Raw genomic sequence first — 72,089 nt, 5'->3', positions numbered from 1 at the left:
ATTTTTATAAATTTCATTAGGTAATTTGTAATTTGAATTAAACTCTTTAAATAATTTTTAGGTAATTTTTTGTTTATAAAAACACTTTTTTTTATATTAATAAATAAATACTGAAAGCCAAAAGGCCGAGAAAGTAGTTGTAACGACCCGAACCTGAGGGTTCGAATTGCTAACAGGGTTTTTACCTGAACCCGAGGTCGTTGAGGGCACTATGGTAAGTTCTAAGATCGATACATAATATACGTGACATCTCAAAACTTATATAAAACAAATGAAATTATAAATATAAAAGATAATAAAACAGTCCATTAACCCATTCAAACCTATGGAGTAACGTCATCCGCTACTTCCTTCCCGTGACTTGAAAAATGTTAAAATGATAGAGTGAACATAAAGCTTGGTATGAAACGTCTAAGACACACCTCTTACTATCTCGTGAATCCATACAATGAATAGGATACGAGAGAACGAGATCATATCTCGGGAAAACAAGCAAAGTAACGATAATAATCAACAAATACGTCCGCAAGCTGTCTAACCACCAAATATACAATGTATGCCAATACAATGTCACTCCCCATTTTCAAAACAATACCGTTTCAACTTCCAAACCGTTAGTGTAATCCGACCCAAGGCACCTCCAAGGCGTCACGAATGAAGGGTTGACTAACTATCCACAACCACAAGGCACCTCCAAAGCGTCACATCCGGCCTAGTTAGCTCAACTATACTCCCTTCTAGACCACACTAACACCACGGATCACTAGGCGCCTCCTAGGCGTCTGATTTTCACAAACACTTTCAAAAATGTTTCCCCAAAACAATTTCATTGGTTTTAAAAAATACTTTTCCCCTTTTTTCTCTCCTAATGAATGCATGAATGCTTCATGCTTCACAAATTACCATAATCTTTACATCATCAAACCTTAATAAAATTTCATACTAAAGAAGAATTTTCTTATGAATTTATAGCATGCTTTAAGTCAATAAAATTTCTACAATTACACATATTAAATAAGGATATAATCACAAAAGCATGTTTTTCATAACCAATTAACAAATTATATACACATATATTATTTACACATAACACACATAGAGATACACATCATATATCTAGCATCATGGCAATTTTTCAAGAAAAATTTACAATAAATTCTATATATTCCATCTACATTATGATCACATTATTAAGGAAAATCCTAACATTTATTTTCATAATTTCAACATCACTTTTCTTAACAATTCAAAATCATGAAAGCATCTAAAATGTCAATACTAAGCATGTATCTTCACCACAAAATATATGATCATTATTATAAGTTCAATTAACGCATATAATACATTCATCAACTTAATTACATACAACAACAATAACATAGACCAAATTGTTAAAATTGAACATGCTTAGAATCAAATTAGAGGGGAAATTCACAAAAGATCAAAGAAAACATAAATTAGAGCACCCCTACCTCACTTAGATGCAAAAAAAACCCCGAATGGGTCCAAAAATTCGAAATCCCTTGAGTGCACTAAATGAGAAATTGCTTATATCAACGTGTAGATCTCGCCGTGCTCTCCGATTTGCTGCAAACAACATTCAAAAACTCCCAACGGTTGAGGATTAATCAAGAGTTGAAGTTTGTATAGAAAGAAAAAAGAAAAACTGAAGAAATATGAGAGAGAGACTGCCGAGAGATGATGGAAAGAAATGAGGCAAAAAGGATGGCCTCTTGACTATTCAAAAGTCAAAACGGTGGTTGTGGGTCCCACCACTAAAAGATTTTTTTTTTCTTTTTAACATTAATTCTACAACACACACACACACACACATATATATATGATAAACATTATAATCTATCCTCCTTAAAAGATTTCGTCCTCGAAATCTATCATTTTTAACGAAGGAGGCCTACAACCACACACCTTTCCGAGAACACCTCACAAAACCCCAAAACTATGAACTCACCAACATTATTGCCTTTGACACTAGACGTTACTAGGCATCACACACCACTGCCGCAAAAATACAATGCTCACCACCCTATGAGGGTACTCGTTACTCATGACATTAAAACAGGAGACCAACTAGGCCCTACACCTGACTCAAAACGAACATCGGTCCACTTTACACTGCTATGCAAGACTCCGAAGCCCGAAAGAAGAACGGTCACTAAACCACTCAATATGACACCACTCAATCATAACTCCTCTCTAAAAGGACACACAAAACCCTAGACAAAGAACCTGTCTATCTCACAATTAAGCTCAACTCTAATCTACACATCCCTGTCAGATCGAACACTCACTACTTAACACTTAATTACACCATTACATACCTGTACAACGACTACCAACCACACCAAGCGGCAGTCACTAAACTTATCATCCTCAAGATGACTAAATGATGAATCTCCTAACGACTACATAATCATGAATCACCAAAACAATAAAAAAAAAAAATTATCCTGTACCCAGGTCATAAATCCTCAAAACAAAATCTTCAATAATTAATGATCGAATCGTAAGCCCTATACTAAACACTTGGTACTACCTAACACACTTCATCACCCAAAACAAATCATCCGAATCCACACTGTCACACCGACACAACGCGCAATACCATGCTCTCATTATCCCTAACAAATTAAAACAATCATTAACCTTTGATCCGACATCATGCTAAGAGGGACTGATTCAGAAGAAATGGTTGGCCAGGCCATTCTCATCATTGATCAGATCTCAACATAGATGTCATTCCTATCCTTAGGTCTAAACCTCATACACACTCTCACACAATCCACAAGACAGCCATGAGATTCACTCACTATCAATCCATCATTCTACATAACCACGACGGCTAAACAATCACATATTTACTCCAAAAATCCCAATCATGCTTTAATCGTACAACCCTAACAAGCTAGTGATAACACAACACCAAACGTCACAATCATCAATCAACGTAAAAACTCTCTAATGATCTCGTAGCATTCATACTAGGTAGACGACTTCATAACATCATTCGGTTCAATTCTTACTTCTTCAAAACACATAATACGACCGTCTCATGCCTGAAACCTCAAAATAAAAACCAATCATTCCCATTATTCCTCAACGGAATCCCACATTCACTTTCTTTAATTATGTAGTTCTAAGGTGACATCAACACTTGTCCTCAAGACACTACTCGAATCAAACGCCTATAAAAACATCCAAGTACATGACTCACATCACATCACCTAACCATCCTCAAACTTACAGTTCACAACACACCCCTAGCCATCACCGCTAGTACCATACACTAGAAACACATAATCCTTATTCGGCAACTCGTGCCTCACACACCACTAGTCAAGACCACTCTCAAAACAAGCACCATAAAAACCAAAAACCCCACATCCCTCTGTGGTTTGTCCATCCGCGAACGTACACAACTCCTAAATAGAGAACAAGAATTAAGACAAACGACGTCCTTGTCAGGACTACAACAAATGGAAAAGGTAACAAACCCCGCTCTCACAAGAGACTGACGACTCACACCTGAATGCACCAGACACGTTATCACATGCTACACACCGACTGTTTAACTATGGACACCCAATCTCGCCTGAGATGAACTAAACTTCTTATACATAAAGAGAGGAACCAAATGGATACCTGTACAGAACTACAAACTCAATTCTAGGTGACCTCACCATTAATGGATTATTATACACTATTAACACAGAAACCTCGCATACAATACCCTGCAACGCCCATGCTAACCAAAACCAATCAGATAAGAGCACCAACGCTCACGACACACTAACACTAAAAATGATCACAACCCATCAGACACTGTATCTCATTCCATCTAAAAACCGTCACTCCCAAATGACAACCTCTAAATCATAAAATGACACTTTACCACCCGTTCCATCACTACCTTCCTAGATAATACTGCTCGATCACCGTGTACACCCAACTCATGACCTCAGTCACAACAACTCATTGACTCGTCAAAAGAAAAAGGTGCCTATCTGGCAACATCGTCCTCTCTAGATCTAAAGACTAAACCCACCACAATTGCCTCAACTGGCACACAGTCCCATCACCTATCCGACAACATACAACAATAACTCATACTCTTTAATCCACCTTTTGATCATACCTCAAACCATTCTGCTCATCAATACTAAACATCTCGCTATAACGCCTCTACTACCATCATCCTCGAATGATAACTCAAACCTCTCATCTCACCAGATCACCAAGTCACCACTAAGCAATTCTTTCTATGACACCATCATAACAAAAGAATACGCATTACTCTCAATACCTCCCACAACAGCCACTACTTGCCACTAGAAAAGAATCTCTATACGGCAATACCATTTCGACAAATCCCAAAGGAAAAATGAGTGTAAAAACCAGAATGCTCAACATCCAATTGTCTCTTCAAACAATCTACAATACAATTAGTCACCAACACTTAATCGACTACTCTGACCATTCTTCCCAAGATAATTTATGTGCCTAAGTAAGATAACTTCACTTCATCAGTTAAACATCATTACCTCTCCTCTTCACCATTCCTCATAATACTCTTGATCTTGACAAAAGTCAAATAGGGCTACAAACTAGACCTATAGGATCACCCTCGTCTCAATTATTTTAATCATCAGTCTATCTCTTTGAATCCTTAAATAACAAGTATTACCTCCTCATACCTAATACGCAACATAAAGTTCAACTCTAGTCCACAGCTTACAACTTTCAAAACAAAGTTCATTTGGTAGCACAATACTTACCATCAATCACTTCATCCATAAACGACTGAACACTTTAATGACCTCATACAACCTGCCTTCTAGCACAATCCTGGTCTACACAACTAAAACTAACCACTATACACTACCTCGAGACTCTCTAAACAGTCGTGCCAACCCAAAAACCCATTCATCAACTGAGCTATGCAATCAACTTACTGAGAGCCAATTACCTGCGACGCACTCTTGTAATTTTTGAAATGGAAAAATCACCTCTTAACCAACCATAACCAACACACTTTCTTAGACCGCACCAGAACACCCGCAATACACATCTACAACCTATAGACTGAATTTGTGACTCAAACAACTTCTATCACACCTACCACGACTGGTTCGAAAAGAACCTCCATACCAAACTGTGACCCAAGTCACAAACACTAACCTCCTAAAGTCATACCTTTCTCCTTCGAAACCCTCACTCGCACACCTGACCTCTATGGTCACAAAAACCCATCCACCAATGCATGAAACTCACACACAACAAAGACACCATGCTATGAAATATGAACCCGTTCTAAAGTTGTACCATAAGCACTGCACAAAATGTAACAAGAAAAATCAAGATAACTACACACTGAATAGCTTAATCCATGAGCTAGAAGTCCACGCCATTCGTTCTATAAGAACTGGCACGCTAAATAACCCTGGAGCAACCGAGCTCCTCGCCTACTCAGGTCAAAACTCACACAACCATCCATACTTAAGTGTATACTCCTATACATGTATACATATATATATACATAATAACTGTATCTCATACCATGACACAATCATGTCCCATCATTTAAATAAATTATTTATTTTAAACACCCCGTCTTTCATTTTAAAAAATATATATACTTTCATAACCATGCCTAATAACCATCACAATACCATACGAGACATGCTTGCACCTACCGTGCTCACTGATAAGCGCCGAATATTGTATATTCAAGCGCCCTAAATTGCATTAGTTAAGTCCATCGATTGATTATTTAAGTAGATTATCTTCATTTGTGTGTATGTATATATTTTCAGGTCCATTTGCCAAAAAAGGAGCAAAATCAAGGCTTTGTGGAGTTTTGGCCATCAAAAGGCACAATTCTGAATTTCTGGCAGCAGTGGAGTCAGGACTTTGCTCGCCATTTTGACCTTGCAAACTCGAGAACTGGACTTCCATTATAAAATAGCATATTTAGAGCTCTGAATCAGCTTTCCAAATCTTCAAGCAGTTCATCATTCGGAGCTCGGACCAGAGAGTTATGGCCTTGTTACCAGAGGTGCACAGAACTGTCTGGCAGCACTGAAGTACTGCCTTTCTCCCCATTTTCGACCAACCAGACTTGAGATTTGGGTCTTTATCAAAACATGAAGTTTTTAAAGATCTAAATCAGCTCTCCAAATATTTAAACGGTTCATCATTCGGAGTTCGGAGCACAAAGTTATGGCTGTTTTACCAAAGTAGGTCCGGGCAAATCAAAGCAAGCATGGAGCAATCTGCTCCATTTTCGAGTGCTCGAGGCCTTGCTTAGAGTGCTCGAATTTGGGGCAGAATTGCCTTCGGGAATTCTCATTTTGGCAGCCACTTGTGCATTGGTTTCCTCATTTTCTACTTACTTCTTTATGAGGTGGTTGGGGATGTTTTTTGGAGGAGAGAGAGAGCTTTGTTGAAGGAGATTAGGCAAGGAAGGCCACACATATCATGATGATATATTCTAGCAAGATAGAGGAGAGAGAAGAGAGCAAGGAGGAGGGTGTTCTTGAGTGCTACAGTAGGAGCACGAAAATGGAGTCTTGGATGGAGCTTCTTCCTTCTTCTAGCTTAGCAATGGGTAACTAACTCTTTCTCTAGGGAGGTGATGAAGTCCCTCCCTTGTAAGCATGTCCTAGGATAGTCTATTTTGGGGATTTGCCATGTATATTTTATGATTTTTTCATAACCAAGAGCACCTCATTTGTTGTAATGAATGTTGATACATGTATGGATGATTTCTTTAAGTTGATTATCTTGTCTTAGATGATGTCTTAGAGTAATCATATTGCTTGAGTTTTTCATGGTGAGAGTGGAAGCAAGGTTATGAAATGGTTTCATGGCATGTTGATAGGTGACTTTGATAGACCATTGCTTAGGAAATCCTTTGATGGTGTATGCTTAATCTCTAACTCCATGTGCTTTATCATTTTGTCAAGAACTTGATAGTCTCTCATTTAAGTAAATGTGTATAAGCTACACCTTAGTTAGGTAGCCTAAACATGTTTATCTTTTGATGGATTATACTTGTTTGAGACCTAATGTACCTCTTGATTACTTATATGGCAACCATGTGTTGCTATGTAAGTCTTGACCATCATATGTTGTTTTTCCCCCAATTTAGGTCTAATCTAGCATATGTATAGGGATGGAGGCGGATTCACTTCCCTAGTCTCCTCTTTTTAATCTTTTCATCCTAAATTCCTTACAAATTAGTGTTTTATACACTTTGAATTCCTAATTTAAGTGACAACAAACAAAACCTCTATGAACACCCCTTCATCATCCTAAGAATGACTCTAGACACTTAGGTTGCCTTAGACTAGCGCAGTCCCAGTGGTTCGACTTACCCGACCAATAGCCCTATTTTATAATGATTCGTGCTATTGCGAAGGTTGATGTATAGTTGATCAACCGATCAATTTTTGGCGCCGTTGCTGGGGACTGCAAACGGTTTAGCAATCGAAGTTTCTAGGGTTAATTTTAGTTTGATTGTGAATACTGTGTTTTGTGAATATTTCTTGTGTGGTTTAACCATTTTTGTGTTGTAAGTGAGATTCTAGGAACTCGAAGCTCGCCGTGGGAACGCTAGCAAATTGTAAGTCTAGAGGACCCCAAGTAAGTCTCTTGACTTCTAGTTTCAACTTGTAGATACAGTACATGTGTTAATTTTAGAAGTAGTTAATTTAGTTGTGAAGCCCTTGTAGAGGCTATTATCTTGTTTAATTTCGTGTACAAGCATCGGTCCTTGTCGTGGCCATTTATTTTCTGTCTTGATAATTGAGGAGAAAGGAAACATCGTATGTGGAGTATTGATGATGAATTGTGTTATTGAATTTATGCTTTGTTGTTGATGTTTGGCCGTAGGTCACTCTCTCTACCCACACTTGACTCGCCTATTGATATAAATTCACTCGAAAGAACTCTTAGACGGAACCTTAGGGAACCCACTCTTACAAGGGATCTTGAAACTGAATTCAATACAATGGGGGATAACGTAGGAAATCCGGGGAATGAAAAGGTTGAAATTCCTAATGTAGAACCAATGACTCTTAGAGATCATTTCATTCCTACCACCTATGCTTCTCCTTCTTGCATAGTAATGCCAAACATCGATGCAGCTCAATATGAGATCAAATCAAGCACCATCCAAATGCTTCTATCATTTCATGGCTTTGATAATGAAGATCCATATAAGCATCTTGATAAGTTCCTTGAAATCTGTTCGACCATCCGGTTGAGAGGTTTTCCGGACAATGCACTTCATCTCCATCTTTTCCCATTCTCCCTAAAGGATAGGGCAAAATATTGGTTGAACTCCCTCGCTCCCAATTCCATTACTTCTTGGGCTCAATTGCAACAAGAATTCCTTAAGAAGTATTATCCGGTGAGTAAAACCAACCAAATGAGGCGTTCCATTCTAAGTTTTTCTCAAGTTGATGGAGAACAACTCCATGAGACTTGGGAAAGGCTACAAGATCTTCTTCGAAAATGTCCTCATCATTTGATCCCAAAATGGCAATTAGTGCAAGCTTTCTATGCCGGCTTGACCGAAACCCATAGATTCATGGTTGATTCTTCTTGTGGTGGGATGTTCATGTCCAAGAATGCGGATGAGGCTTGGACCCTACTTGAGAATTTAAGCGAAAATTCACTTCAACATAATTCTCGTAGGGCTCCGACCGCAACCATTCCAAAGAACACCAATCCTTGTCAACAAAAATCAATAAGGGAGGAATCATCTCAAGTGGATGCCATTGCTCATAAATTCTACCAATTGATGGCACCACATCTTCCCCCTTCATTGTCTCAAAATTCGGCAAGTTCGGTTTGTGCTTCATGTACTAGTCCATTCCATCTCTCGGAAGATTGCCCCACACCGGAGCAATTTCCCAATCCCAACCAAGAGCAAGCTAATGCTATGTTCTCAAGGCCCGGGCATAACCCGTATTCTAATACATATAATCCAGGTTGGAGGGACCATCCGAATTTTTCGTGGAGGCAACAAGCCCCACAAAATTCCCAACTTCAAAATCAAGGGCCTCAAAATCAGCCCTCTTCTCAATATCAAGGTAGGCCTTTCCAAGCCTCTTCAAGCTACCAACCTCCATATAATCCAAATGTCTCCACTCAACCTCCTGTGAATCTAATTGATGAGATAGTGGCTGCAAACAAGCAAATGATGGAATCATTAAATTTGCAAATGATGGAATCATTAAACAAGCAAATCATGGATTCCAACAAGCATCTCTTGACATCCTTGCAACCTACTCTCCAAATGGTTCACTCCCATACTCAATCCATAGCTAGGCTCGAAAATCAAATGGGACAAATAGCTAACCAAGTGAACCAACTTCTTCAAAAAGACAAGGGTAAGCTTCCCGCTCAACCATTTGAAAATCCTAGAGGAATGCATGTGATTCAAGCTCTTCAAGTCCAAATCCAAGTTCTTCTTGTCCAAATACCATTCACGGAAATCCCACGCATGTCACCCCAAATGTGGAAACTACTTATGAGTCAAAAGCTCCGTTCCCTCAACGTCTTCAAGAGTTGACACATTTTGGGAATAAGAATTGCAAAATTCAAAACATGTGGGAGGTCTTTAGGCAAGTAAAGATCAATCTTCCTCTCTTGGATGCTATCAAGCAAATTCCTCCTTATGCAAAATTCCTTAAGGATTTGTGCACTCAAAAGCGCACTTCCAGAAGTCATTTACCAAAGAAAGTGAGGTTAACCGAAAATGTTAGTGCGATCATTCAGCACAGCACTCCTCCGAAGTATAAGGATCCGGGTGCCCCCACAATCTCTTGTGTCATTGGTGACAACAAAATCGAGAGGGCCCTCCTTGACTTAGGAGCTAGTGCGAATTTGATTCCATATTCGGTTTACCTACAACTTGGTTTGGGAGATCTAAAGCCAACTCCGATAGTGTTACAATTTGTTGATCGATCTATTAAGCAACCACGGGGAATTATTGAAGATGTGATCATAAAAGTGGACAAATTCTACTTCTTGGTAGACTTCGTGGTTCTTGATACGGAACCAGTCCATGATCCAAGAAAACACATTCCCATAATTCTCGGACGTCCTTTTCTAGGTACAGCTAATGCTTCCATTAACTGTAGATCTGGATTGATGGATATCTCTTTTGGGAATATGAATGTTAAGCTCAATATCTTCAATGCTGTGCAACTTCCTTCAAATGACAATGAGTGTTTTGAAATCACTATTGCTGATGAACACATTCAAAATCCAATCCCACCTCCTTCAACGGAGGATCTCCTACATGCTTGCTTGGTCCCTTTTGATTTTGAGGATTTTGGTGTGGACAAATCCATTCGGGAAGTCAACTCCTTGCTTGATATTCCATCACCATTTTCCTCTCCTTTATGGGAAGCACCAAATCCATCTCTATCGTGGGATTGTCCATCTCCTTCCATTTCTTCACCGGAGTTACCTCAACATTTTGAGGGTGATCCACGGGACAAAGGTAAGGAGAATGTTGACAAGTTGCTGAAAATTCTTCCAATCATTCCGGCCCAATCTAGAATCATTGTCCATGATACTCAACCTGTGAACAAACCATTTGAGTACAATGAGGTATATGACTTGGAGATTGCAAATATGAAAGGTCATGATCCTACCATTGTTAGTCAAAACAATGACATTCAACGAGCCTCCATAATCTCGAACAAGCAACACCTTTGCTTAAATCTGAAAATAAAAGAAGTGAGATTAAAAGCGATGCTCAAATCCTCTAAGGCCAAACTTGTTTCTCTTCGGAAGGATCAATATCCCTCACCATTCATTGATCCAAGTTTGAGACCATATGAAGGAGGCAAGTTGCATACGGAGCATTAAGGATCCATCTCTCCAATGGATCCCGATCCTGGTTCGTCTAGCTATCGACATTAAATTTAGCAAAGTAAGGGAAGAAATTCTTTCGATGTTCCAAGCTTCCCTACCTTCTCAAATTGCTCGTGCCTTGAAATTTTCTGGGAAATGGTTTAGAAAAGCCAAAAATTTGATTTTTCTGAAATGGTCTTCAGTTGTGTTCCGCAATTTTAGACCGGCCTCTTAGACCTTCTCAGCTCTAATTTTCATTCCCGAAAATTTCCATCGCTTTCGAGCAATTTCATAGGATCTTTGGCATGCAACTCATGTGCACAACCTCTCATTTTCAATGCATTGTTGGATCATGGTTCCCCAAAATTTTCCATGCATTGGAGATGAAATGCAAAGTTTGAAAATTTTTCATCCAGGCATTAGAAATGTTGAGCAATTTGACAATTTTTCCAAAAATTTTCCATCCATGCAGTGGAATGGACTGAATTTGCAAATTTTAAAATTTTTTCCATGCTTTAGAGATAAAGTGCTAAGTTTCAAAAATTTTCCATCCATGCATTGGATTGGAATTATCTTGCAAAGCTTCAAAAATTTTCCCTACATTAAAATTGGAATGATGTTGCGATGCAAAAGTTCAAAAATTTCTTCTATGCATGGGAATGCCATGCAAAGCTTCAAAATTTTTCTATGCATAGCTTGAATTTAGGTTGCCGCATGCAAAGTTTAAAACTTTCCCCATGCATTACATGGAATGACATGCAAAAATTTTCAAAATTTTTTCCATGCATGGGAAGGTTGCATTCATGGAAAAATGTTGCCACATTTTCAAAATGCATACCTTCATGGGAATGAAGTTGCCACTTTCTAATGCCATGCGAGGTTTACAATTTCCATCTCAATGTTGCAGTCCAGTTTAATGATTCCATAGCATGCATTCATGCAATGCATAAGAATAAAAAAATTCATGCATGCATCCATGATGAAAAATGCATGTATTCATGCATGCATAAGAATGAATTTTTTTTTTTTTTTTGCATGCAATCATTCATCCATGCTAGCATACCATGCATGAAAATGCATCCAATGCATGCAATAGTGCCCATTGTCAACCCACAATGAAGATGTCCAGTTGAGTGCTCGAAACCAAATATCCTGAGGCTACTGCTATGATTTCGAGCAATCTACCTTCCCTGTCGAGTGCTCGGTACTGCCTCCAATCTTGCTTGCACCATTGTCCTAATTTCGAGCACTCGAGGACCAAGCTTCGAGTGCTTGCAGTTGCCTACCTCAGTTCCACGGCTACTGCTTCTAATTCGAGTAATCGAAGACCCCATGTCGAGTGCTCGAATTACACCCCACTCTCTCCTCACTCAACCCCAAGCCTACTGTCCCATCTTCGAGCACTCTACTTCAATGCTTAGAGTGCTTGAAAAACAACCCCAGCAGCAACCACCTTCCTCTATCCCTCATTCTTCATCTCTCTATCTCGAAACAAAACCAACCCACCAAAGCCTCACTCCCTCACCTCAACCAACCTGCTGCAACACCCCACCCCCTCTCGGCATCTCTCTTCCTCATTCACTCTTCATTCTCGGCATCCACCCCCACACCAAACAACCTCACAGCCCACACAACACCACCCCAACCCTCATCCTCTCAAGCATGCAGCAGCAACCCATAACCCCATGCCTGCAACTCATCCACACTCCAAACCATCACCTACCCTCGGCATACCACCACATCAACCAAACCAACTCCCAAGCCCCATGCATGCATGCCCCTCACCATGCACCAACCATATCAACCAAACCAACCTCACCTTCTCTCTCTCTCTCTCGGCAACCACCTCATGCCAACCTCGCAACCCCCCACCTTCTCTCTCAACCAAACAACCACCCAACCACCCATGCTCACACGACCACCCTCTCAGTATTTCAGTTCCGCAGCCACTACCAGTTTTTCGAGCACTCGAAGTCCAACTTCGAGTGCTCGAACCCCCTCTCAACCTCACCCAAGCTCTCTCACTCACCACCCGAGCACTCAACCTCTCTCAACCTCTCGGCATCTCTCCATCCAGGCCAACCCCTGCATGCCAACTAACCACCACCCTGCCACCAACCTACCCACACCAAGCAACCCAACCCCATGCAAACCCAACCACCATCAACACCAACTCCATGACCTGCATCACCCTCTCTCTCAACCTCATCTCCTCTAACCACAACCACCTCACCACCCCTTTGCATGCACACCAACCTCTCAACCAAACCAACCTCTCATGCAACCAACCCCTCATGCATATCTTAAAAAAAAAAAAAAAAAAAAAAAAAAAAAAAAAAAAAAAAAAAGAAGTTAACTTTTAAAATTTAAAATATATATATATACATATATATTTATATATATATAGACATAATACTAATAATAATAATACTAAATAAATAAATAAATCAATTTTTTTGGCATTATTTTGCTTTTCATCTTGCACTAAACTTCAGGTTAGAGTTTTTATTTCTGTTTTGGTTTTTCTTACGAGACCTATGCTTTTCCATGTATATTTTAGTTGTGTTTTGATAGGTCTTCATGTCCAAGTTTGGGGGACGCCGTTGCGCACTCACATGGCTGCACATCTACGTCGTCGTCACTCCACTTGGTATTATTGTTCTTTTCCCCCCTTTGCTCTTATTTGGGTATGCTTGTCTTCACACATTGAGGACAATGTGACATTCAAGTTTGGGGGTGCATTTATGCATTTTTGGTTTCATAATTTTTGCTAAGCAATGATAGTATAACTTGACACTTGTCGGAGATGAAGCATGTGTTTAATACCTTGTGTATAGAAGCAATTGACATTTTTGAAAATAAAGAAAAATTTGAGTTGAAATGATCATGTAGATTCAAATTAGTCCGTATAAATGTCTCAATTAGATTCTTGCTGGATTTACACTCTTATAAGCTTCACAATGCACAGATGCACATTGGAAACTTAACTGTGAGGCATGCAACTTGATCAACCTTGACCTTGGCCTAGTTAATCTGATTTGATGAACCTGATAGATGAATATCTTTGGCATGATTTAAGTTGAAAAAAAAAAAAAAAAAAACTGAGAAAGAAAGAAAAAAAATGACCAGTTGACGTTCGTAGCCTTTCCAACTCGAGCTATTAAGCCCTAGGAGTGTCTCTACACTTAGCACCCTAAAGCCGTCTGGTTTGGGAGTTGTTGGCCTAACGCTTACTACAAGGGTTGGTTAGAAAGCTTAAAGGACTTAAACATTGCACGGTCATTCAAAAAAATTGTAATAAACATGGTTCGCTAGAGTTCGTAGCCTTTCCAACTTGAGCTATTAAGCCCTTTGGAGTGTCTCTACGCTTAACACCCTAAAGCCATCTGGTTTGGGAGTTGTTGGCCTAACGCTTGCTACATAGGTTGGTTAGAAAGCTTAAGGGACTTTAGCATTGCACAACCATTCTATATTTCGCTTATGAGTTGCAATAAATTGTCAACAAGCAACAAAAGTCGTCTTGTAAATAAAATCATGCCTTAGGGACCTCATTTAAAGGGGAATTCAATGATTTGAAAACTTATGCCTTGGAATTGGAAAAGAAAGTAAAAGCCGCATGTTGAGAATCCAATTCACTTTCACTGAAGTAGAGTTGATTTCCATTTAAGAGATGACAATTGAGTTATTTATATGGATGATGATGTTGATGCATGTATGTGGAAATGTATTTAGCCAATTTTTGTATCAATGCTTCATATATGCAAGGTAGTTTTCCCAATGACTCCATCTCCAGTTTTTATCTGTTTCAAGTTGTATTTGAGCTATGTATCTATCTCATTTTACCATGGATGATATTTTTGTAGTAGCATGCCCATGGTTGTCTTTTCATTAAGTTTTTCATTGTAGTTTTGCTAAGGGACTAGCAAAATGTAAGTTTGGGGGTGTGATAAGCGCCGAATATTGTATATTCAAGCGCCCTAAATTGCATTAGTTAAGTCCATCGTTTGATTATTTAAGTAGATTATCTTCATTTGTGTGTATGTATATATTTTCAAGTCCATTTGCCAAAAAAGGAGCAAAATCAAGGCTTTGTGGAGTTTTGGCCATCAAAAGGCACAATTCTGAATTTCTGGCAGCAGTGGAGTCAGGACTTTGCTCGCCATTTTGACCTTGCAAACTCGAGAACTGGACTTCCATTATAAAATAGCATATTTAGAGCTCTGAATCAGCTTTCCAAATCTTCAAGTAGTTCATCATTCGGAGCTCGGACCAGAGAGTTATGGCCTTGCTACCAGAGGTGCGCAGAACTGTCTGGCAGCACTGAAGTACTGCCTTTCTCCCCATTTTCGACCAACCAGACTTGAGATTTGGGTCTTTATCAAAACATGAAGTTTTTAAAGATCTAAATCAGCTCTCCAAATCTTTAAACGGTTCATCATTCGGAGTTCGGAACGCAAAGTTATGGCTGTTTTACCAAAGTAGGTCCGGGCGAATCAAAGCAAGCATGGAGCAATCTGCTCCATTTTCGAGTGCTCGAGGCCTTGCTTAGAGTGCTCGAATTTGGGGCAGAATTGCCTTCGGGAATTCTCATTTTGGCAGCCACTTGTGCATTGGTTTCCTTATTTTCTACTTACTTCTTTATGAGGTGGTTGGGGATGTTTTTTTGGAGGAGAGAGAGAGCTTTGTTGAAGGAGATAAGGCAAGGAAGGCCACACATATCATGATGATATATTCTAGCAAGATAGAGGAGAGAGAAGAGAGCAAGGAGGAGGGTGTTCTTGAGTGCTACAGTAGGAGCACGAAAATGGAGTCTTGGATGGAGCTTCTTCTTCTTCTAGCTTAGCAATGGGTAACTAACTCTTTCTCTAGGGAGGTGATGAAGTCCCTCCCTTATAAGCATGTCCTAGGATAGTCTATTTTGGGGATTTGCCATGTATATTTTATGATTTTTTCATAACCAAGAGCACCTCATTTGTTGTAATGAATGTTGATACATGTATGGATGATTTCTTTAAGTTGATTATCTTGTCTTAGATGATGTCTTAGAGTAATCATATTGCTTGAGTTTTTCATGGTGAGAGTGGAAGCAAGGTTATGAAATGGTTTCATGGCATGTTGATAGGTGACTTTGATAAACCATTGCTTAGGAAATCCTTTGATGGTGTATGCTTAATCTCTAACTCCATGTGCTTTATCATTTTGTCAAGAACTTGATAATCTCTCATTTAAGTAAATGTGTATAAGCTACACCTTAGTTAGGTAGCCTAAACATGTTTATCTTTTGATGGATTATACTTGTTTGAGACCTAATGTACCTCTTGATTACTTATATGGCAACCATGTGTTGCTATGTAAGTCTTGACCATCATATGTTGTTTTTCCCCCAATTTAGGTCTAATCTAGCATATGTATAGGGATGGAGACGGATTCACTTCCCTAGTCTCCTCTTCTTAATCTTTCCATCCTAAATTCCTTGCAAATTAGTGTTTTATACACCTTGAATTCCTAATTTAAGTGACAACAAACAAAACTTCTATGAACACCCCTTCATCATCCTAAGAATGACTCTAGACACTTAGGTTGCCTTAGACTAGCGCAGTCCCAGTGGTTCGACTTACCCGACCAATAGCCCTATTTTATAATGATTCGTGCTATTGTGAAGGTTGATGTATAGTTGATCAACCGATCACTTACTACTTTCCATATTATCATTTAAAATAAAACTGCACACACCGTGCCTACCACTTGCCATTACCACTTAAATCACACTTGTCATCATATCATAATTAATATATTTTCAATTATTTATACATTTCATCGTCATAGCCATATAACACACATTTTAGCAATTAAACATTTAAGCATGTGAACACTTAGCAAAAAACATGCCTTTTAAAATCGTAAATACATAAGCAATTAAGCAAGTAAGCATACTTCTAAGATAATAAATACTTTAACACATAAGCACGTAAATAATGCAATCTACCTTCCACACAACCCTAGGTAGGCCTATACCCGTCGTCCTACTGGTTTTCGAACTATTGCTCTGATACCAAATTTGTAACGACCCGAACCCGAGGGTTGGAATCGCTAACCAGGTTCTTACCCGAATCCAAGGTCGTCTAAGGGCACTATGGTAAGTTCTAAGGCCGATACATAATGTACGTGTCATCCCAAAACTTATACAAAATAAATGAAATCACAAATATAAGAGATAATAAAATAGTCCACTAACTCATTCAAACCTATGGAGGAATGTCACCAGCCACTTCCTTCCCGTAACCTGAAAAATGTTAAAATGATGGGGTGAGCATAAAGCTCAGTAGGAAGCATCTAAGACACACCTCTTACGACCCCGCGAATTTATACAATGAATAGGTTATGAGAGAACGGGATTATATCTCAGGAAAAATAAGCAAAATAATGATAATAATTAACAAATACGTACGCAAGTCATCTAACCACTAAATATACAATGTATGCCAATGCAATGCCATGCCATGCAATGTCGCTCCCCATTTCTAAAACAATACCGTTTCAACTTCCAAGTAATCTGACCCAAGGCACCTCAAAGGCGTCACGAATGGAGGGTTGACTAACTATCCACGACCACAAGTCACCTCCAAGGCATCGCATCCGGCCTAGTTGGCTCAACCATACCCCCTTCTAGACCATACTAACACCACGGACCACTAGGGGCCTCCTAGGCGTCCGGTTTTCATAAACACTTTCAAAAACGTTTCCCCAAAACAATTTTATTGGTTTTAAAAAATACTTTTCCCATTTTTCTCTCCCAATGGATGCATGAATGCTTCATGCTTCACAAATTACCATAATCTTTACATAAGTCAACAAAATTTCTACAATTACACATATTAAATAAGGACATAATCACAAAATCATGCTTTCCATATCCAATGAACAAATCATACACACGTAAATTATTTACACATAACACACAGAGATATACATCATATATCTAGCATCATGACAATTTCTCAAGAAAAATTTACAATAAATTCCATACATTCCATCTACATCATGATCACATTATTAAGGAAAATCCTAACATTTATTTTTATGATTTTAACATCACTTTTCTTAATAATTAAAAATCATTGAAGCATCTAAAATGTCAATACTAAGCATGTATCTTAACCACCAAATATATGATCATAATTATAAGTTCAATTAACATATATAATACATCCATCAACTCAATTACAAACAACCACAACAACATATACCAAATTGTTAAAATTGATTATGCTTATAATCAAATTAGAGGAAAAATTCACAAAAGATCAAAGAAAACATGAATTAAAGCACCCTTACCTCAGTTAGGTGCAAAAATAAAGCCAAATGGGTCCAAAAATTCGAAATCCTTAGAGTGCACTGAATGAGAAATTGCTTATATCAACGTGTAGATTTCGCCGTACTCTCCGATTTGCCGCAAACGGCACCCAAAAACTCCCAATGGTTGAAGATTAATCAAGAGTTGAAGTTTTTATAGAAAGAAAAAAGAAAAACGGAAGAAAAATGAGAGAGCGACTGCCGAGAGATGATGGAAAGAAATGAGGCAAAAAGGATAACCATTTGACCATTCAAAAGTCGAAAAGGTGGTGGTGGGTCCCACTACTAAAAGATTTTTTTTTTCTTTTTAACATTAATTCTACACCACACACACACATATATATATATCATAAACATTACAGTAGTACTATACTTGATTTTAGCTAAAAGGTCGAAAAATGCTTGATTATTATTTCTTTAGTTCTATAGTTTTATAAGAGGCTTCCATGTAATCTTTTTTACTTAAAACCAATATGTGATAAGAAAAATGAATTTTATTAGGTAATTTGTAATTTGAATTAAACTCTTTAAATTAATTTTATAAATTTTATTGAGTAATTTGTAATTTGAATTAAACCTTTTAAAATAATTTTTAGGCAATTTTTTTTTTATATAAAGACTCTTTTTTTATATTAATAAATAAATACTAAAAGTCAAAAGGCCAAGAAAGTAGTACTACACTTGATCTTAGTCAAAAAATCAAGAAAGGTTAGCCAAAAGGTCGACCCAAAAAAATTTAGTACTACACTTGATCTTAGCCAAAAGGCTGAGAAAGGTGTGATTATTATTTCTTTAGGTCTATACTTTACAAGAGGCTTCCATGTAATCTTTTTTACTTAAAACCAATGTGGGAGAAAAAAATGAAAATTTATTAGGTAATTTGTAATTTGAATTAAACTCTTTAAACTAATTTTTATAAATTTTATTAGGCAATTTGTAATTTGAATTAAACTCTTCAAATAATTTTTAGATAATTTTTTGTTTATAAAAACTCTTTGTTTTATATTAATAAATAAATACTGAAAGGCAAAAGGCCGAGAAAGTAGTAGTATACTTAATCTTAGCCAAAAGACCAAGAAAGATTAGCCAGAAGGCCGACCCAAAAACATTTAGTACTATACTTGATCTTCGCCAAAAGGCCAAGAAATGTGTGATTATTATTTCTATAGGTCTATAGTTTTATAAGAGGCTTCCATGTAATCATTTTTACTTAAAACCAATGTGGGACAAGAAAAATGAATTTTATTAGGTAATTTGTAATTTGAATTAAACTCTTTAAATTAATTTTTATAAATTTTTTTAGGTAATTTGTAATTTGAATTAAACTTTTTAAATAATTTTTAGGTAATTTTGTGTTTATAAAAACTCTTTTTTTTATATTAATAAATAAATACTGAAATACTGAAACACTTTGCACATTTAATAATAGTATAAATATAGATATAGGTTTCAAATCCTCGTTGGGGGTTGGGGGTATTGATATATTCTAGAAAGGGTAAAGGGCACAAAACACTCCTCTAGTATCAATATCGAGAGCATATACTGCGCATTTTCACTAAACCTTCTCAAGTTTAAGAAGTATGCAAATAAAAACCTTATGACACATTAACTTCTTGCAAAGACCTAAAAATTCTTAGTTCAATTTAGAACTTTGGAATTGGAATTGGTAGAATTGGAGAAAAATATAGTTCAATTTTGTGAGTTGTTTTTCCCCAATTCCATCAATACCAATTCCAAGACTCTAATTCCAAGCAGCTGTGTGTTCGACTGCATAAAATTGAAGCATTTGAATTGGAATTGGTGAAATTTGAGAAAATTTTGGTTCAATTTTCTCAGTTGTTTTTATCAAATTCTACCAATTCCAATTTCAATTTCAAGGCTCCAATTCCATATAACCGAACACACCCTTACAACAAATTTCTTAAATTATTTAAAAAAATATCCAAATTTAAAATGACCAAATTGGACATTCTCCGTGTGAAATTCTCAAAACTAAAGGAATTTTTTTTTCATATTAGAGTATCAGACCAAGAGCTAACACAATAGCATAATCACACTAACTAACAGCTCGTATTTTAAACTAGAACCATTCATCCAAATATTTCTTTATTTGATAATAATTAAAAAATAGAGTTCATGACCAACAATAATTGGAAGCAAATAAATTACAATCGAGGCAATATGAGCTAATATTTTTTAATTTTGATAATCAAATATTCACACGTCATTCAAGATGTCATAAATTATCTTGTTGAAGTGTAAACTCTGACGATTTTGTGGCAACCAGAGTCAAATTGGTAAACGTTTTGTCAATAAAAAAACTAAGAAATCTAAAAATGCCTATTTAATTTGGTTTTTGTTACTTCAATATATAATCAGTGTGGACCATCCTGCAAATTAAAAGACCTGATACAGACATTAAGAAAAAACAAGAAAATTATTAAATTAAAGTGACAAAGATAAAATAAAATCCAAAATGTCATTTTACAATAGAAAAAACAAAATCTCATAGGGAATGATTTTTTTTAGAGTACTTGATGACACATGTTTACAATATGTCTAATCTATTCCAAACGGGTACTTTGAACTATCATCATCTGTATAACAAAAAAATTGCAAGAAAATAGACTTCCAAAAAAACATAAGACATAAAATAAAATAACAAAAAAAAAAAAATTTGGATACTTTGTTGAAAGTTCTGTCATTTACTAACTGTATGAGTAGTCAATTTAGGATCATGTAATGCATCAGTTTATTATGGAAGGCTACCAGATCCTTGACTTAAATAGTGCATGTGTTGTTGAGCCGATTTACATATTATAAAATAATAATAATAATAAAAAAGATATTTTGCTTTTTATATATTTTTATATATTTTTTAAAAGTTAATTATAAGGAATAGTTTGGTAAATATATAATGACATAGTAGCTGAAATACAGTGGAGCAAACCTTTATACCAAAAGGGATGGTATTTTACTCAATTGGTGAATTTTCATATTATTTATTTATTTTTGTTTTTTTTACACTTTTGCATATATATAAGATGTGCAAAAAAATCCTCTGGTGTTTCAATTTGTGCAAATAAAGACATTTTGCCAATTTCTCAATTGAAATGTCTAAAATACCCCATAAAAGAAATTAAAAAATAATAATGGATAAGCAAATATTTTCTCTCTCCTCTATTTATCAATCCCCTCTTTCCAGCCATATTTTTTCCCGCTCAACGACACAAACTTGGACATATTCCGGCCAACGACACCACCGTGAACTGGCGAGATATGCCGGCAAATTCTTTTCCTTTTTCTCTCTCTGTCTCCCTCTTCTTTTACAGATTACTTTCTCTCTATATCAGTGCAAGTCTTCACTCTTTCTCTCTCTAAAATCACTACCAGAAAAACAAAGTTTAATCCTCAAAAATACTAAAATAGTAGTAATCAAAGAGTTCATTAATAGAAAAAGAGTATCAAAGAAGTTATATATATATTAGTGTTCAATTACTCTCTAGTGAGTACGGAGCAATATACTAACTTTTACTCATAACGTTAGGATCTAATCGAATGGTTATTTGAAATAATTATTATTTTTAGGTAATTATCTTTCTTTTAATTAGTCATTAATTATGACATGACTATATTGGATATATTTTTTTAAAAATAATAATAATAATAGTATTTTTTAATCTGATTGAACTTTAACTGTGCACCTTTCCACCACTGTCGGTCCGTCACACCAACCCCCTCCTCCCCCACTGCCACGATCACATCTCCCGACCACACCACAACACTGCCACTTCCATCCCCACTAAACTACCACCTCCATCACCATCATACTGCCACCCATCACTGGGTGGAGGTGGTGTGGTGTAGGTGGTGGTTGTGTAGCAGTGGTGGTGGCGGTATGATGGTGGTAGAGGTGGTGCATGTGGTGGGGGAGGTGGTGGCGGGGTAGAGGGGACAGTGGCGGTAGGGTGATGGTAATTCATAGTTATTATTTTTATTTTTTAATTTTTTTTTTCTTCTTTAAGAATCTATATTAAATAATATTAATTTTTTAAAATAATTATTCTCCTTAATAACCTTTGAATTAAATCCTAAGGATAAAAGTGAGTATATTGCTCTTGGAGCAATTAGTATGCATATGTATATTATTTTAATTAAGAATAGAGATGAATTAATATCCAAAGTAAACACAAGGAATAATGGCCCTTCTGTGCTGAAAGACTTTGAATCGAGGGTTTATGGGTTCTTTGATCTCATTTTTATTGTTGATAATTCCAGGGATATCACTTCGAATCGCCAGAGAAGAATTGAAAATTTCGCTTCGAAGTGTCGCGGGGTTACCACGAATTTCAGGGATCCATCAATGGCTTTAATGGCGGCGACATTGAAACTCTTGAACCTCTCCATCTATGCGACATTGGGTTTGGATTTGTAGGTTTATTTTGCCAATTTTATCTGAAATGCGGTTTGAAGATGGTGGGTTCTGGTGTGGTTCATGATGGTTATGGTGATGGTGGTTCGCGGGTGGGTACAGGGTGGTGGTGATGGTTGGAATGTAGGCGTTGACTACACCTTCTCACCGGCGAGCATGGAGTCCGGCGCGCACAGAACTGGGTGTAAACGGACTTAACGAAACGGTGGCAGTGGTGACTATAGATTTTAGAATCGCGATAGAGAGAGAAAAAATAAAATTAAATTCTTTGCTTATATTAGTAGAGGGTGTTTTGAAATTTTTATAAATAAAATTAGTTAAAATTGATAATTAGGGAGCAACTTGGGCTCAAAAAGATGGATAATACAGAATTTATACGCATTTTTTTTTTTTTTAATATGGTGATTTTTTGCACATCTTATACATGACGAGAATTTTTTTTGCACTTAATAAACCTATTTTTTTATATAAACTTTGTTTATTATGGTGCTAAGTCTAACTACGGTAAAAAATATTACCGACCAATCAAACAAAAACAAATATATAAGTAAAATGGCTTATGAAATTCATTTGGCCTTTTGAACTTCTAAATAATCATGAACCAAAGTGATTCTAACAGTGTTTGCAGCCAAAACCGGACCATAAACCTCCATAAGAAAATCAAATCATACGGTTTGAATAACTTCACATCAGATCAGCCAGTTTGAACGTCGGATCCATGTAAAAATTTATAATAAATGAAAGACAAATACTAATAATATTGACGTAAGCAAAAGTTAAGTTTATTAACAAGAAACAATATATTAGTTTGAATTCACAAAGTATCTATTTTGAATTCAAAAAATAAAAGATAAATTCAGAAAAAATCTTATAATTGTATTGATAATTGAATACGTGATTCCGTTCTATACGTACATTACATATATTTATAATGAAATAAAATATTAATCTCATAAGGACATTAATATTAAAAAATAAGCCTAAATTTTTTCTAAATATTCTGAAAAATAGAGAAAGAAATCTAATCAAATAAAACTATTAAATATAAAATTTGAGAGCATTCCGACTTCGGGTTCAAACAAAAGTCCTGAAATAATCAACAGACCTCTAGAAAATTGCAATTTCGGATCCCTAAACGAAGATTTTCAGCCGAGAACCACAATGACTCAAAAGTTAAAGTTAGTAGATTTTTTTCAATGCATTGTTTATTTATTTATTTTTTATTAATTCGGGGTGTCCGGGATGACACGAACACTTAGAGCCCCTCAATAATCCGACTAATCTCCAAAGATTCGGAATGGTGCCTCCTCACCCGTGCCGGATAAGTCACTACAGGTCAGCGAAGTCTAGCCACAAAGAACACCTAGCGAGACTCGAACTCCAAACCTTAGGTTTGCTAAACTCCAAAGTTTAGCAAGTAAACCACTAGGCCATATCCGAAGTGCATTTTCTCAATGCATTGTTTTTACTCAAAAAAAAACACTCCTTTTTTGAAAAAAAAAAATGAATTTGTCAAACTGTTAAATTCTATCATACATTCATACATCAAATATAAAGAATTTCAACACTAACAACATCAACATCATTTAAGAACTACGCTGAAGAAATTAATACCTTACTCATTGATTGAAGCACAATTCAACATTATTACATAGGCATTTAAATATGACAAGGATATTATGTCCTTATTTTTGTAGGAAATTCTTGAACCATTGGGATGATAGTTTTGGATATCGATTTAAGTTCCCATCATTAAAATCTACGTAATTGATGCCAAAACGAATAGTGTGACCCGAAACCCATTCAAAAGAGTCCATTAATGCCCACACAAAGTATCCCTTCAGATTGACGCCGTTCCTATATATGAACAGAAAACAAAAAAATTATTAAAAAAAATAAAAAAATAGAAGAAAAATCATATGTAGTCATTCTAAAAAATTCAACTATAAAATAAAATCTTTATCGAAGCTTCAAAAGGCTTACTTGATTGCTTTTAGAGTAAATGCCAGATGTTGATAGTGGTACTTGATCCTGAAGTTGTCATTGAGGGATTGCTGTAGAAACAATGAAGCATTACTGTACTCAAAATACCCTACAAAAGAATAAGGGATATATAGTGTCAAAATGGTATATATAAAAATCTATATGACTTTTGGAGGGGGGAAACAAAAAAAGCGCCTAATAGATTAAGTAGTTACCATTTTCCATAACATAAAGAACTGGATTATTATATTTTCTTTTTATATAGAGTAGAATTTGCCAAATCCCTCTCGGATAAACCAGCATGGAGCCCAGCTGAACAAACAAAACATAAAAATGGACCATCAATCACTATTTCACGTACATTATTATTATTATTATTTCCCTTGGGTAGGGTTTTTTGAATCCATCCCAAGTTACAAACCGATGGTGCTGCAACCAGCCTCACAATGACAGTACTAATTAAATTAGGACTTATAATGAAGTGTTAGGGTTCGAACCCGGGAAATATTTTATGTAAATTATTATCAACATAAAACATATTATTTTCACATACCTGCTCGCCAAGAAGGACCCCATCTCTCGCAGCTAGAATTAAAGAAATATCATGTTTTTTTTAGTACAAATTAAGGAAGATACACTATAAATTTGAATCCAACTAATACCGAAAGTATTAAGTTTGAGGAACTTACACACGAAATTGACCCTAACATCCGTTGTGGAACTTAAGTTTACAGCACTGTAGTTGGCATCATGTTTTACATACAAAGAAACATAGTAGTTTATGCCAATGAAATCATATGACCCCTTCAGCATCTCAGACTCATTTGCAGAGAAATTTGGAAGTCGTTCTCTGACGAGAGATCGCATGGTGAGAGGGTATTCACCATTTACAATTGGGCTCATAAACCTGAAATACATGTGGTAGAGGCAAAGTTAATATATCCAATGAGATGAAGATTATTTATAGCTCTGCAAAATAAAAATAGAAAAAAAGAAAAAATGTCTCTTAAATGGCTGTGTAGTTCTAACAAAAAGGAAAGAATAATGATTCTTATGCCAAAGAGTTCAATAGACCACAAGGTCCACAATGCATTGGAGAAATGAATTATTTACTTGAGATTAAAGTAGGAGGTTGTAATAAATTGGAATTTAAAAGAGGCTCAAATGGGAAAGGAAAAAATCACAGATTTCAAGGGCAAAGAGGGAATCAATCCAATGAAAAAGGTCGACAATACATGAAATGTAATAGTGAAATTCTAATTTGTTATTATTGTAGAAAGAATGGTCATATTGAACAGGATTGTTGGTACAAAAATATGGATATCAACATTCCTAAAGGCAACATTTTTGAAATATAGACATAAAGAAAAGATAGTTGGTACAATCCTAAAAACCAAGCCAACTTTTATGAAAAAATGCCTTAATGCCACACTTCAAAAAAATATGTGGTATCTTGACAATGGTTGTAATAACCATATGAAAAGAGATAAATCTACTTTTATTAAAATTGATAAATTTGTTAGGTCTCAAGTGTGTATAAGGATGTAGAAAACGGTGAAAGTTCAAAACAAAGAAGCAATTGTAGTTGTTACCTGTAGTTGATACCAATTTTGGTAAAAGGAGGATTGATGAGGTTTTAAACAATAAAAAGTGCAGTTTGAGTATCAGCTTAAAATGAATAGTGTTTTTAAAAATTCATATCAGTATTTTAGTCAAATGTAATTTTTAAATTGGACAAATTACACAAACCACCCCAAGGTTTTCATCTCTTCCATTAGGATATGAATAGCAATATAACAGAGAGCCATTAGGATATGAATAGCAATATAACAGAGAGGTCCATACTGACTGTTTGACCATAAGAATTAATATAAATTTACATTTTTAATCTTAAAATTAAAGTATTTATTTTTAATAAAAAAATAAAAGATATCGTGTATTAGCAAGTTTCGTTTTTGCCCCTCAAACTCTCTCTAACACACCATACCCTCTCTCTCTATCTCTAATCCCTCCCATACCCTCTCTGTCCTAACACCACCTACCACCATTGCCGCCCCCTTCATGAGAAACCCACTATACCACCGCCGTCGCCACCAACAATCAGAAGCAATCACCACCACTGCCGTCGATCAGAAGCAACGAGATCAAAGGCAAAAGCCACCACTGTTCACGAATCAGAGAAACCCACCACCGCTGTCACCACCAACAATCAAAACCACCACCACCGCTCGCGAATTAGAGGCATGATCGATGATTGCACTGGCAACAAAGATTTGCTCGGTGATGCCAACAGTTTCGACAATTGCAGCGGCGAACATAAATCTTCCCTTCGCCGTCGGTAATTTCGCGTTGGTAAGGAAGAAACAATTCAATTCTCTGTGTATATGTGTGTGTGTGTGTGTGTGTGCAAGAAAGGGAAGAAGCAAAATTTGGGGGTGGTTGCAACCCTAGTTGTGGACGGTGGTGGTGATGAGTAATTCTCTGTGTATATGTATATATATGTGTGTGTGTGCAAGAAAGGGAAGAAGCAAAATTTGGGGGTGGTTGTAGCCCTAGTTGTGGACGGTGGTGGTGATGAGTAATGGTGGTAAGAGGTGGTACAATTCGACAAGATGGTGGCTGTGGCAATGGATGCAGAGAGATGGTGGCGATGGCAGCCGCGGCACCGTGGTTGATGTGAGATGGTGCGAGTCTGGGTTAGAAACGTATGAAAGGCTTGAAAGCCTAAGTGTGGACTATGTTGTCATTTTACTATTTGAGATATATTTTTTTATTTTCATTATTAAAATAATTTTAAAATTAAAGATAGTAATTTCAAACAAGGAAGATTATTTTTGTCAAAATATTTTTTTATCCTTCATGTTCAAGGTTATCTGTCAAGTCAATAAAATCAAAAGGGTAGTTGACTAATTTATCGTGCCAACTTCTATCGGAATGCAAGAAATGAAAACTTCGGATGGTTTGTGTAATTTGTCCTTTTAGTTTTTATTTTTTTTTGAATCCTCACGACTTTCATGAAATAGTAAATACTACTTTAACAAAACATGCAATACTCACCATCCAAGCTGAAAATCCAAAGATCGACCCAAAGCACGACGATCGAGACTCGAATTAGAGTAAAGTACAGGCCAGATTGCATGAAGGGTGATCCCTATCTTTCCCTTTTGTTCTGCCTACATGAAGATTTCACTTTCAATTAGTTAATTGCAACCTATATTTGGTCTAGAAACAATTTGTCTGCTTAAACAAATAGTTACAATAATGTTGTAGATAGGGTTCTAATTTGCCACCTGATACTTCTCTTTGTATAATTTTACAGCAGCAGCATGAGCAAGAAGCTGGTTGTGTGACACAATATATGGTTCGGTGCTCGAATCACCTCCTGTGCAATTGTTTTGCATCCAAGAAGAGCATCGACCAGGAGGATGATCACCACTATCATACCCAAAATGGCTAAAGGCCAATGGCTCATTCAAGGTTACCCACTTCTTCACTCGATTACCAAAAGACTTGAAGCAAAGATCCGCATAGTCACGAAAATCAGCCCTGTGAATTGGATTAACATCATAAAAATATGTCTTAATTAATAATACATTAATACCACAAGGATCTCAAAATCAATAATTTCATATGAGTGAAAAAGATTTTTAAAACAACTAAATAATTAAAAGTGTCACCATATTCTGAATACTCCTAGAATATGGTTTGTAATCCTAGTGAACCAGTACAGATGTGAGTTTGGCCTGTCAGAACGACGTCACATTGTACAAAATAATGTTTGACTCTTAAGGGCCTGCTTAGTTTTTTTTTTACGAGAACCGCTTTCTGCTTTCATATGACTAAGAATATAAAAAAAATAAAATAAAATACAAAAAATCATCTAGTTGACAGTATTTTGAAAAACTTAGTTAAAAATAATCAATTTTTAACACTATTTTGTAGTACTTTAAAACCATTTTTTTATTTTATTTTTTAAGTTCTTCAGAACTGTTTTTCAAAAATTTGAACCAAAAAAAGTATAATGTTTTTCTCTTATCATGCTCTTCCAACACCCTTCATACATAAGCATGATTAATTTTGTGTGATGAGATTTTCTTTTCTTATGTTTCTTCCTTTTCTTTATAACGTTCTAATAGAATTTCCAGAAAAATGAATCCTAAATCTAAATTACAATATACAATGCTGCCTTAACTGCTCCCTAGCTAGTTGGTAAATATGAACAACAGGATGAAAATCGAGGAGCTTACACAATTAGAGGACTCAAGAAACCACCATACAATTCTTCTAAACCTTGGGGAACATCCCAATGGAAAAGAGTGACGTAAGGCTCAATACCTATATGTACATAATAAATTACACAGTTCTTAGATGAAGAATTATATAATGCACTTAAAAAATAAATGTTTATTAATCAGTAATGAGAGAGAGTCAATCTTTTGTACTATTGTTTTTTAACTCGTCTATGAGGTTGTTGTAGTAATTTATTCCTTTCCAGTTCACTCCTCCACTTAGATTCCCATCTGCAAGTAACAAAATTTAGATAATCAAAACAAATTGTAAAACAAGGCAAGTAAAAAATCAAATTTGGGTTCGACTTTCATTGGGCGCAAAAACATCGGGGATGATATGTGTGATTTGTAAGTGATTGCACGTATTGGAGGTTTACCTTGCAACTTCATGTACTAAAGGCACAAGGTCTAGAAGGGTTCCTCATTTAAAAGAGAAGAAAGAAAGAAAGAACCCTTTTATTATTTTCATGTGTTACAAAAAGTGTTCCAACAATTTGGGTTCACATGCACTCGATACATCTTTTGATTTATAATTGGACACTAGATAATGAAAGTGATGATCTTACGTGGTAAAATTCTGGGCCATGAAATTGAGAATCGATAAGCATCAAGACCAATTCCCTTCATGATCCCCACATCTTCCTGCAAGATGATTGAAAGATTATGGTGAAAATAAAATATAATGATGGACCATCATGGTTAACAATTAAGTGGTACCAATAATACTCTATTTAATTTAACAGTAATTCTGTTAATAGATTCCTCTAAAGGCTCTAATGACAAGAGTTGTGAAATTGTTTTATCACTATTTGATTGAAATATTTGTTATATGATTTATATGACTATTCAAAAAATCTCAAAAAACTGTCAGGATTTAATGGTTAAATAAGGAGATCTCATGACTCATCTAACAAGAAGACTCTTTCTTGATACAAATACTGTTAAATATATACAGTACCACTCAAAGAAAAAAACGTGAAGCTTGCCAATGAAAAAGTTTAGGTAGTTGCAGTGGCAAACCTTGTACCGATGATAAGAATCAATGGAAACATCTCCATTAGTACCGTCCCGTATCTTCCCTGCAAGCTACAATGAACTTGTCAAGAATCTAGATATATAAAAAATTTTGTTTCAGAAAAATAACATTTGCTTACACTCTTAGAATTTGAACCTCAATTTTATCACTTAGGAAGTTCGATGAGATAACGTTGAATTACAACCTTTCGTGATGGATATATACGCGAGATATAAGTTTTTTTTTTTTTTTTTTGGCAAATTTCTATATCAAAACCTGATGATCGGGTTGTAGTTTTTAATTATCTTGTGTCTCAATATTTCAGAACTGAAGTGCAAGTGCCTCATACCGTTGGATTGAATGAGAGTCACTTAGGACATGTATGTAAGTGAGGACACTTTTATTTCATATTTGATGTGGTAGGACTTGGGAAAAATATCTTTTGTTGGAAAATTTTGAAGTCTTGAAATGTTCAACCATTTCCACTTTATCTTCACCGGTTGTACTTCTCCGAAATGAGTTTCTATGATTTCTCTAAACTCTGCCAAAGTACAACTAGTGGCACTAAGTCCAACCAGTTGCACTCGACAGAATCCCAATTCTTCAAGTATGCCAAAACACAACGAATCACACTTAAAGTCCAACCAATTGCCCTTTCCGAATATGTGCGGGGTTTCAAAATTTGGTAACTTTTTAGTTTCTTTTTTGCAGCAAAACTCTTAGAGAAGTCCTTAGATGGTTTTACATCTTTTCATATATTTTGAGGAATCTCTAGGCTATAAAAACCTCTCAAAACTTCAACCCTAGTAATGTGTCAATTAGAAAAAAACATTATTTTTAGAGTATTGTTGAAGCTTTTTCGAGACGGGTTTTAGAGAAAATGTACTTTTATCTTTTTAAGAGTACACACATAAACACTCAAGTAATTTAGGGTGATGTTCTTTAACTGATCATTGGGATCTTCAAAGTTGACCATAAATTAAAAAGGTTGATCAGAGTAGCATAATTCGTTTCTAATTTTTCATATCACTGAAAGGAAGATTCGATCCATTTGATGTGTTCATGTTCTACCAATAACCTATATATCTACTAGTATTAAGGATTAAGCATGAAGTCGAGAGAGTCTGGATGAGGGGCGCAACATTAGAGGTGTTCAACAACTATGTCATGGTAAAGTGAAGTGGGTGTGAGCCTAAGTCATACTTTGTTTTGTGATAGTGGATTGTTTCACTCAAGACTGCGAAAGTCTCTGTGGTTTTCCTCCTAGTTGGTTGCTCTTTCCAATAGGTGGTTCTCCATTCTAAAAATCACAGTGGCATCTCTCAAATTCTACTTTACTTGTTCTAGTTGTTTCCTAAATGAAGGAAATGTATAAATATAACAATAATGTACAGGTTGTAAAGTGAAGGCATACCTTTAATAAAATAGAACCCTAACAGATGGGTCTTAAACGATATCTTGGAGGTATACCCCCAAGATATCTAAAACATCCCACATAACGCACTTAGCAAACCCATTAGGATTCTTACGATCAAAACCATAGATTCTACCATTCATTTCACTCCAAATACAGAAGGGGGTAGTTGAAAACACCATTCTTCACAACTTGTTTCTGAAACTCTTTTCAGCAAACAGTTAGTGAAAAGTGTGAGCCAATCCCAAAAGAAAACTAGCCCTCTATAGGATCTATTAGAGTATAGTAGCAAGATTGTACCAAACATCCGTCATAATTGTGACAACCCTGAATTTTTCAACCCATTGTGTCCAGTGATGACCTGAACCGGATCCAAAAATGCAGAGGTAAAACAGAAACAAGGTCTATAGAAATGTAGTCATACATGCTTGGCCTTTGACCTTATGCTATACACATAAAATGAATGTCAATAGGCGTGCTTAGGCACACATTATATACCCGAAATTGAAAATGATATATTGAGCCAAACATTACATAACAACTTCAAAAGAGAAGATAAACATGCTAACACTTGCATGTGAACAAGAATACAGTTAAAAGAACTTCAATTCTACATATCACCCAAGGCAATTGCAAATTCCCAAGTCTTGAATCCTGTACTTAAAAAATGACCCCGGTAACTTTGGGGTGAGTAACATAAAGCTACTCATAGGAGATGAGTATGCATAGACCTAACATTTTACAATAATATCACTTTAAGGTGAAACAAGTCAAAGGAGCTTATGCCACCTAACGTCTATGTTAAAATGGGACTCAGGGAGCATCCTATGCTACCTTAGAGTATAAATCTGCATGAATCATGATATATACATATATGAAACGAATCAAGGTTGGGATAATCCAAAGAACACGACAAGTTTACAATTTAATATGAATCACATTATCAATATAATTGAACAAGATTAGAATAATCCAAAGAACACGATAAGAAGGATGTTTGAATATAGATCAACATGAATCGCATTATCAATACAATTTAGCAAGGTTTAGAATAATCTATACAACACGACAAGAACGATGCTTGAATGCAATGATCACATTATCAATGCAATTAAAATGATTGGAACATTCCAATTAACACAACAAGAAGAATACTCGGATATGAATTGACAAGAATTACATTGCCAATGTAATTGAACATGATTAAAACATTCCAATTAACAAGACAAGAATAATACATGAAATCAAGGGTAATGCATAATATCTATGCACTTAAACAAGATTGGGGCATTTCACATAACACGACAAATTTTAAATCTTCAAGGAATAGCAACTTGAAATTTAAAGAGTGAAATCAACCAATGTGGATACTCGGATATCGCCCAGATTAAAACTATACTCTTGGAATCACTTTAGGGCTACTAACACATGGGTACCTTCCTCTAGTGCGCATTATAGTGTAGGGAGTTCTTTATCTCCCGTACTAGAACCAAGTCCTAGCCATGTCAATTCTTGATTTATATCTCAAGTTCCAAAATCAATAAGTTGTGCAAGTCAAAATAGTATCAAGATACAAGTAATGCATTAAACCACTTTCCATACACAACCAAGATTTTGGAACACACAAGTCATGCCCTAAGTTCTCAACTATGATGGCTTGTGAAATGGCAAGAATCATTGTACGCATCTACATAGACTACAAACTAGAAAACATTTCACGTAAAATCCATTGATGTAAATATACCACTAGTATAACACACATGATTTAATTATTTGTCTAGTCATACATGAATAATTAAATCACTCCAAGACAATTGTGCAAGTTCATTAAACACATTAATGAAATCAGGTTATAAGAAGTCTAGATACATAATAAAAAGCTAACATCCCCAAGAAATACAAATTTGATTCATAAGTTTGATAAGAGTTCAATACCAAAACATAATTGACTTGATGGAAGCATAAAAAATGGAATTTACCCAACTTAAAAGATTAAATTCTCAAGACAACAAGGTACCTCTAAATATTCCACGAACAAGATATGTCAAAGACAAGTTTAATATCATGCTACAAGTCCTATACATGGTTCATCACTTACATGGTTCAACATATACATGGTTTAGCACATACATGGTTCAGCAATACATGGTTCAGCACATACATGGTTCAGCACATACATAGTTCAGCACTTACATGGTTCAACAATACATGGTTCAGCATATACATGGTTCAGCACTTACATGCGTTATGACGTTCTAACCTACATGGTCAAACGTTATGACGTTATGACGTTCTGACCTACATGGTCAAGCGTTACGACGTTCTGACCAATATGGTCAAGCGTTATGACGTTATAATGTTCTGTAGGTCAAGCGTTATGACATTCTGACCTACATGGTCAGGCGTTATGACGTTCTGACCTACATAGTCAGGCGTTATGACGTTTTGACCTACATAGTCAGGCGTTATGATGTCCTAACGTTCTGACATACATGGTCAGGCGTTATAACGTTCTGACCTACATGGTCAGGCGTTCTGACTACCGAACGATGAAACAAAAAGTAACAATTTATAGAACAATAAAACAAAAAGCAAGTTTAAGGCTAACCTTAAGGCTATACATGCCTTCTAAATGATCTGGAACAAGTTTAAAACATACTTGTGAACTTTAAAATTAATGGCTCTTTACCTCATGTTATACATATAAGATGAATGTCAAAAGGTGTAATTTAATATCATGCCATATGTTTAAACCAACTTATAACCAACCGGGAGAATCAAATCTCATACAAGAAAAATAAATAATAAAATCTCTAGATTTGATTCAAAGACATGTAAATAAGTTGTATAGGCATTAATACCATGCAATACACCTAGAATATAAACTATAACACCCCCTATCTCAATTTGAAATGAAAATCTCAAAAGCCACCAAAACGAAACCGTTCCAAATCCGATGAAACTTTGGGGTTTTGTCGAGGACAACACGATGAACATGAACACCAAGGAAGCACCATCAAAAACACTACTTAACTTCAAACCCAAACTCAAGAAATGGCCAAAACGAGATTCCAATTGGTGGAATCGAAGGCATTGCCAAGGCGAACATAAAACACTAAGGCACTACGGCGTTTCACTAAAGGAAGAAGGCTTAAAAGAGGAGAAAGAAGGTGGCAGCCACTGCTTCCATGGAATCCGGCCAAGAGAGAGAAGAGAGAGAGAGAAAAATCTGATTTTTCTTTCTAAGACCCCTTATTTATAGAAAAACCCTAAAAGTGCCCTGAAAAGGTCTCGTCGGGTCCGGAAAACTGGAATATGAGTAGACACCCTCAAACGACAAAACTCCATGAACAAAAAAGAACCGAAATGAGAAAATATAAACAATAAAAGAAACGACATCAAAAATTGAGTCCAAGCAGAGAGATATGCCCCGAACAAGTTCGGCGGCAATCGATGTCAGAAATCTCTAAAACTGGGAAAAACGACAGGGAGGAAATTCTAAGAGTACATGACTCGACGAAATGTGAAAGTGAATCTCGCATGAGGATCCAGGCTCAAAATGAGGTATTTTACAATAACTTTTTTTAATTGCACAATGGCCCCTCCAAAAAGGGTTAACTGCACTAATGACCCAGAATGAAAATATCTTCCAAAAATATTTTCTTAAAAACTCCTAAAATAAAATATCTTCAAAAGATATTTATCAAAAACACAGTAAGAAAAGGAAAAGATTCTGAAGAACTGTGCATCCATGCCCCTATGGACACCGGGAGTAACCAGAGTACTTTTTACAAAAGTAAAGATACGTATTTCGTGAAAACCACTTAGAATGAAGATACATGAAGTCAAAAACCAACTCGGAGCATGAAAAGTGAGGTTGTGCCGAAAAGTGACAAACTGGGAAAAGACAAAATAGGGAAAAGGACGAAAAGTGAATAGTATCCAAAATGTGAAAATGTGAAAATGACTTGGTCCTTAAAGGAAGTTGTCAATCTAAACAAAAGAGTCTCGGAAACCATTTCCAAGCACTCGTGATGACACCCAGTGACGAGAAATAGAACTCGGAAAAGAAATTTAAACGGAAAAAATTTATCTGTAAAATTTGAGAAAAAGAAAATGACTGGGTCATTACAACCTACCCTCCTTAAAAGAATTTCGTCCCCGAAATTAGGAACATACCAAATAAAGAATAGAGTAAGTATCGAGCAAAAGGTCAAATCAAAGGACAGCTTATAAAGCACTGAAGGATAACTTCAGAAGTTTGAATATCAACTTAAGGAACGCAAAACCACAAACCTAGACAACACCCCGTATGAATCGGCAAGTTAACTCAATGTCAACCACCGAGAGAATCCCAAGACAACGAAACATTAAAACATGATAAAAGCAGATAGTGACAAGGCAGTACGAACAGTGACTAGAACCCGCCCACACTTACTCGTTAGTAAGGTAGCATGACAATATAGGCACTTATTCATAACATGCCCCTAACAGGTAAACCCAGAAGGAAAATTTTTGATATAGATGGCATCAATGCCAAAATGATCATTACCAAAAGCACTGCAGGAACCAGACATTTTGTAAGAGCTGGGGTAGCTAATCCCAAAACTCTGACAACAATGTCATAGGCACCGCTACGCTTAAGGCTTTAAATCCCCAGTGCAAGTAGAGCCAGTAGCTCCTATATTACAAAACACCCTAGACACTCCCTGACCATGTTATAAAGCTATGGAGGAAAAGGAAATGAAACTGTGCCTCCCTGGCCCGCGTCTCACTCCACCAGACAAGGACTATGATTCTACGCTCACATGAGCCTTACTCATATCAACCGTCAGACTAAGGTCTCGAAACATCCAACCAACAAAATAGACAAGCAGGTTCCTGACATGGGTCCTTACAGAATGAATTTCTCCTATCCAAGGAAGAACTTCTTAAAACAAGAATGCACCTAAGGGATACGACAGACCCTAAGAGATAATGTCAAAACCAGACATAAAAGTAAACAGCTAGCATGCAACATAGCAATGGATTATTTACTCACACAAGTAGTAAGATCACATAAAGTATGTCAATGTATACAGGAGAAGAACGTAAGGCATGATGATATGCTGCATATAATCATGTCAAGATGAACAAGCGTATACAATGTACTCAGATAGACGAGTATATACTATATGCTAAAATAAAAAGTAGGTACCATGTGCTAAGGTAAACGAGCATAAATCATATGCTAAGACAGTCAAGGTAAGCTCCTAAACAAGTTGCCACATAAGAAAATAGACATGTTATCAAATCAAAACATGTTATCAAGAAGTATTTAAACACGTAGAACATGGCAACACAAGCATGATATGCACCCAAAACCCGTCGTCCTAAGGTATTCGAACCCGGACGCTCTGATACCACCAGTGACAACCCTGGATTTTTTAACCCCGGTGTGTCCTATGATGACCTGAACCAGATCCAAAAATGCGGAGGCAAAACAGAAACAAGGTCTATAGAAATGTAGTCATACATGCTTGGCCTTTGACCTTATGCCATACACATAAAATGAATGTCAATAGGTGTGCTTAGGCATACATTACATACCCGAAATTGAAAATGACATGTTAAGCAAAACATTACATAACAACTTCAAAAGAGAAAATAAACATGCTAACACTTGTATGTGAACAAGACTACAATTAAAAGAACTTCAATTCTACATATCACCCAAGGTAATTGCAAATTCCCAAGTCTTGAATCCTGTACCTGAAAAATGACCCCGGTAACTTTGGAGTGAGTAACATAAAGCTACTCGTAGGAGATTAACATGCATAGACCTAACATTTTACAATAATATCACCTTAAGGTGAAACAAGTCAAAGGGGCTTATGCTACCTAACGTCTATGTCAAAATGGGACTCAGGGAGCATCCTAAGCTACCTTAGAGTATAAATCCGCATGAATCATGATATAGACATATATGAAACGAATCAAGGTTGGGATAATCCAAAGAACATGACAAGTTTACAATTTAACATGAATCGCATTATCAATGTAATTGAGCAAGATTGGAATAATCCAAAGAACACGATAAGAATGATATTTGAATATCTATTAACATAAATCGCATTATCAATACAATTTAGCAAGGTTTAGAATAATCCATACAACACGACAAGAAAGATGCTTGAATGCAAGGATCATATTATCAATGCAATTAACATGATTGGAACATTCCAATTAACACAATAAGAAGAATACTCAGATATGAATTGACAAGAATTACATTATCAATGTAATTGAACATGATTGGAACATTCCAATTAATAGGATAAGAATAATACATGAAATCAAGGGTAATGCATAATATCTATGCAATAAAATAAGATTGGGGCATTTCACATAACACGACAAATTTTAAATCTTTAAGGAATAGCAACTTGAAATATAAAGAATGAAATCAACCAATGTGGATACTCGGATATCGCCCGGATTAAACCGTACTCTTGGGATCACTTTAGGGCTTCTAAACCATGGGTACCGTTCCTTAGTGCGCACTATAGTGTAGGGAGTTCTTTATCTCCCGTACTAGAACTAAGTCCTAGCCATGTCAATTCTTGATTGATATCCCAAGTTTCAAAATCAACAAGTTGTGCAAGTCAAAATAGTATCAAGATATAAGTAATACATTAAACCACTTTCCATACACAACCAAATTTTTGCAACACACAAGTCATACCCTAAGTTCTCAACTATAATGGCATGTGAAATGTCAAGAATCATAGTATGCATCTACATAGACTACAAACTAGAATACATTTAACGTAGAATCTATTAATGTAAATATACCACTAGTATAACATACATGATTTAATTATTTGTCTAGTCATACATGAATAATTAAATCACTCCAAGACAATTGTGCAAGTTTATTAAACACATTAATGAAATCAGGTTATAAGAAGTCTAGATACATGATAAAAAGCTAACAACCGCAAGAAATACAAATCCGATTCATAAGTTTGACAAGAGTTCAATACCAAAGCACAATTGACTCGATGGAAGCATAAAAAATGTAATTTACTTAACTTAAAAGATTAAATTCTCAAGACAACAAGTTAGCTCTAAATATTCCACGAACAAGATATGTCAAAGACAAGTTTAATATCATGCTACAAGTCGTATACATGGTTCAACACTTACATGGTTCAACACATACATGGTTCAGCAATACATAGTTCAGCACATACATTGTTCAGCACATACATGGTTCAGCACTTACATAGTTCAACAATACATCGTTCAGCACTTATATGGTTCAACAATACATAGTTTAGCACATAGATGGTTTAACACTTACATGCATTATGTCGTTCTGACGTTCTGACTTACATGGTCAAGTGTTATGATGTTCTGACCTCCATGGCCAAGCATTATGACGTTCTGACCTACATGGTTAAGCGTTATGATGTTTTGACGTTCTGACCTACATGGTCAAGCGTTATGACATTCTAAACTTCATGGTCAAGCGTTATGACGTTTTGACGTTCTGACCTACATGGTTAAGCGTTATGACGTTCTGACTCTCTGACTAACCTGGTCAAGTGTTATGACGTTTTGACCTACATGGTCAGGCGTTATGACGTTCTGATTTCTAACCTACATGGTTAAACGTTATGACGTTCTGACATTTTGACCTACATGGTCAGGCGTTATGACATTCTGAACGATGAAACAGAAAGTAACAATTTGCCGAACGATAAAACAAAAAGCAAGTTTAAGGCTAACCTTAAGGCTATATATGCCTTCCAAATAATCCGGAACAAGTTTAAAACATACTTATGAATTTTAAAATTAATGGCTCTTTGCCTTATGTTATACATACAAGATGAATGTCAAAAGGTGTAATTTAATATCATGCCACATGTTTAAACAAAGCTATAACCAGCCGGGAGAATCAAACCTCATACAAGAAAAATAAATAATAAAATCTCTAGATTTGATACAAAGACATGTAAATAAGTTGTATAAGCATCAATAGCATGCAATACATCAAGAATATAAACTATAACACTCCCTACTTCAATTTGAGATGAAAATCTCAAAAGCCACCAAAACAAAACCGTTCCGAATCCGATAAAACTTTGGGGTTTTGTCAGGGACAACACGATGAACATGAACCCCAAGGAAGCCCCATCAAAAACACAACTTGACTTCAAACCCGAACTCAAGGAATGGCAAAAACGAGATTCCAATCGGTAGAATCGAAAGCCTCGCCAAGGCGAACATAAAACACTAAGGCACTACAACGTTTCATTAAAGGGAGAAGGCTTAAAAGAGGAGAGAGAAGGTAGCAGCCATGGCTGCTAAGGAATCCAGCTAAGAGAGAGGAGAGAGAGAGAGAAAAATCTGATTTTTCTTTCTAAGACCCTCTATTTATAGAAAAACCCTAAAAGTGTCACGAAAGGGTCTCGCCCGGTCTGGAAAAGTGAAATCTGAGCAGACGCACTTAAACGGCAAAACTCTTTGAACAAAAAAGAACCAAAATATGAAAATATGAACAATGGAAGAAATGACATCTAAAACTGAGTCCCAAGCAGAAAGATATGGCCCGAACAAGTTCGGCAGCAACTAGGGTCAGAAATCCCTAAAACTGGGAAAAATGACCGGGAGAAAATTCTAAGAGTATACAACTCAACAAAATATAAAAATGAATTCCGTATGAGAATCTAGGCTCAAAATGAGGTATTTTGCAGTAAATTTCGTTAATTGCACAATGGCCCCTCCAAAAAGGGTTAACTGCACTAATGACCCAGAATGAAAATATCTTCCAAAAGTATTTTCTTAAAAACCCCTGAAATAAAATATCTTCAAAAGATATTTATGAAAAACACCCCAAAAAAAGGAAAAGATTCTGAAAAACTGTGCATCTATGCCCTTATGGACACTATGAGCAACTAGAGTACTTTTCTACAAAAGTAAAGATACATATTTCATGGAAACCACTTAGAATGAAAATAAATGAAGTCAAAAACCAACTCTGAGTATTAAAAGTGAGGTTGTGCCGAAAAGTGACAAACGGGAAAAAGACAAAATAGGAAAAAGGACGAAAGTGAATAGTATCCAAAAAGTAAAAATGTGGAAATGACTCGGTCCTTAAAGGAAGTTGTCAATCCAAATGAAAGAGTCTCAAAAATCATTTCCAAGCACTTGTGATGACACCCAGTGACGAGAAATAGAACTCAGAAAATAAATTTAAACGGAAAAAATTTATTCGTAAAATTTGAGAAAAAGGAAATAGAGGAAAATGACCGAGTCATTACAATAATAATATCCATCAAACAAATGATCAATGCACATCATCTATATGATTGCAGTAAAAAGTATGCCTAGAAGCTAGAGAGATACTGTAATGTCCTGGATTTTTCCAATTTTTTTTGAATTTTTATATCAATTATTTGTCATGCCTTGTTTTGCATGCCATGCGGGCTCTGAGGGCCATTTTAGTCATTTTCTTGAGCCGAGGGTTTTAAAAATGCATTGTTAACTATTTAAAGTCAACTAGAAGTGACAGAATTGTTTTTAGAATTTTTCAGAAGTCGGGATGATTTTCGGGTTCGGGAACTTCTCCCGGTTTTGTCATTTTCATTGAGTGGCATTCTTGACATTTCACACACATATACATATACATACACCTATACAATGAGTAAAAATTTTGTGGGACATGGATATACATAGGTTATTAGTGAGAGGGCAATAAGGTAACTTAGATTAAAGTGAGAATCACCCAAATGATGACAAGTGGCACCATTGGGACCACTTGACAAAATGTAAGACAAGCCACCTCCTTCCCTCTTCCCTATTTCGTCCAACCCTTCTCATTCCTCTATCATTCTTCTTTCTCTCTATATATTTATACACATTATTTGCCTCCATGCTTAAAGCTTAATTTTTGAGAGGTTACAGTGAGATTTTGAAGAAGACCAAGAAAGGAGTTTCATTTTACTTGACAAGGGCTATTTTTTGAGACCACCATTGCTAGGGTTTAGAGGAAATTCTAAATAAGGGTTGCTAAGGGCTTGTTTGGCTAGTATATTTAAGGTAGGGATTTCTAAGCCTTACATCCTTTGATCTTTTGTGAGTATATTTTTGTAAAAGCATGCTAAAGTATATGTATATAATGATGTTTTATGCATGATGAGTATGTGGTATAACTTTTAAGAATGAATTTCACGTCAAAGTTAGTCAAGAAGTGTAAATTTGCATGACTATGTGATTGAATGTGCCTTTATGTGCTTACATGGTTATATGATGAAATTTATAAGCCTTGACATGCCATGATTGTGATATTTGCTATGTCTATTATCATGTACCCCATTATAGAGATTGTGGCTAAATTGAATATGAGACATTAGCATATGACATGTAGATTATGGCATTGAGAGGGAGCATGTGATGAGCGCTGAAAAGTGCGCATTAAAATCCTTTAAGCTCGAGTATTCTAGGACCTTTATGCATCTTATTTTCCCGTTTTAGACTAATTTCATGTTATTGCCTTTTTCAGACGCTTATCTCCAAAATAAGTCAATACAGCCAAATTAGAGCATAAAAGAAGCTATCTCAAGCTGAATGGAAGAAAGGATCAAATTGGTAGAAAACAGCAAGTTTTGATCGATTAGACCAATCTTCGATCGATCTTATAATGATCGATCCAGCCTCACCAAGATGGATCAAACCCCTTGTCCTTGTCCTCAAGAATTTCCATCTTCGATCGATCTAACTTTCCTTTCAATTGATGGAACTTCTTTGATTTTATCCCCACCTACCACTTTTGTCCTTTTCCCAAAATATCCCAAAAATATCTCAGACTTGTCCTATTCCAAAAAGGCGCCGCCAAAGTTTGATCGATCTAGCCACACTTTAATCGATCTGAACATTCTTCGATCAATCTCATCAGAATTCAATCGATTGAATCCCCTCAAGTTCGAAATAAAATAGAGTCCAGCTCATTAAAAGATGGCTCATGGTGCAATCATTGAAGGGCCTTAGTGCACAAGACCTGACCATTAGGAATGACATTGGAGCTACCTATATAAGCATTTTGAGCTATTTTTACACCATATATCATCATACAACAATAGAATAAAGGAAAGAGCTTAAAGATTAGAGAGATACACACACCATTTGGGGGTTCTTCCATTCATCTAGGGTTTCCATCAAGGAGAAGAAAATCAACCCTACCATAGAGATGGCCCTTGAGGGTTGGATGGCTATATCAATGAGTGGATAAACATCTTCTTGGGGCTAGAGTTAGCCCTAAACATGCTTTCTAGATCTTGATATTTTATATTATGTAGGGATTTATGTTGTAATTCTTGTCTTGAAATTTGATTTATATATAAATCTTATTTCTATAATGATTTATATTGTTTAATACTTTTAATTGATCATTTCATTCTATTTATATGTCTATGTATGCTAGAATAGATGTTCATGTATTTATCTCTTGGTTTTGTGATATTGATGCGTCTATGTGTGTTGATGCTATGAATCTAGAGATTGTCAAGGCATGGTGCTTTAATAGAATACGCTTGTGGCTTGTTTGATGGTTCATACTCATTCCTTGATGGATTATGCCTCTACCTTAGTTTAATTAGTTTAATTTGCATGTCCTTAGTTTAGTTGTAATGTAATTGCCTTATTTTCTTAGATAGAAAGACAATCCATGCTTATTGTTTGATATTCCATACTTATAAATGCAAGTAGTATAATTCTTTAGCTTATTAAAGTGTTTGATTTTAAGCTTAAAGGAAGGAATAATGGCTTAGTTTGATATATTGTGCTATTCATTAGGTTGTCTAGACAATGTATACTTAATTAGTCATCCATGCTTGTTGATTCAATCAATCACACATATTGGTGTTGCAATATATATTTCCCCTCATTCATTATACATTGAGTATCTAGAAATGTGATGTTTAGTGGTGACCTCTGAATCCCAAGATCCCTTTCTCTTGTTCTCTACCTTTTACTTACTTTAATTGCTTTGCATTGAATTTATTTACATTGTAGTTTAATTAAATTTTTTATCACTCGACCTACTAGCCCGACCTTGCTTCCATATTAACATTGCCCTCAATCCCTTGGGACGATCCCTATTCATCCTAACTATATTAGTAGTTAGAGAAAGTAGTGGTACTTTACAAATTTAAACTTGGCCACTCTTTAGCACATTTTAGCTTTGGTCACCACGACGAGGCCACACCAGCATGGATGCAGATGAAAATTAGAAACTTATTTCCTAAAAGTTTTTAAAAGAAAAGTTTGAGAAAACTGGACCATAAGCAGTTGCCTTGTGTCTGTGGGGTACAATTTAGAGGGAACGTGGAGTGAATACCTCATGCATGGTTAAGTTGCCTAGGCCTCAATTGACGCTAAGGAGTCACCCTAGGTTAGGGATAGATGACCAATCCTTCTCTCGTGGTAGCGAGGAGTCACCTCGTACCGGGTTAGATTAACGAGTTCGGTGTGTGTATAATTTGTGTTTAAGGATAAAAGGGTTTTAGGACAGACATATGCATTGCATAGTATTGCATTGTGTGAATATATGTTATGATGAGTATTGCTATAATGATGAGGACTTGTATCATTTCCTTGTGTCCCATTTAAACTTGTATGATCCTATTTCCTTTTTTTTTTTTTTCCATTCTTCATTGTATGTGACTACCGGATTAGAAGGGGTGTGTCTTAGGTTTCACCTACTGAGCCATAGTGCTCACCCTATCATTACCATTTTTCAGGTTATGCCAAGGACGTGGTTGATGAAGGACCTTAGAAATGTAGATAGGGTTGACAAATGTAGTTTTTTTGTAAGCTTTTGTAACCAATGCTTAGTTTAAACTATTCTTTCATACTACTTTTGTGTAATTTGGGCAATGTAATGGAAACTAAAGCATGCACTAGCAATGTTTTTAGCATTTGAATGACTTAGATGCATAATGGATTATAAAATGCTTAAATTGATGTTTAAAGTTGATGAATGATTATATTATGCATGTTCGTGAGTTTAAAGTTGATGAATGATTATATTATGCATGTTCGTGAGTTGGGACAAGGGCATTAAGGTCAAAAATGACCAACAAGATGTTCGGGAATAGGAATGAAGACAAAAAGGGGCAAATTACCCAATTTTTGGGTAGCCCCGAGGCTCGGGGCAAGGGGCCGAGTGCTCAGGCCAGGGGGATTAGGATTCTAGTGGCGAAATCCCAATACCGAGCGCTCGGAAGATACTATCTGAGTGCTCGATATTGGACTTTGGGTACTATTTTTTTGGACCTTTTTCGATGGGGTCAAGCTTTATCGTGTGGGTTATATATGTCCTCTTAGATTCTTAGAATGCTATGGTCCCACCGGAATACGAGCGGAACGGCCTGGAATGTCAATTTTACCCTTTTTACCCTTAAAATATGTGACTTTAAACGAAGTCTATTTCCTTTTGCTTATGAATCTAAATGACTAGAAATGACCTAGATGACTGTTATTTGGTCCCTAATGCACTGTACGGTTCATAATGACCATTTTTTTCCCTTGGGTGTTTTCGGGTCAAGTTAGGACCCAGTTAGTGATTCGGATCCTCGAGTTTAGGTCATTACAGATACCTCCCCTCTTAAGGATAGAATTTGTTATAATTGAGTTATGTAAAATCAAGGTAGTGTACACAGACCACCTAAGCCTACCACTATTCCAGCAAATACCAACCTAAAAAACATTAGGATTCACTACCCTACAAGCTTCCTAAGCAGCTTTGTATGTCATTTGTTTGTTCTATCATAGTAACTGATCTGCATCTCCATAAATCTTATTCTAAACTATGTACTACTTAATCTACATAAGAATAGACTAAAATTTAGAGTTATTCCACTGGTTGTCCATAATGAATTGACTGAAGTTAACCTACTTGTCTGAAGTAAAGTACCTAAGAATCCTATAATGAAATTTCTCAGCTAAAAACTAACCCTCACACTATGGATTAAGAAAAAATTTTATCCCCTTACCATCACCAATTCAAAATTTACATTGTTGCTTAATAGTGTCCTTAACAGAGACAATACTTTTCCATATGGATTAGTAAGAATCCCCAGGAACTGCATTCCAATATGATGATCTTTTGACATAGCATTGCCCAAACCAGGCTACCCAAATCCTATCCTTATAAAGGAGAAAGTCCTAAGATAACATGTACTTTACACCCTTGTCTACTTCACATATTCTTCTCACACCAAGCCCATCTCTAATTTTAGAGCTGTAAGCTTCTTCCAACATAATTCATGTAGATTATACCTATTGTCATCATGACCCCAAATAAAGTTCTGCATCCTTCTCTCAATAATGTTGATAAGAGTAACAGGTAAAGAGTAAATTGAAGCCCATTAATGGACCATAGGAACAACCACAGCCCTGACTAACTCCACTCTACCAGCCATTGAAAGGTTCAAACCTGACCATCTACTTGTAGCAAAAAAATCTTATTAATAAGAGGCATACGATCTATCTTTCTTAACCCTTTATCAGAAATAGGTAGACCAAGATATGTAAATAGGCATTTACCAAGCTTACATGCAAGAATTATCAGAACTGTAGATCTTCTTCTAACACTCCTAGTAAGATAAACTTCTTATTTGTGCTTACTAACAAACAAATCAAAATCACCTTTAAAATGCTCCATAATTTTCTTTGAAGGCATGACAGGGGCCAAATTAGCTCTAACCACCACCAAAATAAGTCATTAACAAATAATTGTTGAGTGATAGTAGATCCATCCCTCTTAGTCTCAGCAATAATCCGATTACCCCTACTCAGCTCATTCTGATAAGCACTAGATAAATATTTTGTCACCAAAGTTACTAGAAGTGGAGAAAAAGGATACTCTTGTCTCAAACCTCTGGCTGGTTGAAAAAAACCACAAGAAATCCCATTAAGTATGACAGAAAACCATGCAGTAGAAATGCAAGCGTTCGCCTAACTAATCCATCATCTACCAAACAAAAATAATAAAAGCAGCTACAAGAAAAAGGACCATTAATTGAACAAAATCGTAGGCCTTTCTTAGATCAACTTTCTAGGCTAGGGTGGGCTTGGCCTATTTAGAACCAAAACTTCTTAAGAACTCAAGCGAATATAATGTTATCTTGGATTTTCCTACCTCTAATAAAAGTATTTTGCTCTTTCCCAACTATTTTATCAAGGACTACACCAAGCCTTAAAGCCATGAGTTTAGTGATAATTTTATAGACTAAATTACATAGAGAAATAGGCCTAAACTCCCCTATCTTAAGAACATCTTTTTTTCTTAGGTTAAGAGTAGTGAAGCTTAAGCTTTACCTATCTCTGAGCAATGGAAGCAATGAAGGATTGCATCTGTGACATCCTCTTCTACTATCCCTCAATACTGTTGAAAATATCTGGTGGTGAATCCACGTAAGCCTGTAGCCCTATCAGCACCAACACCGAATACAATGTTTTTAATCTTAGTTATAGTAATAGGTATCTCAAGCCTTGCACTATCCTTTACATATAGAACTCTTCTAATGTTATAAGGAGAAGGGTTACACTTAGCATCATGAGCTGTAGTAAACAACTTAGCGTAGTACTGCTGGAGAATCATTGTACTGATACATAAAGAATCATTCATTATACTACCATCATCAACTTGCGAAACAGTGATATTATTAGTGGACCTAATATCCTTGATCCTCTGGTAGAAAACCATGGTATTTCTATCTTGATCCTTGACCCATCTACACCTGGCCTTCTGAGTTAAAATGATTTATTCATTAGACAGAGCAACTTCATATTGTTATCTAGCAGCTTCCTCACTAGAATTAGCTACCTCACTCATGGGTCATTCTATATAACTTCAAGAGCCTTCCTTGTTGCAACAATTATAATATCCTGTGATTTTAAATGATTTATTAAATGGGTTTTTATTTAATTATCTGAGTTAATTGATATATTTATTAATTGATATGTGTATTTTAATTTATTTGTTATATGTTTATGTCTATTTGTATTATTGCATTTATTTTATTTATTTAGTTTGGGTTGCAATTAAGGTTACTAGGCCAAGAGTTATTTGGGCCAGCCTGATATTTTGAATCGGACTCATTTTTTTTAGGCCCAAGTCTTATACCAAATTATGTTAACTGTGATGTCCTGGATTTTTTTGAATTTTATTTAATTATTTTTTTTTGTGTCTTGTTTTGCATGCCATGTGGGCCCTGAGGGTTTAGAAATTCATTTTTTAATTATTTTAAGCAAGTTAGAAATAATGGTGTTATTTTTAGAATTTTTCGATAGTCGAGACAATTTCCGGGTTCGGTAATCTCTCCTGGTTTTTCCAATGTATAGAAGGGCATTGCAGACATTTTACTTATATATATATATATACATGTATCTATCGGTTTAAGGAAGATATTTTTGGGGACCTTGTCGGGGTTATGATGAAAGGGGAGGGGAACTAGAGTAATCTTATAAAAAGGTATAATCACCCAAATAATGACATGTGGCAAAGGAGGAACCACACCCTCAAAATTAGAATTGCCAAACCCTTTCCTCCTTCCTCTCATTTCAGCCAAACACTTCGTCTCTTTAAGTTTCCCTTTCTCTTTATATATATGTACACATACACATACTTCAAGTTTCAAGGCCAAAATTTAGGGGTTTGGAGTGTGATTTGTGTGATAGGAATGAAGGTAAAGTGGTAAAGCTTGAGGATAGCTTCCTTTTGTCACCCATCTTATAAGGTGTTAGAGATTTCAAAAATTAGGGCTTAGTCCTAGGGCTTATTTGGCTAACAAATTGAGGTAGGGGTTTAGCTAACAAATTGAGGTTGGGGTTTTCTAATACCTTGTACTTTGACTTTCATTGAAGTATCTTGCCTTGTCCTACTATGGATTTCATACTGAATGCATGACTTTGATTTTATTGCTAACTAAATGGTGATGATGCAGTAATGCATTCTAAGCATGTTTATATGTGACAAGTATGATGCCTTTCAATGTTATGTGTTAAGTGCTATCTTAGTTGAGAAGAAGTGAACTCCATGATGAGCATGTTATGTTTAAAGTATAAAAATTGCCTTAATTGGGATTACATTGGGAAGTATGCTATGGTGATGTTTAAATTTCATAAAATTCTATGTTGAGTTAAATTGCAAAAAGGATGACATATTTATGTTGTTGTTGTTGTTTTATTAGAATTGTCTAATTGAGAACATTGGTGCATATGCATGGTATGACAGGAAAGGAAAGGGAGAAAGGGACTTGAAATGAAATTTTTATAAAAGTAACCAGATTTTGCGAGTTCGGCGCTAACCTTGACCTAGAGGGAACCCGTGCTGGTTTAGGAAGTGTAAATTTGATTACTATGCCCCGAATGGTCATCAGTTTAGAGGTCAGGGATAGATAATCATTCTTATTTCAGTAAAGTCAGTCAGTAGTTTTTGGGTGTGAGTTAGGTTCGGTAGAAACTAAGTTGGGGATATGGTGCATTGTATTACATTTTTATACATACTTGTGATTAGTTGTATATTTGGCATGATGAGAATGATTATATGACTTAAATACTATAGAAACCCTGATGCATGACCCCGGTTCATTTTTATTCCCTCTATGTGTTTCGTGGCTCTTAGGAGTCCAAAGTTGATGCCTTAGGCAACTTCTACTGAGCCTCCGTGCTCACCCTTTCCTTCAACATTTTTCAGGTCCTGGTAAAAAAGTGGTTGATGACATTCCTCCAGAAGTGTAGTCGAGGTTGATGAAACCCTTTTTTGTAATTTTTGTAAACAATGCTTAACTATTACGATTATTTTTTGTAAAGATGACGTTATCCATTTAATTGTATAAAGCATTACAATTAAGACCTTAAGGGTCTTTAACTTGTAAACATATTCTTTTAGGATATTATTTGGTAAAATTTTGGCATGTAAGTCATGGGGATGATAACTATATTCAAAGTTTAAAGTTTTGGGATGATATGTACTTTAATGATGTAATTTGAACCATTATAATATATGGATGATGTTGTTGAGTGTATCTATATTGTTTTAGGACATTTTTTAAGTGTATGGAAGGGTCATTTGTCTTAAATTTCAATGTAGGAACCAACCAAAGCTTCCTAGGAGGCCAAATTGACCATTTTCTGGGTCACTCGATTAATCGAGCTTCCGCTCGATCAATCGGAGGCTCCCATACTTAGAAAAATTGAGAAAAGCCTCAAAATTCATGCTCTCGGCCCCATCGTTTGATCTTGGGAGAGTCTAAGAAATGTGTTTGAGGTTCGGAGCTTTCTGGGCTTAGCAAGATATTATCAAAGGTTTGTGCAGGATTTTTCTTCCTTAGCCGCTCTTATGACGATGCTTACCGAAAGGGGATAAAGTTTGCGTAGAATGAAGCGTGTGAATCCTTTTTCCAAGAACTGAATACGAGGTTGACCATGACACCGATTTTGATTATTCCCGAGCGCGACTTGGGTTATGTTATTTATTATAACACTTCCTGTGATGGTTTAGGTTGCGTCTTGATGCAAGATGGAAGTGTTGTTGCTTACTGGTTTAGATAGTTGAAGACTCATGAGCATAACTACCCCACATGACTTAGAGTTAACGGCAATTGTTTTTTCCTTGAAGAGTTGGAGGCATTACTTGTATGGTGAGAGGTTTAAAGTTTTCTCAAATTATAAGAGTCTTAAGTACCTTTTTGGGCAAAAGGACTTGAATTTGAGACAACGACGATGGGTTGAGTTTATGGAGGACTACAACTTTGACTTGTAGTACCATCCTAGAAAAATAAATGTTGCAGCACATACCTTGAGCAAATAGTCTCATGGAGAAATAGCTTGTCTTACTATTCGGGAATGGAAGATGATGGAAGAAGATGGAAGACATTGCAAAAATATTGCTGCATTTTAGTGACAGTGGCAAGCCCGCTACATTGTTTAGTCTCGTTGCATAACTTACACTTGTTGGTAGGGTTACAGAGGCACAAAAATAAGATGAAGAGCTTCAGGTGATTCATTCATGGATTTTGGGTGGGGAGACAATCGAAGGTGGGAGATTGCGTTTGGATGAAACTTTACGGTTCAAGGGTATGACAGTTGTTCCTATATCTTATCGTGAAGACGTCTTACGGAAGTTTCACATTTCTCATTTTGCAGTGGTCACCAAGATGTATCATGATTTGAAGCGACAGTATTGGTGGGCAGTAATGAAGAGAGATGTGGCACAATTTGTTGCTAGATGCCTTACTTGTCAGCAAGTGAAGGCAGAACGCCATAGGCCAATTACTTTATCCTTTAGAAGTGGCACAATGGAAGTAGGAGCATGTCACTATGGACTTTGTGATGGGGCTTCCAAGGTCTATGAGGATCAATGATGCAGTTTGGGTCGTGGTTAACAGATTTAACCAAGTCAGCTCATTTTCTACCTGTGAGTGTGTTGGATAATGTTGAGACGCTTAGCCGGTTGTATGTGGGGGAAATTGTGAGATTGTATGGTGCTCCAATGACTATTGTTTTCGATAGAGATCCTCGGTTTACCTCTAAATCATGGGAGGGATTTCAGGCAGCACTTGCTACACAGTTGCACCCGTAGAAAGATGGCCAGTTAGAGCCTACTATCCAGATTTTGGAAGAAATGTTTTGGGCCTGTATTCTCGATTTTGGGGGCAGTTGGGAGAAGCATTTGCCATTGGTTGAGTTTACCTACAATAATAACTATCAGGCGAGTATAGAATGGCTCTTTTTGATGCATTGTATGCTAAACTTTGTAGATCCCGGGTTTATTGGACTGAGGTAGGCGAGTTTGCCATCTTAGGTCTGGAAATTATGCACGAGACTACGAAAAAAGTCAAGCTCATTAGACAAAGGTTGCTTATGGTATAGAGCCGGCAGAAGAGCTATGCGGACAAGCGGAGACGTCCGCTATCTTTTGAGGTGGGAGACCACGTTTTTTTGAAGGTCTCGCCATGAAAGGATTTGTTGAGGTTTGGGAAGAGTGGCAAGCTATCACCATAGTTCATTGGCCCGTTTGAGATTTTAGAGTATGTTGGGAAGGTTTCTTACCGGTTGACATTACCGCCACATATGGATAGAGTCCATAATGTATTTCACGTATCTATACTTCGGAAGTATGAGCCGAATCCGTCACATGTTTTAAGTTGGGTTGATGTGGAGGTCAACGAGGATGTAACCTACGAGGAGAGGCCAGTTCAGATTCCTGACAGATGGGACAAAGTGTTGAGGGACAAGACGATTCCATTAGTGAAATTTCTGTGCTGTCACCACAGCGTGGAGGAGGCTACTTGGGAACTAGAACAGGAGGTTCATTCTAAGTATCTTGACATATTTCCATCTCTAGGTATGACTTGATTTCAAGGACGAAATCCTTCTAAGGATGGTAGATTGTGATGTCCCGGATTTTTTTGAATTTTTTTTTTTTTTTAATTTTCATGTAATTTATTTTATGTGCCTTGTTTTGTATACAACATAGGCCCCGAGGGTAATTTAAGTTATTTTCTTGAGCCGAGGGTTTTAAAAATGCATTTTTATTTATTTATTTTAAGAAAGTTAGAAATGATGGTGTTATTTTTAGATTTTTTGGAAGTCGAGACGATTTTCGGGTTCAGGAATCTCTCTCGGTTTTGCTTGTGGACATTTTAGTTATATATATATATATATATATGTATTTATAGGTTAAAGGAAGATATTTTTGGGGACCTTATGGGGGTTGTGATGAAAGGGGAGGGGCACTAGAGTAATCTTATAAAAAGGTAGAATCACCTAAATGGTGACATGTGGCAAAGGAGGAACCACACCCTCAATACTAGAATTGCCAAACCCTTTCCTCCTTCCTTTCATTTCGGCTAAACACTTCCTCTATTTAAGTCTCTCTCTCTCTCTCTCTCTCTCTCTCTATAACTATACATACACATCTACTTCAAGTTTCAAAGCCAAAATTGAGGGGTTTAGAGTGTGATTTGTGTGATAGGCATGCATGCAAAGTGATAAAGCTTGAGGAGAGCTTCTTTTTGGCTCCTATCTTGCAAGGGATTGGAGATTTTGAAAATTAGGGCTTGGTCCTAGGGCTTATTTGGCTAACAAATTGACGTAGGGGTTTTCTAAGATCTTGTACTTTGACTTTCATTGAAATATCTTACCTTGTCCTACTATCGATTTCATATTGAATGCATGACTATGATTTTATTGCTAGTTAAATGGTGATGATGTAGTAATATGATCTAAGCATGTTTATATGTGACAAGTATGATGCCTTTCCATGCTATGTGTTAAGTGACAACTTAGTTGAGAAGAAGTGAACTCCATGATGAGCATGTTGTGTTTAAAGTATAGAAATTGCCTTAATTGCGATTACATTAGGAAGTATGCTATGGTGTTGTTTAAATTTCATAAAAGGCCATGTTGAGTTAAATTACAAAAAAGATGACATATTCATGTTGTTGTTGTTGTTCTGAAGAATTGTCTAAATGAGAACATTGGTGCATATGTATGGCATGATAGGGAGAATAAAGGGAGAAAGGGACTTGAAATGAAATTTTTATAAAAGTAACCAGATTTCGCAAGTCCAATGCTAACTTTGACTTAGAGGGATCGTGTGCCGGTTTAGGACTCGTAAAGTTGATTACTAGGCCCTGAATGATCGTCGGTTTAGAGGCCAGGGATAGATAATCAATATCGCATCAGTAAAATCAGTTAGCGGTTTTCCGGTGTGAGTTAAGGTCGGTAGAGACCAAGTTGGGGACATGGTGCATTGTATTGCATTTTTATGCATACTTGTGATAAGTTGTATAATTGTCGTGATGAGAATGATTATATGACTTAAATGCTATAGAAACCTCGATGCATGCCCCCGGTTCATTTTTATTCCTGTTATGTGTTTCATGGCTCAAGGTAGTCTAAAGTTGATTCCTTAGGCAACTTCTACTGAGCCTCCGTGCTCACCCTCTCTTTTAACATTTTTCAGATCCTGGCAAGGAAATGGTTGATGACATTCCTCCATAAGTATAGTAGAGGTTGATGAAACCCTTTTTTGTAATTTTTGTAAACAATGCTTAACTATGACGATTATTTTTTGTAAAGATGACATTATCCTTTTAATTGTATAAACCATTGCAATTAAGACCTTAAGGTTCTCTAACTTGTAAACTTACTATTTTGGGATGTTATTTGGTAAAATTTAGGCATGTAAGTCATGTGGATGATAACTATATTCATACTTTAAAGTTTTGGGATGATATAGACTTTAATGATGTAATTTGAACCATTATAATATGTGGATGATGTTGTAGGAGTTTATCTATATTTTTAGTATTGTTTTGGGACATATTTCAAGTGTATGGAAGGGTAATTTGTCTTAAATTTCAATGTAAGAACCAACCAGAGCTTCCTAAGAGGCCAAATTGACCATTTTCCTTGTCACTCGATCGATCGAGCTTCCACTCAATCGATTGGAGCCTCCCATACTTAGAAAAATTGAGAAAAGCCTCAAATTTCATGCTCTTGACCCTATCGTTCGAGCTTGGGCTCTATTGATCGAGTTTAGACTCGATTGGTCGAGTTAGACTCAATCGAGCACTCTAACTTATCTATTGGTTGTTAACCCAAATTTCAAATGGCCATAACTCCCTCATTTCAAACCCAAAATTGGGTCATTCTTTAGTCTAAACTAACTGACTCGAAGTTAGATTTCCAATGATATCAATATCATTTTCAAATTCCAATTACACTGAGAGTTATAACTATTTTAGTGAAGAGGTATCGACGAATCCTTCAAACCGAGAGTGGGTAAGTGTGAAAAAGTATGCCTATGGTCATTAGGAACTTATGGAGTGAACTAAATTGGCTAATGTGATGTAATAGAGCCCCATTTAACTACTTATAGTCACCTCCTTCCCCAATTTTGCCTTGAAATAACCCTTTTTGCTTTTGTGTGACCTTGGGTCGGGTTACGACCCAATTAGCGATCTAGCTCCCCTGAATTTGGGTCGTTACACTAACCCTAATATAACAATTAGGATATAGACATTATACGTATAATGTACAGAGATAGAGACAGACATAGAGAGGGAGCTAAAGAGAGAGAGAGATAAGGCAGCGACGAACCTTAAGCTACCAATTTCTAGAGGAGAATCCGAGAAGACTACGAGCTTAGACTGATTTTTGGTGAATTACTCATTGCTACAATTCTGAGGCAAGTTCATCTCTTTTCTTCCCCTTAGAATTTATAAACCTTTCACCTCTATGAACTAATAGCTAGTATGTTTAATTACTGTTATTATCTTGTGTAAATTGATTTGTGAAATTATGAATTGAACCTTCAAACGTTTTGGTGAAATTTCCCAAACAAATAAATAAATTTGTAAACCATGCTTTATTATTATAGAACTCGATTTAAATCCTCGTTATGCTTTAGATTATTTGGGATTGCATCTCTAGATTCGTTTTAATCCATAGATTTTCTTATGCTTTACATAACTTGGCTGAAATTGTTAACCTCGGATTGAGAACCCGCAGTCGCCTAAAGGAATTCACGCCCAGGCACTTTCAGCCGACTGAAACGAGTCAGCCGACTGAAATACAAGTTTTAGTCGACTGACATTTGATTTCAGCTGACTGTAACCCTCTTACTACAGACTAACTTTTGTACTTTAAGACTCGACAATTTTTCGAAACAGTGAGTTTTTGTCAAAGTCGCCACTCCCTGGAACCAAGCTCGACCTTAGAATAGTTCGCGTAAGGTATTATGCTATGCCTAAATTAATAAATAAAAAGGATAAATAAATTTCATACTATGTGCTATAAATGTTATTAAACATAATGTGGATGGGGAATGTACAAATTCGATATGGTGCGATGTTAAAAATAAATAAGAGGTGAAAAGATATTGACTATATATATCTGATAGGTTTTATTTTATTTTATTTGTTTACTGTTATTTTATTATGGTGCTGCGATGTTAAAAATAAATAAATTAATTAAGTAACAAATAAGAAAAAAAATTAGGTTGCTGCAAAACCAAGAAGTCATCTATACTAGAGAGACAACTGGTGAAGAAAATTATCAGATTATAGAAATGGAGTGATATTCACACTCTTTTTTTTAACCAAAATTCCTAGGGTTGTAGAACTTAGAACATTAATACCATTTGCTTTTCTGTTGTTTTCTTTTCTCTTCTTGTGTTTGTAAAGTTCAAGCAGACACACTCTAACATCCCTTTTGAGCTAATGCCATTTGTAAAACTAATACCATTCACTTTTAAAACAGTAATCAACTAATAAAAAATGGGATGCCAATATGGCCGCGGGAAATTGAAAAAGATTTATCGCAGAAACTCCAAGGGTTGGTCTAGGGAAAAGACTTGATCCCTAGAGCCTCGTTGAAGGTTCAGGTCTTAAGTTCGATTCTTCTTAGGTGCGAGCAATTTCTAAGGGCCATGACTACGAATATAGTCCGAGCCTTACCCGATCTGTGTGAGGGGTCACCTGTCTGTAAATTATTCGGGGCAAAGCCCCAGACAACCCATTATCAAAAAAAAAAAAAAAAAAAAAAAAATGGAAATTTCAGAGAGGGAGTGAGGAGACCTGGATATGTACGAGTGAAATAATCCCATATACTTGGGCCTCTACCATCTTCATTTGCAGCACCTTCAATCTGAAAATAAATAAACAATATTAGAAGCAGCTATATACAAACATATATTATTTATACAGTATACTTGTTGTATGTATCTTCACAGGTTTGAGTAGCTCCATTAATGTCAATGACCTGATAAGCAGATGATCCTGCTCCAAACATAAATCCATCCGGAAAACAACTGCGGTTAAACGAATCTATTTTGTAACTAGGTGATAAAGGTTCGTTTTGGCGGTGACTTGATCTTAAGGACATGCTATATCTCCATGGAAATGTTGCATTACTTGTCACTGCACTTGCAATGACGAGTAGGGCTTTGAAGAGAAAATTTTGAAACGCCATTACGAATACAGCTTTCTTTTGGTATGATACCAATGTTGTCTATGTGGCGAGTAAAATGAAACACAAGCTGGGCTTTATATAGAGCAAAACAAGCTAGGATGGGAATGATGTATTGTACTTGATATATTCTGAAAATCAATAAACACTATTCATTAATGATTTTATTATACCATTATTATTTTATTACTACCTATGAAGGTCATATGATTTAGAACAATGCATATCACGCCTCTCATTATTAGTCAGTCAATTCTTTCCTACTTTTTTTGTTATTGCGTTTTCTTTATTTATCATACTATACTTGGTTTTTACATTATCAATTGTAGCTTTACATTTTGGTCAAAAAATAAATAAAAATTGTAGGTTTACATAGTAGCATAGTCTACTACATAATTTCTTTATTGTATTATTGTCATAAGTTCATTTCAATTGATAGTATTGTTGTGAGTTCGTATCGTAATATTTGTATTTTTGTCATATGTAAGATTTGTATTTTGTATTGTATTTTGTCATATGCAAGATTTGTATTTTGTATGATATGTATAGTACTCTATACGTTAGTTTGCTCGAATTGAGTAAGATATTTTTATTATATATATCATTCAAGTGGTTTTTCGGAAAAAAAAAAAAAAACAGTTGAAACGAATGGTAATTGTTCTGTAACGTACGGTTAACAAATTCCATTAAAACTGTTGAAACTTATTTATGAGATCTTGAACCTATAAGTCAGTTTATAAAGCACAAAAGTTTTCCCCTCATTATTAAATGCTCGTTCAAACTGTAATACGAGATTGATCCCACTGGTTTCTAGATTTTGAATATCTGAGTTTGAGATTACAAAGTAGTAATGACTCTGCATTTTTTATGACTTTATACATTGACTACTTGAAGTTTGAGATTACAAAGTAGTAATGAGTGTGCATTTTTTATGACCTGATACATAAATTACTTGAATTTTGTCCGTTACTTGGGTGTTTGTTTCAAATACTAAATTTTAAGTCCTAAATTTTAAGTGTTGAATGTATTAATCTTAAAACATATTAGAAATCAGTTTAGTTTGAAGCGTTGAATTCATTATTATTATGTTTGATATTGTCTTAATTTTTAAGTGTTGAATTCAAGAAAATTGTTTAATTTTAAGCGTTAAATACATAAAAATTTAAATATTGTGAAAATTGTACGTAGTACATTTTTGCCTTCAGTATCTGCCACTTCTATTTAATATTATTATTATTATTATTTTGATAAAAATACCATATAAAATATATAAAAACAATTAATTTTATCAAAAGATATATATATATATATATATATATATATATATATATATATATAAAGGATAAGCTTGTATATATGAGAATGAAGAATGTACATTGTGTCCCAAAAGAGGGGAAAAAAATAAAAGAGAACCTTCAGAAGACATCCAAAGCAACAAAGATTCAACATCTAAAGGAACACCAACAGACCAAATGCCCTAACATCTACACAATATGTAATGTTTTCAATTTTTCTCATTTTTCATTTTTTGGGATTTTTTTTTGATTTTTCGGGATTAATTCCATTTTGCCTCGTATTGCGTGCCGGACACCATGGGGTGTGCTGGGTGTTGTTGAGAGTTGATTGGAGCATTTCCTTGAGTTCAGGACCCTTGAAAATGGATTAGTTGTCATTCCGGCATTTTTTTTTTTCCAGAACAAAAGGTCCCAGGTGGAACCCACTACGGGGGTTGTTATGCACGGGGGTTGAGTCACGGGTCTATTGCATTTCATGCATTATTATTTTGTACCTGATTACATTATGGTATGTTAGATTGTGGGATAGTAGTTTAATTAGTGTATATATATTAATGTTGTAAATGTGAGATTTTTTTCATTGGTGGGACCCACCTATGTTAGTCATTTTAATGGCCATAAGGCCATTTTGCTGATTCAGTTTTTTTCTCTCCCACGCCAGGCACTCTCTCCCTCTCATTTGTTCTTCTTCTTTTTCTATTTTTTTTTTTTTTTTTTTTTTTATGTCACAAAGTTCTCTTCCATTTTTTGGCAAATCGGTTAGGTTTCTGGGCTCAGTTCCTCAATGGAAAATGTTCCTCTTGTCGTTCTCTATCATATAGTCAAAGAATTTAATTTCTGGAGGAGCGGTGATTATTTTACGAATTTTTGAAATTTTTAGATTTAAGGTTTCGGAGGGGGTTTTGGACGCTTAGAGTTGGATTCTAGAGACATGCCTTTAGAATAGTAGAATCTCCTCGCCATCTACTACGCTTCTACAGAAAAGTTTTTTGATCCACCGCCATTGACCGGCATTGATTTTTCCTACCGGGGATGCATTTTGGCTACTTTTGAGGTAGATGTTTCTAATATACAATTTATTTGACCTAAGTGAGTTATCTCCCTTTTAATTGCTAATATATATGATAAATTGCAAGTTTTGCTTTTGATTATTTAAGACAATAAGTATAAGAAGCATGTTATGGTGTCTTGTGTGTTAAATGGGATGAATTTTCATGCTCAGATGACTTGTTGTAGAGTTACGTGTTTAAATGTTTGAATGTTAAATGCTAAAATTATTGAAATTGTTGTTGGAAATTATTAATTTAATTTCTTCAAGGCATGAAATGAGATATAGATGAATTGTGTAGAATCATATATTTGTTGTGGCATTGTGATAGCATGATGCATTCATGCATGTCATTGGACAAGAATGGGGAGAAATGATTTGACTAACGGTTTGAAAAGGTGAAATGGAATTGTTTCAAAAACGGGGAGCGACATTGGCATGACATTGCACTTCATTGGCATGCATTGTGTGTTTTATGGTTGGATAACCTATATATCTACTTGTTATGGCTATTGTTGCTGTAATATCCCCTATAGCATGATCCCGTATTTCTTCTAACTTTTGCTTTGTGTGGATTCACGAGGTCATTAAGAGGTGTGTCTTAGACACCTCCTACTGAGCGGCTGGCTCACCTCATTATATTATTATTATTTTTTAGGACTCGAAAAAGAAGTGGCGGCCAACGCAGCCTTATCCACCTGCATTTGTAAGTCTTCTATGATGTTAGTAGTATGGTGCACCATAAACCCTAGGATGACATATATATAAATTGTATTAACATATATGTTGATTAAAGTCCTAATCCATTTGTTTTGATGAAAACAAATCAGTTAAAGGAGTTTTATATTCTAATATTTCAACTGAGTTTAAATGCAAGGAAATAAATGCTTCTTAATTGAAGAAATGAAAGGATCTTCATGACATCATATGGACTTAAATGCACATTCCTGAAACATAAAGAGGCTGCAAACATTCTATAAAGAATATGGTTAACCAACGCACAAGATGATGCAAAAACAAGAGAATGCAAATGTTCTATAAGGAAGAGGCAAAATTCAAAGATCAACTCCTGTACGTCGACCGGTTTGAAGCATACGTCGACCGGTATCTATGCAGTAGCCAAATTCGATGAGAAGCTCATATACGTCGACCGGTTCATGCCATACGTCGACCAATATCTATGCAGTAGCCAAATTCGATGAGAAGCTTATATACGTCGGCCGGTTTATGCCATACGTCGATCGGTATGTATTTAAAGGCGAAATTCAAAGATTAACTCATACGTTGACCGGTTTGCACATACGTCGACCGGTATCAAGGCAGTACTGAAATCCCAGGAACTCAACATATACGTCGACCGGTAAGTAGCATACATCGACTGGTTTATGCCATACGTCGACCAGTTTGGTCGCAGCTCTGCAGATTCAAACTTCCAACGGCTAGAATTTGATTTAATGCTTCCAACTACCTACAACAGCTCTATTGAACTCGAAATCTCTTCAAATACAGATAGATGGTCTACAAACAAACTCACTTCTTTGAGAGATCATCAAAGAACATTATCCAAGTGCATTCAAGAGCAATCTGAAATTCTGATCTGAGCATTGACTTCTTATTCCTTCTCTTATATCAGTTTTAAAAGACCAGAGCTTCATTTATTTCTTCTTCTACTCTTATGTGAGACTAATTCTTGTAATATTTTCTAGAGAGAGAGAGAGAAAGAAACAATATTGTAATCTTCATATATCTCTACATTCTTGTAAGGGTTGGTGTGACCCAAAAGCAAAGCTAAGGAGAAGGGTGTTCTCCTAGCAAGGAAAGAAGCAAAGTCTTGCTCCAAGTTGAAGGTTTGCTCTCCACCATTAAGGAGGAGCTTTAGTGATTTGGAAAGTCTCAAGGGAGGACCTTGAGCCGAGGAGTAGTAGCTTCCGAACCTCGCTAAATTGCCGAGTCACTGTTTGCAATTCTCTATCTCTATACTCTTTAATTGTGCTTATATTGCTAGAATATTTTTATTGTGTATTGCATGCTATTTAATTGGAAACAAAATTTTAAATTATAAAACATTGGCCATTGACTCTATTCACCCCCCCTCTAGAGTTAATTATTGACTAACAATATAATAGGATTTTAATGCGCTTAGACAACCTCGGGTTCGGGTAAGGATCCGGTTAACGATTCGGACTGCCTGGTTCGGGTCGTTACAAATTTGATATCAGAGCAATGGTTAGAATAACATTAGGATGACGGGTAAAGGTGTACCTATTTGCTTACTTGCTTAACTACTTACGTGATTACATGCTTATGTGTTCATGTATGTGTATACGATTGAGTACGAGATAGTTATTAATACGGTAGAGTACTTTTTGTGGCATAGATGGTCGTTTGAATTTTGACCTGAGTAGGCAAGGAGCTTGGTTGCTCCAGGGTTGCTAGGTGCTGGTTCTTATAGAACGAATGGTATAGATTTCTAGCTCTTGGATTGAGCTATTCGGTGCACGGTTATCTTGGCCCTTTCTTTGGTTTCATAGTGTAGTGCTTGAGGCATGACTTTCGAACGATTGCATATGGCATAGTGCATTATCCAGGGCGGGACATTTGAGTTTGATGTGTTAGTGCATTGGTTTTGGTGACCGGAAAGGTTAGGTGTACAGAGTGAGAGTTTTATGGGAGAAAGGTATGATTCGAATGTGGTTTAGAGATTATGAGTTATCTATCGTATGTTATCAGGTAGGTGATGGAGTTGTGTGCACAGTCGAGGCGATTGTAGATGGTTTAGTCTCTAAAGCCAGTAATGGCGGTGTTACCATATAGGCACCTTTTTCTTTTGACGAGTAGTGGGTGGACGGGTCTTGTGTGCACGGTGTTCGAGATAGTGACACCTAAAAAGGTAAAGATGGAATGGGTGATCTAATGTCATCGTGTAGCATAGAGGTTGTCATTTGGGGGTGACAGTTCCAAATAGAACGGGATACGGTATTCGAAGGGCTGTGATTAAATCTAGTGTAAGTATGTATTGAGTGTTAATGCTTTTGTCTGATGGTCTTATTATGGGCTATACCCTAGTACTTGATCGGTTGGTCAATTAACATCAACCTTCGCAATAGCACGAATCATTGTAAAATAGGGCTATTGGTCGGGTAAGTCGAACCACTGGGACCGCGCTAGTCTTACGGCAACCTTAGTGTCTAGAATCTTTCTAGAATGATGAAGGGTTTATAAAGGTTTTGTTGTTTGTCACTTAAGCTAAGAATATTGAAATTGCATAAATTAGAAACTTGCAAGAATTAAAAAGAAATGAAATACAAGTAGAGAAAAACTAGGGAAATGAATCCGCTCCAACCCTATACAAATTCTAGATTGAGATTAAATTGGGAAAATCAACATAAATGATGGTCATGACACATAACAACCCTTGGTTGCTATACTATCCTCAAGAGGTTCATTAAATCAAAAACAAGAATAATCCATCAAAGATTCACATGCTTGAACTACCTAAACTAGGGTATAGTCTTCAACATGCTCCCTAAGCCAAAGATTATCAAGCCCTTAATTAAATGATGAGAGCACACAAAGTTAAGAATCAAATATAAACCATCAAAGGGCATCCTAAGCAATGATTTATCAAAGTTCTCAAACTCCATGCCATTAAGACCATTCTATGATCTAACTTCCATTGTCACTATGGAAATGCAAGCAATATGATTAGGAAGAGAAACCATCTAAGACAAGATGAATAGCTCAAAATAATCATGTATAGACATTAGAATTCATTACAACACATATGATGCTCTAGATCATAAAATCACCAACAATAATACATTGAAATTCCAAAAGTAAAATCTACACTAGAACATGCTTACAAGGGAGGGGCTTCATCACCTCCCTAGAGAAGATTTAGTTACCCATAGGAGCAATGGAAGAAGGAAGAAGCTTGAAGACCTCCTCCATTTTCGTGCTCCCTTCTTCAAGCTTGAAGAACTCTATCTCCTTGCTCTCCTCTCTCTCCTCTTCTTGTAGAATGAAACTTAATGTATATGTGTGGCCTTGCTTCCCTTCTCTTGTATAGATAAGGCTCTAAAAACCCCCACCAACCAACATCTCCAACCAACCATTAAAGAGGGAAATTAGAATTGAGGAACCCAAGATGCAAGTGGCTGAAAATGGGCCATTCCCGAGTGCAATTCTGCCCTAATTTCGAGCACTCGAAATAAGGGCTCGAGCACTCGAAATCGGAGCAGAATGCTCCATTCTTGCCTTGCTCCGCCCAGACCTACTTCGGTTAAACAGCCATAACTTTGCGCTCCGAACTCCGAATGATGAACCGTTTAAAGATTTGGAGAGCTGATTCATAGCTTTAAAAACTTCATGTTTTGATGAAGACCCAAATCTCAAGTCTGGTTGGTCGAAAATGGGGAGAAAGGTAGTACTTCAGTGCTGCCAGGCAGTTCTGCGCACCTCTGGTAACAAGGCCATAACTCTCTGCTCCGAGCTCCGAATAACAAACCGTTTGAAGATTTGGAAATCTGATTCAGAGCTCTAAATCTTTCATGTTATGAGGGAAGTCCAGTTCCCAAGTTTTCAAGGTCAAAATGGCGAGCAAAGTTCAGGATCCACTGCTGCCAGAAATTCAGCCTTGTGCCTTTTGATGGCCAAAACTCGACAAAGCCTTGATTTTGCTCCTTTTTTGGCAAATGGACCTGAAAATATATACATACACACAAATGAAGATAATCTACTTAATTAAACAAACAACGGACTTAACTAATGCAATTTAGGGCGCTTGAATATACAGTATTCGGCGCTTATCACACCCCCAAACTTACATTTTGCTAGTCCCTTAGCAAAACTACAATGAAAAACTTAATGAAAAGACAACCATGGGCATGCTACTACAAAAATATCATCCATGGTAAAATGAGATAGATACATAGCTCAAATACAACTTGAAACAGACAAAAACTAGAGATATGGTCATTGGGAAAACTACCTTGCATATATGAAGCATTGATACAAAAATTGGCTAAATACATTTCCACATACATGCATCAACATCAAAGTCTATATAAATAACTCAATTATCATCTCTTGAATGGAAATCAACTCTAGCTTCAGTGAAAGTGAATTGGATTCTCAACATGCGGCTTTTACTTTCTTTTCCAATTCCAAAGCACAAGTTTTCAAATCATTGAATTCCCCTTTAAATGAGGTCCCTAAGGCATGATTTTATTTAGAAGACAACTTTTGTTGCTTGTTGACAATTTATTGTAACTCATAAGCGAAACATAGAATGGTTGTGCAATGCTGAAGTCCCTTAAGCTTTCTAACCAACCTATGTAGCAAGCGTTAGGCCAACAACTCCCAAACCAGATGGCTTTAGGGTGCTAAGTGTAGAGACACTCCATAGGGCTTAATAGCTCAAGTTGGAAAGGCTACGAACTCTAACGAACCATGTTTATTGCTAGTTTATTTTTTTGAATGACCGTGCAATGTTTAAGTCCCTTAAGCTTTCTAACCAACCCTTGTAGCAAGCGTTAGGCCAACAACTCCCAAACCAGACGGCTTTAAGGTGCTAAGTGTAGAGACACTCCATAGGGCTTAATAGCTCGAGTTGGAAAGGCTACGAACGTCAACTGGTCATTTTTTTCTTTCTTTCTCATTTTTTTTTTTTTTTTTAATAGATACATGCCAAAGGTATCCATCTATCAGGTTCATCAAATTAGATTAACTAGGCCAAGGTCAAGGTCAATCAAGTTGCATGCCTCACAGTTAAGTTTCCAATGTGCATCTATGCATTGTGAAGCTTATAAGAGTGTAAATCCAGCAAGAATCTAATTGAGGCATTTATACAGACTACATTGTATTTGCATGATCACTTCAAATTCAAATTTCTTTATTTTCAAAAATTTCTCAATTACTTCTATACACAAGGTATTAAACATATGCTTCATCTCCAACAGGTTTCAAATTACAATATCATTGCTTAGCAAAAATGCAAAACCAAAAATGCATAAATGCACCCCCAAACTTGAATGTCACATTGTCCTCAATGTGAGAAGACAAGTAAATGAAAATAAGAACAGAGAGGGTTAAAGAACAATAATACCAAGCGAAGTGAGGAAGGCAAAGGTTTCCATCTATGTGAATGTGCAAGTGCTTCCCCCAAACTTGGACATGAAGACCTAGCAAAACACAACTAATATACAAATGTAAAAGCATAGGCTCTTAAGAAAAATCAAAACAGAATTAAAAACACTAACCTGAATTGTAGTGCAAGATAAAAATCCAAACAAAACACAAATGCAGACATTAGCCACAAGTATAAAATGGATAGCAAAAGAATGCCAAAAGTGTGCCATTTTTTTTTTTTTTTTTTTTTTTTTTTTTTTGAATGGCATGCATGAGGGTGTTGTGGAGGAATTGAGGATGGGGTTGATTGAGTGTGAAGGGTGGTGGGTGGTTAGGGAGTGAAGGTGCCGAGAGAGAGATGGTGGCATGCATGGTGGGGTGAGGTGAGGAAGTTTGGTGAGGTTGGTTGGATGGTTGGAAAAAAAGAGGATGCCGAGAGGGGCATGCATGGGGGTTGCATGGTGTTGGTGTGTGTAGATGCCGAGAGAGAGAAGGCTTGTGTGAGGGTTGGTTGGTGAATGAGAGAGGGGTGAAGTTTGGGGTGGTGGTCGGTTTGGTTGGTGTGTGCATGGTGTTGATGTGAATGGTTGGGATTGTGTTGGGAGGGTGGCCGTGGAAGGCATGCATGGTTGAGGATGATGAGGGGTTGCCGAGAGGTTAGGGTGTTGTGAGGTTGGTTGATGCTTGGTTTGCATGGTTGGATGGTGCCGATGGTGGTTGGTTGCATGGTTGGATGCCTTGGGTGAGAAAGAGATTTCGAGCACTCGAAATGGGATTTCGAGTGCTCAATTTGAAGACAGAGAGTTCGGTATGTTGGGTTGCAGTGGCATAGCAGCTGCGAGCACTCAAAACTTGGCCTTCGAGTGCTCGAATTGGAGACAGTGGTTGCGGGATGTTGGGCTGAAAATTTAGAGCACTCTAAATGGAAGCTAGAGTGCTCTAAATGAAGGCAGTGAACTTGGGATTGATGGTTCACATTTAGAGCACTCCAAATGGGAGCTAGAGTGCTCTAAATGAAGGCAGTAGCTTGGGATGAGATTGGTTCACATTTAGAGCACTCTAAAATGGAATTAGAGTGCTCTAAATACAAGCAGCAGCCTCGGAATGATGGTGGAGAAGTTTGGAGCAATCCAAATGGAAGCTAGAGCACTCCAAACTTGGGCAGTGAGCATGCAAAATTGGTGTGGTAATTTGGAGCAATCTGAATGGGATTTGGAGGGCACGAAATTGGCTCAGTAGGCTAGGGGGTGAGCTCGGCTGTGAGGACTGAAGCAAGGAGTGAAAGGGAAAACATGCAAGACAGTGAGCACCATAGAAGTTGAATTTATTGCAATGGAATATGGAATGTGAGCAACATGGAAATGGAAGCTGTTCAAAATGGAGTCCATGCATGGAAATTCCATGCATTTGCATTTGCAATCTCATTCCATGGGAGACAGTGAGCACTATTGCATGCATTTTCATGCATTTTGATGCATTTGCAACATCATTCCAGGAATTTTGCAAGTTGGCGACTTGGAAACAGAAAAATTTTGCATGTCATTCCCATAGAATGGAAGAATGTCTGAAAATTTTCAAATTGTCTCATAATGCTTGAATGTACTGAAAATTTTCAAATTGCATCATCTTTGGAAAATTTCCAGACTTTGAATGAATTTGAAAATTTTGGAATTTTTGAATATCTCTTCAATGCAACATCACACAATTCATGGAAAATTTTTAAAACTTGCAATGTCAATCCAATGCATGGATTAATTTTTTGAAAATTCTTCAAACTTTGCAATTGTGCACCAATGCTTGGATGAATGTAGAAATTTTTTAAACTTGGCAACTTTTCTCTAATGCATGGAATTTTTTTTTTTAAGAAAAAACTTGTCAACCTCAATCCAATGCATGGATGGACTTGTGCAAAAAAAAATTTCAAAAGCTTTGCAATTGCAGGGATGGAAAAATTGCCAAGCTCTAAGCTTCAATGCAATGCATGGAAAATTTTGAAAATTTTTCAGACTGAACAATTTTTCCCCAATGCTTGGATGAATTTAGGAGAAAAGAAAAAAAAATTGAAATTGCACATCATCTCAAATGCATGGAAATTTTTTTAAAACTTAGCAACTCCATTTTAATTTAATGCATGGAAAAATTTAAACTTTGCACTTCATCTCAAATGCATGGATGAAATTTGGGAAAATTTTGAGACCTTGCAACTACTCTCTACTGCATGAATGAATTTAAGAAACTTTTCAAACTTTCGCAACATCACACAAATGCATGGATGATTTTAAGGAACCATGATCCAACAATGCATTGAAGATGAGAGGCTATGCATGTGAGTGCCATGTCGAAAGTCCGAGAAAATTGTCTGATAGAGCCGGAAACTTGCGGGAATGAAAACAGGAGTTGAGAAGGTCTAATAAGCCGGTCTAAAATTGTGAAACACAATTGAAGAGCATTCCAGAAAAATCAAATTTTTGGCTTTTCGAAACCATTTCCCGGGAAATTTCAAGGCTCAGGCAATTGAAAGAAGGGAAGCTTGGAAATTGAAAGAATTGCTTCCCATGAGTGCTAAATTTAACGTCGATAGCTAGACGCACCGAGATCAGGTTAGTCCTCATCACCCTATACCATGTCTCTCAAGAGATTCAAGCTTCCCGAAGTAAGATAATTCTTTTAAAAGCGAAGGAGGAAGAGCTTGAAGATAAAAGTGGAAAAGAGGTAGCGGAAAGACCTCAACCCACTCTTCATCCTCAATGAAGAACTTTGGATTATGGGGCTTATTTGGATTATGGGAAGATGGATTAGGTGAAGGTGCACCAAGCAACGACTTATGAAGGGTCATATTGAGCACGGGAATGCTCAACAAGTTATCCTTCAGACTTTCAACATCCTCTTCACACTTATCCGGCAGTTCGGGCTCAATAGCTTGAGATAACTCAGGAGAAGGAATGAGAGGAAGTGCAAGCTCCCAAGAGAGGGATACATTTGATGTTGACAAAGGAAGAGAATGAATAGGAGGAATATCAAGCAAAGAATTGACCTCGCAAACAGAATTGGCAACATCAAAATCCTCATAATTAAAATGAGCTAAGCATGTTTTTAGAGGATCCTCCATTAAAGGAGGTGCATCAAGCAAGGGATTATGTAGGGGCTGCGCTGGATTTTTATAGGATACAATCTCATCATCATTAATTTCCTCATTTTGAACCACAAATTCTTCAATTTTTTGTGTGGCGACAATTTGATCTTCACCCACTATTTCTTCATTTTCCCATGCGGTAACCACTTGAACATTCTCGTGATGAAAATTACTAGAAGTAAACTCATCATTCATAGAATTCTCTTTTGGATTGACCACAAGTTCAATTGGAAATTCTTCTTCCTTTTCCTCATTTAGAACATCAACCATTTGTTGAATTTGGGCTATCTGGTCATCTAAATCAACTCTAGATTGGGAATGAGAATAGGTGGTAGATTGCATGCTAACAATGTCATCCAACATTTGCTTATTGGACTCCATCATTTGCGTATGCATAGACTCTATCATTTGTTCGTTGGCAGCTATTAACTCATCTAATGGAGACGGTAGAAAAGGAGAAGAAGAGGGCTGGAAATAATGATCATTGGGTTGAAAATTGGAGTGAAAATGTTGCCCAAGAGATTGTGGGGCTGAATTTCCTATGTCATGCCACAAGAAGTTTTGATGATCTCCTGAACCCGAGTTATAACCATTGAAGTATGGATCACTACCCGGTTCAGAGAAATTTGCATTTGGTTGCTCTAGATAAAAATCTGAGAATTGTCTCGTTGGAAGACAATCTCTTGTATGATGTGTATTACTAGAGCAAAAAGCACAAAACGCATGTGGTGTGTAGAATTGAGTTGGGAGATAATTATTCTCCATCTAGGAGTAATTCAACAACACACAAAGCAATCAACACAACACTTCATCACCATAACCTCCACATATGATATTCCCTTTCTCCTCAATTATCAAGACAAAAATTAAAATGGCCACGACAAGGACCGATGCTTGGAATTGAAAATACACAATCGAAATAGCCTCGACAAGGGCTTGCAATTTATCTACTTCTAAGCTGAACACATGCACGATATCCACAATTCGAAACTAGAAGTCACGAGACTTACCTGGGGTCTTCTAGACTTACAATTTGCTAGCAATCCCATGGCGAGCTTCGACTCCCTAGAATCTTACAACACGAAGATGATCAAAACACACAAGGAATATTCACAAGACACAATATTAACAATCAAACTAAAATTAACCCTAGAACTTTGGTCGCTAAACCGTTTGCAGTCCCCGGCAACGGCGCCAAAAATTGATCGGTTGGTCAATTAACATCAACCTTCGCAATAGCACGAATCATTTTAAAATAGGGCTATTGGTCGGGTAAGTCGAACCACTGGGACCGCGCTAGTCTTACGGCAACCTTAGTGTCTAGAATCTTTCTAGAATGATGAAGGGTTTATAAAGGTTTTGTTGTTTGTCACTTAAGCTAAGAATATTGAAATTGCATAAATTAGAAACTTGCAAGAATTAAAAAGAAATGAAATACAAGTAGAGAAAAACTAGGGAAATGAATCCGCTCCAACCCTATACAAATTCTAGATTGAGATTAAATTGGGAAAATCAACATAAATGATGGTCATGACACATAACAACCCTTGGTTGCTATACTATCCTCAAGAGGTTCATTAAATCAAAAACAAGAATAATTCATCAAAGATTCACATGCTTGAACTACCTAAACTAGGGTATAGTTTTCAACATGCTCCCTAAGCCAAAGATTATCAAGCCCTTAATTAAATGATGAGAGCACACAAAGTTAAGAATCAAATATAAACCATCAAAGGGCATCCTAAGCAATGATTTATCAAAGTTCTCAAACTCCATGCCATTAAGACCATTCTATGATCTAACTTCCATTGTCACTATGGAAATGCAAGCAATATGATTAGGAAGAGAAACCATCTAAGACAAGATGAATAGCTCAAAATAATCATGTATAGACATTAGAATTCATTACAACACATATGATGCTCTAGATCATAAAATCACCAACAATAATACATTGAAATTCCAAAAGTAAAATCTACACTAGAACATGCTTACAAGGGAGGGGCTTCATCACCTCCCTAGAGAAGATTTAGTTACCTATAGGAGCAATGGAAGAAGGAAGAAGCTTGAAGACCTCCTCCATTTTCGTGCTCCCTTCTTCAAGCTTGAAGAACACTATCTCCTTGCTCTCCTCTCTCTCCTCTTCTTGTAGAATGAAACTTAATGTATATGTGTGGCCTTGCTTCCCTTCTCTTGTATAGATAAGGCTCTAAAAACCCCCACCAACCAACATCTCCAACCAACCATTAAAGAGGGAAATTAGAATTGAGGAACCCAAGATGCAAGTGGCTGAAAATGGGCCATTCCCGAGTGCAATTCTGCCCTAATTTCGAGCACTCGAAATAAGGGCTCGAGCACTCGAAATCGGAGCAGAATGCTCCATTCTTGCCTTGCTCCGCCCAGACCTACTTCGGTTAAACAGCCATAACTTTGCGCTCCGAACTCCGAATGATGAACCGTTTAAAGATTTGGAGAGCTGATTCATAGCTTTAAAAACTTCATGTTTTGATGAAGACCCAAATCTCAAGTCTGGTTGGTCGAAAATGGGGAGAAAGGTAGTACTTCAGTGCTGCCAGGCAGTTCTGCGCACCTCTGGTAACAAGGCCATAACTCTCTGCTCCGAGCTCCGAATGACAAACCGTTTGAAGATTTGGAAATCTGATTCAGAGCTATAAATCTTTCATGTTATGAGGGAAGTCCAGTTCCCAAGTTTTCAAGGTCAAAATGGCGAGCAAAGTTCAGGATCCACTGCTGCCAGAAATTCAGCCTTGTGCCTTTTGATGGCCAAAACTCCACAAAGCCTTGATTTTGCTCCTTTTTTGGCAAATGGACCTGAAAATATATACATACACACAAATGAAGATAATCTACTTAATTAAACAAACAACGGACTTAACTAATGCAATTTAGGGCGCTTGAATATACAGTATTCGGCGCTTATCAGTACTTGATGAATAGGTGGTATAGGGCTGATTGGTTTAGCTAGTATAAGTATTGCAAAGTAGTGTATGCGAGATTTCGGGGTCGATAGTGTATGACGGTCCATTAGTGGCGACGTCGCCAAGAATTGATTTCGTAGATTCCGTACGGGTATCTAGTTGGTTCTTTTCCTTATGTATAAGGAGTTTAGTTCATCTCAGGTGAGATTGGGTGTCCACAGTTGGACAATTGGTGAGTAGCATGTGACAGGGTGTCGGGTGTATTCAGGTGTGAGTCGTCAGTTTTTTGTGAGAGTGGGGTTCGTTACCCTTTCTATTTGTTCTAGTCTAGATAAGGACGTCGTTTGTCAAAAGTCTTGTTCTCCATTTAGGTGTTGGACGCGTCCATGGATGGATGGACCCGTGCGTGGTTTTTTATGCTGTCAGAGTTCACCAATAGGGGTTTAGTTAAATGGGTTGACTCACTCCCGCGGAGAGAGATGGAGTCTTCGATTTTAGTAGTGCTTGTTTTAAGAGTGGTTTTGACCGGTGGTGCGTGAGACATAAGTTGCGAAATAAGGATTTTGTTTATCCGGTGTTTGGTACTAGCGGTGATGGCTGGGGATGTGTCGTGAAAGGTAGTTTGAGGATAATTAGGTGATGTGATATGAGTCATATACTCGGATGTTTTTATAGATGTCTAATTTGAGCAGTGTCTTGAAGACAAGTATTGGTGTTGTTTGAGTGCTAAGCAACTAGAGAAGTGAATGTGGGATTTCGTTGAGGAATAATGGGAATAATTGATTTTGGTTTTGAGATTTCAAGCATGAGATAGTCGTATTATGTGTTTGACAAGGTAAGAATTGAATTGAATGATGTTATGGAGTTGTGTACCTGATATAGGTGTTGTGAGAGATTGGAGAGCTTTTATGCGAGTCAATGATTATGATATTTGATGCTATATTATTTTTAGCTTGTTATGGTTATGTGATTGAGGTATGATTGGGATTTTTACAATAGGTATATGATTGTATATATGTTAAGAATTACGTGGAGTGATGGATTATTATTAAGTGGACCTCATGGTTGTTTTGTGGACTGTGTGAGATTGTATTTGAGGTTTGGACCTGAGGACAGGAACAACATCTATGCTGAGACTGG

General features: G+C 36.4%; 1 protein-coding gene and 1 pseudogene across 1 annotated transcript; both read right to left on the bottom strand.

Annotated features, from left to right (window-relative positions):
* Window positions 1–18,890: 18,890 nt before the first annotated feature.
* LOC132297665 (U2 spliceosomal RNA) lies at window positions 18,891–19,022 on the bottom strand (annotated as a pseudogene).
* Window positions 19,023–24,360: 5,338 nt separating this feature from the next.
* Window positions 24,361–56,243, bottom strand: LOC132295080 (beta-glucosidase 24-like). Its single transcript, XM_059793156.1, has 13 exons — window positions 56,199–56,243; window positions 56,015–56,084; window positions 29,968–30,026; window positions 29,514–29,589; window positions 29,101–29,178; window positions 28,906–28,993; window positions 27,949–28,204; window positions 27,716–27,831; window positions 25,348–25,565; window positions 25,212–25,243; window positions 24,874–24,970; window positions 24,659–24,767; window positions 24,361–24,532 (listed from the first exon to the last, which is right to left on the bottom strand). The coding sequence occupies exons 1-13, from the start codon at window positions 56,226–56,228 to the stop codon at window positions 24,361–24,363; spliced, it is 1,401 nt and encodes a 466-aa protein (XP_059649139.1). The 5' UTR covers window positions 56,229–56,243.
* Window positions 56,244–72,089: the final 15,846 nt, after the last annotated feature.

Source organism: Cornus florida, unplaced genomic scaffold (assembly GCF_030987335.1).
Source record: "Cornus florida cultivar Cherokee Brave unplaced genomic scaffold, ASM3098733v1 CherokeeBrave_3.0.0_Hap2_Chr02, whole genome shotgun sequence".
In the NCBI taxonomy this organism is placed as follows: domain Eukaryota; kingdom Viridiplantae; phylum Streptophyta; class Magnoliopsida; order Cornales; family Cornaceae; genus Cornus; species Cornus florida.
This window is presented reverse-complemented; position numbering and strand designations above follow the sequence as displayed.

Bases quoted from the DNA above. Each gene is read 5' to 3' on its own strand.
- LOC132295080 (XM_059793156.1), bottom strand. From the start codon at position 56,228: ATGTTTGGAGCAGGATCATCTGCTTATCAG. The intron at 29,590-29,967 runs GTTTGCCACTGC...ATCATCTTGCAG, and splicing joins ATTCTTATCATCGGTACAAG to GAAGATGTGGGGATCATGAA. The intron at 29,179-29,513 runs GTAAGATCATCA...TGTTACTTGCAG, and splicing joins ATGGCCCAGAATTTTACCAC to ATGGGAATCTAAGTGGAGGA.